At 39.3% G+C, this 61,703-nt stretch overlaps 3 protein-coding genes across 3 annotated transcripts; all 3 read right to left on the reverse strand.

The window, feature by feature from the left end:
• Nucleotides 1-37,866: 37,866 nt before the first annotated feature.
• LOC139143023 (cell adhesion molecule 3-like) lies at nucleotides 37,867-39,042 on the reverse strand. Its single transcript, XM_070713214.1, has one exon. It carries the CDS (start codon nucleotides 39,040-39,042, stop codon nucleotides 37,867-37,869), a length of 1,176 nt encoding a protein of 391 aa, XP_070569315.1.
• A 13,864-nt stretch (nucleotides 39,043-52,906) lies between these two features.
• Nucleotides 52,907-56,078, reverse strand: LOC139141422 (cell adhesion molecule 3-like). The gene is made up of 2 exons (XM_070711048.1): nucleotides 53,836-56,078; nucleotides 52,907-53,580 (listed from the first exon to the last, which is right to left on the reverse strand). Exon 1 carries the CDS (start codon nucleotides 55,933-55,935, stop codon nucleotides 54,700-54,702), a length of 1,236 nt encoding a protein of 411 aa, XP_070567149.1. The 5' UTR covers nucleotides 55,936-56,078; the 3' UTR covers nucleotides 52,907-53,580; nucleotides 53,836-54,699.
• Nucleotides 56,079-59,194: 3,116 nt separating this feature from the next.
• Nucleotides 59,195-60,070, reverse strand: LOC139143024 (cell adhesion molecule 2-like). Its single transcript, XM_070713215.1, has one exon. It carries the CDS (start codon nucleotides 60,068-60,070, stop codon nucleotides 59,195-59,197), a length of 876 nt encoding a protein of 291 aa, XP_070569316.1.
• Between the last annotated feature and the right edge of the window lie 1,633 nt (nucleotides 60,071-61,703).

Consider the following 61,703-nt stretch of genomic DNA (forward strand, 5'->3'; position numbering starts at 1 on the left):
TGTATAGTGAATCAACATTTCGGTGTGAAATTCCAAAATCAAATTTCTTGCACACACATGGACTTGTAACCACTCTAGTCTAATCAAGAACATAAATATCAATAATCAAGCATACATAAATACACAGATTTGCCAAGTTTGTATTTAAAAAAAAATTATCATAATTTCTTCATAGACTACAATGTATAATGGATCCACATTTCATGCGAAATTCCAAAAATAAAGTTATTGTACACAGATGCACGTGTTACCACCCTCTTCTAATCAAGCACAATTATGTCAATTATTCAGGGTCATATATACACAAATAGTGCATATTTTAATTCTGAAATTTTTTTTTTACAGTTTTGTCATAGACTCCAATGTATAGTGGATCAACATTTTATGCGAAATTCCAAAAACAAAGTTATTGTACACAGATGCACATTTTACCACCCTCTTCTAATCAAGCACAATTATGTCAATTATCAGGGTCCATATATGCACAAATAGTGCAAATTTTTAATTCTGAAAATCTTTTGACAGTTTTGCCATAGACTCCCATGTATAGTTTTGTCATATACTCCCATGTATAGTGGATCAACATTTTGACAGAAATTCCAAAATCAAATATCTTGTTCACATGTGCACTTGTAAACAACCCATGCTAATCAAGTATATCTAATCAGTTATTAAACATCTGTATATGAACAGATATAGCTAGTTTATACTGGAAAATACACGTTCATAGTTTTCTTATAGTCGACTACATGTATAGTGAATCAACATTATCGATAAAATCTAAAAATTACATTTTTGTACAGGCATGCACTTTTTACCTGCCACTTCAAGCAAAGTACATTTACATGAATTATCACACACATATGATTTGATATTTCTTGGACAACGCGTTATATCGGCCACATTTTGCCTTCCTTTCGGGAGGGCGACTTAAAAAGTATAGCAAGTCAGAAGGGGGTCTTTAACACATTGCGGGTTTTTTTGGGGGTATTGAGTAACAGGGGAGGGTCACTTATTTTCATGCACGGATAAGGGGGAGGGTCACTAATTTTTGTGCATGAACTTTTGAAGGGTCACTATTTTTTACGCAGCGGTTTTTCGAAAAACACCGGCCCACCCCCCCCCACCCCCCTGTAATTTATGTTCAGTCCTAAAAGAGTCAATAAAATATTTCTCCGAGCTTGAACATAAAATTAATCAAAATACACTTAAGTTGCAAACGTCCACTGAGAGAACACAAATCACAAGTCGGAAGGCTCTTAGAGTACCATTGGAAGGGGTCAAAGGTCAGAGATATAAACATGTACTAGAGATTGAAGATTAATGACAGCCAAGAGATATTCTTCACCCTGGGGGGAATGAGAGAGAGAGAGAGAGAGAGAGACGAGAGAGAGAGAGAGAGAGAGAGAGAGAGAGAGAGAGAGAGAGAGAGCGTTTATTACGATAAGAATTCTATGGTACAGACGAGGAGAAACATCCTGACCGGTTTCAAGTACCCGAATGAAGGAACTCTGATATCAATGGAAGTAAATTAGTAACAGTGGGCTATTATTTTCTCCATCATTTTATGTTACACTCTCGACACAAGGACAAAATAGTTCTAAAATATTTCAAATTTGTGTTGTGCTGTCTGCCAATTTCGAAAATGAAAAAAAGAGCAAAATCTACGTGTGTTCAAGAATCCAATCATCCAATACTACTTTTTGAATAGCATACACCGAGAACGTGCAAAGGACTATTAGTTTCGTGTAGCATCTCATAGCACACTTTCTTGCTTTATGTCTTTTGTACGAGAAAGGTTGGTGCATTTTGCAACCGTGCTGCTACTGACGCGGCCGATTCGGGAAACAAAATATCTTATTTAATGTGTGTTGTGACGTCTCTTCAAGTCTGAACTAACTTGAGTCGATCACAGTCCGGAAGTGTTTAGTTCATTAAACCGCCCACGCCACGCCTCTAACATTACACCATTATTTTTTTTCTTACCAACATTTTCAACTGTCCAACAACTGAACGTTGGAAAAGAATGTGCATAATCAAAGAATGTTCTGTTTCCTAAATCTACCGACGCAGCCTTTGCTATTTCATACATACACGTACATACAGATCTAATCGGACGGACTGACTGGCAGTCGGACTGTAAGGGACGGACTGCAGAAAGCTTTACAGATAACATGGTTCAAATCACACAGTAAAGAAGAGAAAACAAAATTATTCGAGAGTCCCATAGAAAAGGAGAGAGACATACAGATAGAGAGAGACAGAGAGACATAGAGAAAGAGAGAGACATACAGATAGAGAGAGACAGAGAGAGACAGAGGAATATATTGATAGGTAGACTGAGCGACCGACAAACAGTTAAAGGAATACTGTTACAAAGTGAGAAGAGCCACGGTGTAATGGATAAAGGACATTACAGAAGAGGGGTACCAATTAACCATGAATCCTTTTATTCCAAAGACCAGTGCCATGATGTTTTCAGTTTTGATGTTGTTGAAAAAAGGGCAGACTCGAGGTCAGCATGGCTTTGTTATTCGATGTCATAAAATTTCAGTGGGAAAAGGTATCGTTCCAACAGCTACATTTTAAGACCAAATCTGTCACATCTGAATGAAAATTTAAGATGTTACGACACATATCGCTGGATCTGTGTTACAAACGAGACTTTATTAGATAATTCTGGAAATAAATTTCGCTTGACAGGTTGCTGCCTCCCACGAGAATTGGAGGGCGCAGACACTGTAATATATTGATAAAAAATTTGAGACCAATCATTTTGCGCAGATGTATAGTTAACGAGATGTGCGCACCCTATAAATTCGGTCACACCATTTCCAAAAATAGGCTGCGGATGAACAAGCTTTAGGGTTGTTTAGATTAGACGCAGTCAGACTTAAATTACAGCCTGGTTTACGCGAGGAGGGATGAATAACATTAATTTTGGATTTCACGGCAAATTACTGCGAGTGGCAGAAGGCAACGAGGTAATAAATAATTCACCCTTTGCAACCGTTTATCATATTGGATGGGTAGTTTTTGTACGTGGGTTTACTAAAGCCGGTAATTTCATCCTAAATCTACCTGTGAACTAGATGTAAGTTGTGACGTGTCTCTTTTGCAACAAATCAATGCATTTTTTAAATGCGCGTTCTACTTGTATAGCAACTCAAATGAAAAGTAACTTAATTAAGGTAGAATGCGCCTCGGGGACAGATATTCGGACTCTCAAACTTTTACATTTCTTTTCTGATCTACCACTTGTGGGGGTTCATTTTAAAGCTCTTGGTGTAAGAAAACTTTTCACCTGCTTAGTTTTTCGAAATTCGAAAATTTTATTTTTTCTCAATAGAGTTAACACAGGGATGGCGGCCATTTTGAATATCGGTAAATCTTGAGTTATTTGTTTCTCTAGTGCCAAATTTGTACGGTGACTCCTGATTTTTATTCTTGATTTTGAAAGAGAATGGTTGAAAGATTCCCCAAGGAGAGTTTGAGCAAAAGTTTAAGTCTTTCACTTTCGAGGCGCACACTACCTTAAAAACGATCGCTCTCACGGTAACGCAGAAGTATTAAATATTTATTTTGTGTTCTTCAAATAGATTCCATTTTCATTCATTTAATTCAAAACCACAGAAAGAGAATCCAGAATGCCTGAACGAACGAACGCTTGAAAGATTAATAGCTTTCCATTGTGCTATCAACTATAAAATTTGCCCTAACAGGCAACCTTTTGTCTGATTATTCTAAACCTGCGTGTTTTAACGATGATGCGATGCGCAGAACGCCGAAGAATGCCAGGGCGCACAATGTAAAAACTTGTGTGCGGCGAGAGTTAACGAGCGGAATAATTTTAATCATGGGTCGACAATTAACAATGGGCTTCGGGACTTTTTGTTTTGTAGTAAATATCACTATCTATTATTACTAATTAATTTGAATGGTTCAAAAAATAGGAAACCAACGTTGAGTTGGTAGCTGGACGTGAAAAAAAAAGGATATTGAAAAAAAAAGATGAAATAATTTTTCTCGGTTGGATACGGTGCATATCGTGCGGAAGTAACAGAAACCCTATCTTTTACTATTTTCATGGGCACCTAACGCTTGTTATCGAAGACGGAAACAATTTGCTCGATGTTTTAGGAGGTACATCCGGCATGAAAGAGGGCAGGTCTACAATTTGCATCGACTTGCCCCCGGGGCAGAATTGCTTCAGTGTTGTGTGCAAACGGATTATGTGTGTCTGGCTCCATGATATCGACGGCCAAGTAAGCCGAGCCCGCTGGCTTGAAATGCGAGCTTCGCTATCGTGTTAAGTTTCTTTGCATTTTCTGTTTACGAAGGCAGGTGGCTGCGAATGTAGAACTCAATAATTGGGCGAACGCAAAACAAACACGCTCTTTCTTTGAAGACTCAAAATTCAACTCGCCCAGGTTGGTTTGTTAGAGTTAGGTACAAACTCGTCTCTTCGCCCATGAATACACTGATACGGTTGACAACTTGTGTAGACTGTGGAACAGCATGACGATTATCTGAACTCGTACGACGTTACTTTCCTACTAGCATACATACATGTATATAGTGCACAATTTACCGTGCATGACAAACAAATTAGCTTACTAAGCCTGAAAGATCAATTTATTTGGATTTTTTGTTTCCATATTACATAAGTAAACGCCCACGAAAATTCAGTTATATTTGAAATTTGGCATTTAATTTAATGACTATAATTAAAACCAGTTAACTGTCATTAGCATAGAATTAATTCATTATATCTAATTTACATAAAATGTGCATGGTTAACGGCGTGTGAACGAAATGGATTGCCACTCGCCGACAGCATAAACTCTACCGGGAAACTGTAAACGGAGAATTAAGCCGCAAATTTCAGGCAGTCGTGGGAGTCGTATGTGAAATTGGGTCTTACGAGTTACGATCCGTCATTACGAGTTGTTTTGCATGTATTCAAAGGCAAAACATCTGATGCGGCTATCAATCAACCTATTGTACATCCGAACGTATATCCACCGAACCACCGGTGTATCTACCAAATGGTACATAGTCTTACTAATCTAGCCACATTGGATAGATGAATAGAAAGCTGGCTATGCAATGAGGTAGATATTACCGAAAGGTCACCTGACTTTCTTCTTGTACATACACCCCTTCCATCCCACCTACCTACCTGCCTACCAACCTACCTGCCTATATCGATAGATAAGATAGATAGATAGATAGATAGATAGATAGATAGATAGATAGATAGATAGATAGATAGATAGATAGATACATACATACATACATACATACATACATACATACATACATACATACATACATACATACATACATACATACATACATACATACATACATACATACATACATACATACATACATACATACATACATACATACATACATACATACATACATACGTCAACATGTATGTCAATATTGTTTCGATCTTTTTGTCTGCTTTTATCCTCCCTAATTATTATACAATGGTAATTTTATTATCATTTAAATGATTCCATCATCAGGTGTACATACTCTTTGGCGATGATATACTACAACACATAGAAGAGAACCAACCACGCTTCTGCGCAGTAGCGATATCACGTGATGATTGTCGTTCGGTAACAGATGTGTGACTCTAAATAAAAAAGCCTATTAATCACATCCTTGTTGCATAAATGAAACCAACACAGAAAAGTTGTCACTAATTGATGTGTGACCCCTACAATTATAATTCTTTCTCTCGCTTCCGCCAGGGCAATAAATAGTAGCGACCAATAATGACCTTTATACTTAGAGATATATTTAATGGTGAATTGGCCGTCAAAAACGGTTTATGGAATTCCATCAAATTTATTGAATAGATAAGATGCTATCGGCTAGTTCATACATTCACAAACCACACTTATCCTCACGTGAAACGAGATCCATTCCGAGGAAACCTTCCGTGACTGTTTCAACGTAAAGCATTCTATAAGTCATCTAATAACGCTTATATTAATTTATCCGATAAAATCAGTTTAATTACATTGTAAGTCGTCGATATCTTTACATCTGATTATTTTTTATAAATGTGTTATCATTTGATGATTTATGTATGGATTAGATATAGCATTAAACGAGCTGGGAGGAAATCGCGGAATCGCTTTCGATTGTATTAATAATTAATTGTCAGGAAGAGATCTATGTTACAGTTTGTAGATGTCCCATTTTATTATCTTGCAATATTTTTCACCTTGGTAACTTTCCTGTGCGTAACAGGAGTTTTCTGCTCAAATATACAGATTAAACTCTTCCAAGCAGTTTAAAATTAAATTTGTCTCATGAACTTCATCACGTACCACTGGGACTAAGGTTGAAAGAATAAGAGAAAATCGTTTTGATATAGCCGGGTAGGTGTTGTCTTACGAAACTTTCGTCTGTGATCTAGTTTGCATGAAATAATACAGTATGCACAAAGCTAGGGAATCAAGAGCTCACTCCAACCGTAAAAATTTGGCTTCATGTTCAGATATCCCCTTACCAATATGATTTTGAAACCTCCAAACAAAATATGTTTATACATTATTGCTTTCGGCGAACAAAACATTCTCAGATGCAAAAATAAGCGATACCGCCACTTAAAATATTTATGAACACGACACGCACTGTAACATTCCCGCTCAAATTTCGCGCGTTTGATATCTGCAGGGAGTGCTTATCGGTTCGGTCATATTCGTTTGATATTCATCCGCCAAAAGAGTAACCGCATTCGTCTAAGATTACAGTTTCGTAAATATTAATTACACAAAATTTTGGTTCCGTAGCTTGGCCCTCGTACGGACCTGTCTAAATCAACCCATCACGACGACTAAATTGTTTTCGCGCGTTTTGAAATATCGTTCCCATAAAAGTCACTCTATTAGGGATTATGTTTATCACAAATCAGTCTTATAATTAATAAATATTTTACGGATATTTCTTGAATCCAAATCCCCGAGTTCTTTTGGCGGGAAAATTTATCGTCACGTAAAAGTGGTCGCAGAAATCCTCACAGCACTGAACCAGCTGTTGCAATTATTATGATGGGATCTAGTATAGATGGTTTTACGCAAAAATGTATCTGTAATGTGTGGGTATTGAGGAGCTTCGACTCATTTTTGTGTGTGGGAATATAATGACCATTATTATTCAGAGAGTTGGATGCATTACCGACGGGTTTACATTTGAGTGCCACTGTCACAGAACACAATCAGTAATTTATATATTTCCACGACATGGCCAGCTTGATATAAATATGATACTGTTACTGAAGAATGCGCTTGCTTCCGCCACGTAAACAAACCATCCGTGAAGGAATGGAGTGTTGCTTGGACTGGACGCGAAAAGAGGCAAGCCATCAATCGAGGTTGAGCGACATAACGTGCACCCTAACATTACATTTACGGCCTGGCTGTACCCTTACATTTTTTTTCTAAAACTTATTTTAAGCGAAATTTTGGCACTAAAAAGGCACACAAACAAAGAGGAGATTGTCAAATGTGAACACATGATGCCGTCTGGAACGTGAAAGGAAAGTAAAAAGGGAAACTGCAAGGTATTCAAACTTAACGGGCCATGTCGAGGCAAATTATTCGTCGAGTGACAGCGAGTGATGGTCGAAATACGGCTACAATTCTGGCGCTCGAAGGTGCACGAGCTAGAGACTTCACTTTTGGTTAATGTGCGTGATTAAGTGCGAAAATGTGTTAAAGTGTTCGTTTTGATCAAATTTACATCATCAGCCTCGTTCTGGATATTGCTTCGCTTTCTGGTTGTGACCCGCCTTCCTAACTAGCAGTCAAACGCAATTTCCTTCGCATTGAATTCGCAATAAACAACTAACACGAACTAACTGCAGCTGGTGGTGACTTTCTGGTAATTTATCACCAACGGCAGCTGTTGCGACGGGTGTAAGAAACGACTGATCTAAAATCAAGCTCATTGGATACGACAGGTATTAACTTGGTTTTCTGCGTCATTTCGCGCCAACAAAATAACCTCAGTCGTTCTGAAAGTTGAAATTTTCATCGAGTGGTCCACAGCGGGAAACCGGATAACCAATACCACGTTCTCCTTTGTTTTCACGAAGACCAAGTCGAAATTCACACTGCCGCGGTGTTTGAACTAAAACGTGCATTCTTAATGTGATTATATCATGAAATATTAGTTACGTAACATTTCATGAATAAAATAAAATCGTCCTTTTGTGTCGCCGGAATTTTGACCGGTAGAATAATAATAGTGCTTCGGTAAAGATAAATACACGCGCCACGCGGATGTTTATGACCGTACAGAGTGCGTGCTTCCCGTCAAATTTATCTGCTAATAAGTTTTTACGTCACGGGTCTCGGCTCGAAGTCGACGAACATAATTAACCTTCAGATTATCAGATCATTATCGTCAATTCCATTTTGCCAGCGCCACACTGAGAATTTTGAATGAGATTGACGCAAGTCACTCTCGTTTATAATCGCCATGCTAACCGGTACGACGTGTGCGGGGACGGGGCAGTCAGAAAGGACTGGGCGTAAACTACACGTGTGTCTTTATGTCCAACATGTTGGTGTACCACCCAAAGCACAAACGTCGCAAGGTATATATATATATATATATATATATATATATATATATATATATTATATATATATATATATATATATATATATATATATATATATATTCGCAAAGTATCATCATTGGCGTGTTGGGTCGATTTTCTATGTTTGCACGTACAAGTTATACATTAGATAGTCACACGCAATTTAATTTCTTGGTTTTGCAGATCCAACATATCTTTTGTTTCCTAACACTGTAACAGTTGTTTTTTAGTTTAGCGTGTAAAACGATTGATGCTCTAGATGCATTTTAGACGGCCAGGGTCGGTCTGTCGGCGGCACTTACCGGAAACGCATTGTTCGGTGCTTAACGACGTTAGAGATGTTGAAAGTTAATTAAAAAAGACTACTACGGAACTTTAAGGTTGGACACTGATCAATAAATGTTTTGAAATATTCTTAGACTGTGGGCACTGAAGGACTGTCAGTCAGACCAATTTGTCACCATTTCCTGCCACCCATAAAATAAGCTTAATCAGAAAATGCAGGATGGGGCGCGAATGGTGTCAATAATCCGCCTTTCAACTCAAACCAAACTTACATATTACGGTTATTTCGGATTAAGACGCTTAGTCAATGTACACTCACGGATATTCATGGGAAAATACTTGAAATTGCGTTCAATGTGCGCGGACGCACACCTTCCGGAGAACGGTGCACTATAGTTCCCGGCTAAACTGAGATCATGGAGGTGGAATGTAAGAATGTTTACTTAGTTTCGGCTGTGAGGACGTTTATGCACCTTGCCTTCCTCCACTCAACCCACGTCTTTGTCCGTCAACTTTCACTTGGCAAACATACTCTTGTTAAGGCCACATTTTCTACCGTCTGACGAAGCTCTAAACAAACACATGCAATAATGAACATCCTATAGAGAGAGATGAACACATATTGGTTATAATAAGGGCTAGATTTCAAAATAAAGGCGTGTGACTGTTTCTCGTCAAATGTTCCCGAGCTGACGTTTTCCTCTTCAAAGTTTATCGGGGAGTGCCGTCGAAGATTCTCGACAACTCACGCTGTCAGGCGGATGAAAAAATAACGTCTTTGTGAAAGAAACCTTTATGCTGAGGAAGTTACACTTCTTTTTGCGAGGCGAGAAATACCTCATCGGTCTGAGATGAATTTTTTTCAAAGAGAAATTAGAAAAAATGGAGGTCGACTGGGCGACACATACCGGGAAGTAGTCTCGGGGGATGTCGGTGATCGGACTGGACTTGGCGTCGCGCGTCGACTCTAATTAGCGACAATACACGTCACAGATGGACGCGATTGTAATGGGGTTACCGTTCCAGAAAGTAAGCGCTGGATACATTAGATAACGCGACTACTTAAAAGTGTCGAAGTCGCCCAGCGAGTCATGGAGATGTGACCACCTGTTGGACATCAGGCTCTCCGCTGCGCCGAGTGGCTTCACCGCTTACGTCGCTTGCCGAACGACGTAAACGAACAAAATAAAGTAAAACAAAACAAAACAAAGCAGGAGCACGGTGTTTTGCCAATTATGCAATACAGTTTGATAATATAATGGGAGTCGCTTTAACCAAAACCTACGCCTACCCCATTTCAATTGTTTTAAAAGCTTTTTTGTAATGGGGAGATTCGCATCTTTTGTTCCCCCAAAAGGCGGTCATACCAAAACATCAATTTTCTGTCAAGTGGCTACGTCTTTCAATCGCAACCAATCGATACGCATGCCGACAACTTATCGTGGTCGTGTTTGTACAGCAATCGCTGGCAGAGTTTGCTTAGGCCCTTCGTCCACTCTCTCTTAATCTGATTGATTTTCAATGGCCGGAATCATCATCGCCCCGCTTCAAAGCCCTCCTTCACAAAAATATATATATGCAGTGTGAAGACGGCATGACTGAACGTGTCGGTTTTGTTTTCATCAACTTCAAAGTCACTCTGCGTGATTGCCAAGTTCATGTTAAAAGTACACGGGGAGTGGGGCTTTAAGAGTTCAATGCACGTCAGCCCTACAGCAAATAAACTGCGACACGATAATGGCGTTTCTAGTGTGGGCTTAGCTTGATCGATTGCTTGATAAAAATCTGATTTGTGTGATCGCAAGGTTTGCTTTTCTCGCGCCTTAATTAAACCCACTCTTCAGAAAAATTATCCACATAACGTGAATTCTATTGAACTGTAAGCCATTGTCGAACGGAACGCTGGTCAATATAATATTATCCAACCATATGAGCTCATATAATTTGGAAACAAGAGTTGTTGGCTGCTTATCTACGAAGGACGGGAAAGTTCAATATCATAGAACTCGTTTGTAAAGATGGCAAAGTTTTCCACCAAACTTTGAAGTTTGCTTGTTCATATCTGTTCTCGTTTGCTGATAGTCACTGCCTACAAACTGACGAGAAGTGCAAAGAACAGACAAGGCTTTGGAAACGTCACCAACTCTGCATATGATTTTCATCAGGTTTGAAAAATTCAAAGTATCAGATCGGGTTTGTTCTCGTGGGAAAAACTGCTCACAAGGGTGAATTCACTGGACAGGTGTTGTGGAGCGAAAAAAAGGGGAAATAAAATATACAATGAAGTACGCATTGAATGTATGTTGTTTTACCTGTCGGTAAGGGTGTCTTTGGAGGAGATTCGGAACCCCCACCCAGGGAAGTGGCCCGGTCATCAACCCCGTGATCGAAGACAAAAATTTGATATTTCCCCTAATAGAGTCACGGTTAGAACAATCCAAGTGCATTTAAAGGGAAGCACTTGTTTGCTAAGGGGGTCAACAAATACGTTAAGCTGACTGTAAACTTGCTTCAACTCGGGGTCAAACACCGCATCGTTCAATAGAAGGCCGTACATTCACCTGGCAACGTCAAATACTGGAAGAAATGCTTCTGTCAGCGTTGAAGTCACGTGAGCGGTCGGAAGTCTGTTGCCCAAATTTGTTCACATTCACGGCGGAGAAAAGGAAAGAAAGAAAGCTGGAATAAGATTCCACAGTCCCCTGGGCCTTTTCCCACTTTCATTATACTTAGTTTTATTTATAGGACAGAGGCAGAGTGAAGTTTAGATGCTTATCCACGTCATTCCATTGTCCCTCAATTCTCACACAGAGGGTCCCCAAAGGCAATTTGAGCGTGTAGCATTCAACATCCCCCTCTTCACCGCGGTGTGTGTACCCTTTGTTGTTTATTCCCATTCAAAGTGCAGTTTGGCCGCTAAGTTTGATGCTTAATTCACTGTTAATTGTACTTATTATGCAGGCGAGGAGCTGCTTCGACCAAGTCAGTCTGTCTCGTGTTGGGTGTCTTCAAACTCAATTCATAGAAATTCCGTTTGTACATGTCGCGTTTCACTTCGGTCAGGCAGAACCGAGGTCTTATTTTTACCTTTGGGGGTTGGGGGAGGGAGTCGCTCTCATAGGCTTACATGCAGCTGGGTGCGATTTAATCTAATGCTTGCATTTCATGGCTATGTTTCCAGGCAAACCCCACGGTATTCGGTTTGCTCCATTGTGGATTGTTTTCATTGCATATTGCAACTCTTATTGATTCAGCGCGGCTCTGGGTATTCAGTTCCAGCGAGTATTTTTCCTTTTCTTTCACGGGGCGCAAGGGGCAAAATCTGGGTCCCACGGTATTGGAGACGGTTCATTGGGTGGCTGCGAATTTCACCCCTGTCCAAAGCATTCCTGCGTGTGCGTCGGGGCAGGATAAGGATTTTCAGCGTTTTAAGTTAAACAAGGCAAAATGTTGTGTTGCTAGTGAGAAACTTAAAGGTTTTGACATTGGAAACTGGATCCGATTAAGATGGACTTTTTCATTATCGCGTACTTTTTGCCTCTTGATCTTAGAGCCATACACACAGACAGCCCCTAGACACTTATCTCCCCATTATCTGCTCTCAGAAGTCGCTGTAATTTCACTGGCGTACGATAGAGCTCAAAAAATGGTGTCAGTTCACGGACAAAGCCCGTCATTGAATTGGAAAAAACAAACACGTATCCAGTGCAGAGCACGGGATACAAGCCTGCATCGCTGACCTCCCAACACGCTGACCGTCGTGGCGAAAACTAATACCGTGTTTTCCACTGGTTTGAATAAAGTTGTTTGTCAGTGTTTGTTAGGATATTTTAATTCTAAATAGCTTATCGTCCCGTCGAGTGGATTCCCGAAATCTCCCCATTCCGCGATACTCTCACTTGTCGTTACATGTACAACCTGCGAGAATTATTCGCTTTGTACTCCGCTGATCGCAGCATACTTTCTATTCTCAAGCAGTTAAATGAGGAATTTTATTTTTCTGGACATGCCGGCGAACATGATGGAACAGTCGGAAAACCATACTGGTCACTCAACACAAAAGTTTTTGAAATCTCATCCCCTGCCTTTCAAAGCTTCCAATAACCGGATCCAATGTATTATTCGCTCGAAATCTGCAAATCGATACCATTTACATACCGCTGTTCCCGTACCTTGAACCGCTTAGCGGGCCGAGCGCGAGCGAGCTGTTTTCCCGGTTTAACTCTCGCTTGGCTGGTTTTAATCCCCTAAATTAGCACCGGGGGTTGTATCGCCAAACTCCATTTAGGAAAGAACCTGCCCCACTTTATCTTGAGCTATGGCATTGGAGTTGGTAACTTAATAGTGGTTCGTCGGTACCGAAGACGGCTGATATCTCAGCGCGTTTGCCATTAAAGATATATCGACGGATCACTTTGCTATCTGGCTGAAATTGGCTACATGTGGCAGCCTCACTATTTGTGATAATGCTATCAGGAAAGAGCCGCTTAAACATTCGATTTTTGTATACTCAATCCGCCTGATAAATTTTAGTTCGCATTTCTCTCTCTCTCTCTCTCTCTCTCTCTCTCTCTCTCTCTCTCTCTCTCTCTCTAAGCCTAGGCCGCGCACACATGAGAACTACACCGTGAACTTTGACCCGTGACTTTCATATATATGGTAGCCATCATGTCAAATTTAAAGTAGATTTGCCCACTTTCAAGGGCAATTCAGGCATCGGAGATCCCCCTATTGTCTATATATGACACTGCTTAAAAGCACTCGGATGCTTGTATTTGACAACATTGAGCCTATGCTAGAGAGTCTCTTAAATGCTTATATTCCGCATGATCTGACTCTTGGGTGCCTAGTAACCGACCCACGTCGATGCCAGGTTACATCAGAATGCATTGTCGCAGTTCTTAATTGGCGAATTTGTGAATTTCATTGCGTGTTTGCAGAGGCTCCGATGGTCAAATACAAGCCCGCCGCGTCACATTTTTCAACCCACCACCGAGACAGAGAGCCTTTTGTTGGGCTTTTTTGCACATACTCCAATCTCCAGACCAGTAATTGTTTTTCCGCGTTGCGATCCCGGGTAGACCGTGGCGGGGTTTCTGCGCCTAGCAATTTATTAATACAGCGGGATTTTAAAGCAATCCGCAGTTCATTTAGTGGTTTCCATTAAACGCTGCTTTTTAACGACTTTGGTCAACATCGCAATTAGATTTAAAATAAATCTCCGTCGTAAATTTGAAAAATCCACAGAAGACGTCCAGAGTAATAATTTAGAAGTACGCCTATGGTCGCCATTGGGTTTTTTGCTAATACTGGCTAATGCACGTCTTGAATATATCGCCTACAGTGCCTTACACAGGAGCGGTTTTTTTCGAAATTTAATTATTTGCTGACATCAGACCATCCTTGATCGGTGTGTTCGCGCATCGCTAAACTTGTATGACCCTCAATTAAAAAAGCAATTTTTTCCTAAATTTAAGGGTCATTGTGTTTTTTTTATCCCTGGCACATCCATCATCCAACGTCAATATCTGTATATAAACAAAGCGTGTCACAACAAAACAACACCATAATACGGACGGTATCATTCCAAGGATACGCCTTGAAAAGTTCTTTTGAAACGCTGTCGTTCCAATATTAGTTACCAACCGGTCTAGTTATTAAATTTACACCGAGAAGAGCTTCGGTCGTGATATTCAACACGTTCTCGCATTTGACATGTTCTGGACCGGTGAGCGCCACCGAATTCTTGGGTCGGTCACGCAGAGCCACGTCAAAGATGAATGTCATTATTTTCGTGTCAACAGGTTTTACTGTTCCGCTCCGAACGCTCGGCATTGTGTCGCCTGCTACCTGTGCCAATTTCGCTGATATATAATGTTTCTCTCCCCCACCCAGCTGACCCAAGACGCGATGACGGGCCAAAGCTGTTTTTGTACCGTGTTTCACGAGGCACAAAAGACGTTTTGAAAACCTCAGACGGGGTTACACAAAGGCACGGCAAGCGTATATTTGCAAGGGAGTTCCCACGGTGGGAGGTTTATTTACAGCTCTGGTAAAAAATCTTAATATTTACAAAATAGGCTAAAGCGAAATCGTGTACTCCGCTTGCACCAAAAAAACAAACAAACAATCTTTAAAACGAGAAGTTGGACGAGTGCGAGATACAATTTGAAAGGAAGCCATACTTGAATAAACAAGCAAAATTTAGGTTTTGAATTTGTCTGTTCGTCCATGTTGTTTCGAGTTACCCTCCAGGTGTGTTCAGCGCAGAAATATAGATCCAATGACCTGAACTCCAAAGAGCCTTCACACTAGTCCTGTTTATATAACTATGTTTTAAACAAAGTAACCATCGCAATGGTTTCACGACACATATAAATAAACGATATCTTCTGTTAAAAATACATTATAAAAAGGACCAAAAAATGCTCAAAATAATTAAAAAACTTATTCAGATGAGTTGAACAACTTTGAAAAGCGGTGTAAAAGCCGTGTTTGATCATCTTACAATAGTTTGATTTGTCAATCCGGGTTTTTTGATTGCCAAAAGACATATGACTTTTTTTAAATAATAAAAATAAAATAATCTCACATGTAAATTTTCAGTACAACGTAAAAGCAACATTGATTTCCACTTATTTCTATGATGAGTGGGTTGTGCGGCTTTCTCAAAACCACACCGAGTTGTCTGAGTTTTTAACGCGGATTGCAAAAAAAGAGTTGTCCGCGACACCTGTAAGAAGCCATATATGCAAGGCGTTGTAAAGTTTATCACCTGCTCATTAGATGCAACACACCTCCTTCCACGTCCCTCCCGCACACCCGTCCCTTCACACTATCGTGATTTCAGGTGTGTAAGGAGTCTCATACACGGGTTCTGTGTCCCTCTCGGCGTCTTTGCTCCCCTCGAACTGTTCGAGTTTGTGCTGCAAAGCGATCATGGTGCTGAGCTCAGCAATGTTTGAGAATTTGTTTTCCGTGTTCACCTCTGCGGGTTTCTTAGTCCTCCAGCAAATTCCGCTGGGACCGTCCTGGCAGCACTTGCTGATTGTTTTCCTAAAGCAGATTAGTACTATGATGGAGAAAATGACAGCCAAGCCCGCGGCTGCCGCCACAACTATGATGGCCAGAGTTTTGGGGTCCGCCATCCCCTGTTCCACGTCCTCGGGCGATGCCGTGGGTGCCACTGTTTTGATTTGGGAGTTCTTCTCCTTCTCGCTTTCACTGACGAAGACTTGCACGGTTGCAGGGTTGTCCGGCACACCTAAGCCGATGTTGTTGGCCGCCAGGCAAGTCACGGAGATGCCGTTCTCGTCTGTGCTGACGTCTTTGATGGTGAAGAACTTGCCGTTGTCGGAAAACGAGTATTTGTTGGACGATTCTATCACAACTTTGCCGTTGATTTCCCAAACGTAGGCAGATGGGGCTGGGTTCGATGATGCGGTGCATGTGAAAACTATTGTGCTCCCTGTGAGCACGCTGTATCCAGACGGCTCCACGGTGACTCTCGGCCTGTACAGCACCGTCAACGGTCCGATTTCACATGTTTGCGACTGCTGGAAATTGGACCCGACGGCCTCGCAGGTGAAGACGGCCCCGTCATCCAGGTGAGTGAGCACCCATTCCTGACGGATGTCCGGAAGCGAATCGTACACCTGATTCCCCGGGAAGACCCTGTCGACGTACCGCCATCGCAGTTCTGGGGCTGGCACGGCGTGACGGAACACACACCCGGTCACGATACGCTCGCCTTCTTCGTATCTCGGCTTCAGAATCGTCGGCGAGCAAAGTGGATACTGATCCACTGATGGGCTGGCCACAGATAAACGGACTTCGTCCGATATTGACAGCGGCCCGTACTTACTCATGACGATACATTTATATTCATCGTCATCTTGTGATTTGATTGTGTTCTCAATGCGCAGATTAAATTCGCCCCTCGAAAAGTCACCAACGATTCTATAACGCGACGGTTCACTTACTTGGAAGTTTGCTTCCAGTCTCTGATTGTTGATAGTGTAGTTTGAACTAACGGCTTTACTGCCTTTGATCCACTGGACGTAGTTCTCTCCGCTAGAGTCCGCAATAATAATACAGTTCAAAGTCACACTGCTGCCCTCGATCACCTGCTTGCTGCTGGGCTCAACGGAGAATCCCGACTGCCCGCTCACGCTGATCATCGCCGCTGCGAACAGCAGCAGCGTTGCCGACAGCCAATGTAGATTGTCCATGATAGAAACTTTGTAGGAGCTGCTTGGCTGTTTGTCCTTCTCGCTCGGCGGTGTGACAAATCTGATTACTTAGGTCCGTGACTGACTGTTTTCACTTTCCATGGACTATACACATATACACTCACTTCGCAGTCACAGTGATCACTGAATGCTGTTCGCTGGTTGACCACTGCCTACTTTTGTCAGCCCGCATTACTCAAAGCCTCGCTTTCATATGTCAACCCTGCTGTTGCCACGGTATGACCTTCCCGATTCACATGCAAATTTCATTACGCCTTGCCCGAACAGAACCGCCCTCGCCCACTGTGCGGCCTGACTCAGCCACGACCTACACTACCGCAACAGTTTATTTACATTACCTCAGATAGGAAAACGCTCTCCGATAAGAGAGCACTTAATTTCTTGCAGACGTAGTTTTTTTGGGAGGTGACAAACACAGCCAAACTTCCCGACTTATTTTGGAAGCAAGATGCTTTACAAGATTGGGCATGCCGGAAGAATCTCCTACGTAACAGAGAGGTTTAGCAAACGAATGCTTGTCCGAACATGTTCGCTGCAGTCAATGTAACTTTACATTGCAGATACTGCGGCGCATTAGTTAAACACAAATCTTTCCATTTAGCTCCATTCTCTTAACCCTTAAACGTCCAACCATCCGAACATTGCTTGATTAGCACTCATTGTGTTTCGTCATCATTTTTTATTTTCTTCGGAGGAGGAAGACAGTAGGTCGAGGCGACTGACAGACAGACGCTCGACGCTCGTGACGATTTGAGAAGTGCCCCCTCTCGTCTAACAGGTGCTAACGACCCCCACAGATACGGTAACAGACCATTAACAGACTAATTAACGCAGTAATACCAGCGTATCGGCCAAACGATCGTTATATGATTTATAGATTGACTCTGTTTTGGCCTTATCAGTTTTTAAATCCCTCGATTCCTACTACTAGACTACTCTCCCGGTAGTCTAGGAATTTCATTTCGGCAGATTAATATCCGATCAGTCAACGCAAGACTGCGATTTTGAACTGGACCGAATCGAAATTTTAATGCCGCCACAACAGAATTATTACGAGGTTACATACTTTAACAAGCAGGGGTTATGAGCTTTGTGCCTCACCGTCTGAATGCCAGAGATATACTGTGGGAAAAATGTACAACGTAGCAACGATTGCGTGTTAGTGTTAGGCTGGCCCTGTGTTTACTTATTAAATCACCATTCCCGTGGGGCTGAAAAGCTCCGCACCGGAATGGCCCGGTACTTGAATCTCGTTTTTCACTCTCGAAATATTTGGTGATATCCGATCGTACATGGTGTTTTTTACTACTCCGCGCGCGTCATGAATGAATGTCCCAGTGAGCTAGGTAGGAAGCGGAAGACGAGGGGGCTCTGAGCAAACGACAGAGAGCAATTGCGCGCGAAGTAACAAATTTGTGCAGGCTCCAAACTTCACGTGAGTCCAATGACCTCGGTGCCATTAACGGATTGCGAAAATTCCCACGCGATATTTGGATTGCCCGGGTAGCGGTGAAGAGCTTGGTAACCCAAACCGCTCCCGCTTGCACACAGTAAGTGTTGAATTGAAGCACAGGCAAATTGGTGCTGTTCAAGAAACCTTTCTACATTCTGGCCGATACAATAGGCTCTGTCGCGCGCACACACCGAACACAAACCCTCTGCAAATTAGTTTAACATCGTGTGTGGGTCTGCGCCAGCCACGAAGCCGTCAAAATATCCGACGACAATATTTCCCCTTTTACGTCCAATTAAGGTAATCTCGGGTAATGACTTTAAGTCAAAATGCTCTCCGATGCGACAGCCTCATAAAACACCTGTATCCTCAAAAATTCCCTAATACCAGGTTTAAGACCGTACGAAACCGTATACTGCGACGCCTGGATCATTCCTTCGTTACCCTAAACCTCACCTTTGTTGAGAAATATGTAAAATATGCCCCTTGCTGGGCCAACGGAGTCGAAATTAAACATATCGAATGTCGGAAGAAAAGTATCGCTCGACATCAAATGTTTTGTTCAAACCGGTTACGGGTGTATTGTCGAAGAATTAACAATAAAACATAAATGTTTTGACGAGTAGCTATTAAATGGCAACAGGCGTGGTAATAACCCGATTTCAACATACAATAACTTGTCAACCAATCACATAAGTCGTTTCGTAATGACCTAATTTAAAGTCGGGAATTCTTTGTCCTGAAAATTGCTTCAGTCTTGCGAGAGAAATTTTACTGTTTCGATCGCTTTGTACTTAAAAGTTGGACGCTTTCGGTGGTACATTTATTCCGATTATCTTGAAACTATAAAGGTTTAGTGATTAACTTTCCCTTAATCGACAAATTAAGCATTCAAAAAATTCACCTGTGGCACAGTTCATTTTACAGGGGCTTTCACAAACTCTCCATATTGAAACGCTTCTACCCGCAAAACATCTGACAAAAGACTCAAGCACCTTCCTGATTTGTGTTTTTGTACTTCACAGGTTCGGATTCCAGCGCCAAGTGAGAGCTATCGAGAGCAGCAATGGATGGAAGACATCCGTCCATTTGACGCGCTGAAAACCCGCCCTCAAGCCATTAGTATCGAGGGTGATAGTGAAAAATACGCCGGGTCATGGCGGGGTCACCGGCTTGAAACAGAAGGATTGAAACCTGAGAAGCAACTCGATAAGGAAGTGGATACAAGTAGTCATTGCGGCTTGAAGTGAGAGTGCTTGAAATCAGCCAGGGCGTGTTTGTATAGATAAGGGCCTAAGGAAAGCGTCTATCAAAGGCTGACGGTAAAATATTGTATGGTTCCGATTACCCCTACCCTACCTAACGGAACCCTAATTTTCGCGGGCACTTTGTGAGGCTTATTGCTATTAACGGTATCATATTTTCGGTGCAAATTACAGTAAAGGGATCGTGAGAATTGCTTGTCTGGCTGAAATTGTCAATCAAATACGCATTTGTCGGTGTGCGCATGCAGACTTGACGTCATTTAGAGAGTCTCGAAAAAATACTTTTTATTTTTATTTGCGAGAATACCAAGTAAACAGGAACAGCAGTCCGTTGGGAAAGACTTAACGAGAGCTATGTATATTTAGCAGGAGAACGAATAAAAACGGTCGATGGACTTTTATTGAGGGCACGAGGGAACTGTCAAAGTGTGCATCGGACGCACTGAAAGGGGGGCGAGTCAAAAGACTCGACCTAAACAGGTATTAATTAGTCTGCCCCGTCTGTCAGATAAAATGTCATTCACTCCACGCGAAGATAACAGTCGCCGGATATAGATCGTAAAATTGGGGGTTCCTCGATGAGCAATATACTTACTGAGGAAATTACACGGTCAAGCAGTAGTCCTCGATTCATGATTCAGACAAATTGAATCGCCCCTAGGATGTTTACATTTGTTTGTGGTATTGTTGTAACCCGAACTCAATGTTTACTTACGGGGCCGAGAGAGTACGGGACACCGTGTACATAGCTTCAATATCTGAGTCGTTTGAATGTTTGGGTGCCAATGACCGTGTAGTGGTTCAGTTGGGAGGGACGCACGGGACGCGAGATATTGTTCGATGACGTCACGTTGTATATGAAAATATTGTTGTACGTGTGCACATCTTGTGTAGAGGGCAGTATACCTGTAGGTTCGAAAATACATGTGCAACTGCACCTGTCCACTGTTAGCTATCCCTCGTTCAACCATTATTTGAATGTCTTACCCTCATAAAACGTTCTCCTTGTAAATATCTTCACATCGGCCCAGTTTCAGTCTGATTGTTTGACACACATAGATAAAACGGTCGGCAATTTGTGTTATCGGTCAGTATTACGGCACAGTACAGAACGCGTCTCGGGCCCGGGGACAGATAGTCAACTTTCAAATTTCGATATTTTTTTCTGATCTACCAAATTGGGGAAGGCTCATTGTAAAGCTCTTGGAGAAAGAAAAACTGTCATCGTCTTAATTTTTCGAAAATCCAAAATATTTATGTCCCTCTTCTTGAGATAACACAGGGATGGCGGCCATTTTGAATGTCAAATATCGCAAAATGTTTGGTAATATATTTTGCTAGCTCAAACTTTATACGGTGACCCCGACTTTTATTGTTAATTTGGTAAAGTTTCAGTTAGAGAAAGTTTGCTTTCACTTTCGAGGCGCATATTACCTTAATTCAGGTTGGTTATGATGTTGATATATTCCGTTATTTCCATTGTTCTGGTATTATATATAGTGTGAGCTCAGCGTATTCCTTTGTTGTGTGTGTGTGTGTGTGAGAGGAGAGAGAGAGAGAGAGAGAGAGAGAGAGAGAGAGAGAGAGAGAGGAGAGAGAAAGTATACAGATGTCCTCGTGCTAAAATACTTTGCTTGATAACAAAAGCAAGGCGTTATAAATAATTTTACAAATTAATTTAAGTACAACGTAATAATATCTGTTTAGTACCGAATTAAGTTGCATGTAACCTGCAATCTTCACACAGACAAGACAGACAGAAAGACTGACACACAGACAGACAGACAGACAGACAGACAGACAGACAGAACTGAAAACGCAGAACTTCTTTTGGCAAAAGCCAATGCATGGTTCAGGTATAAGTCGTGTTTAACTTTGAGTAAAAGTGAGGCGTGCAGTCCTTCATTGAAAAGGGTTGCGAAATCTGGTTGGATTTCGATTGAAAGACATGAACTGACCACATGATTCGCAATTCATCTAAAACGATCCATCAATCTGAATAAAATCAGATGTAGGTATGGCCTACGAGCGAGGTGACCAACGGCTTCCCAGCGGCAGCAACGGACAAGTAATAAAGGCGGACACGTCGCCATCTCTGCGTCTGATTTTAATCAGATTGACATTCACGGCGAGGGATGTTTTGTCGACGTTCTCATACAGAGATGCTGTTCCTGATTAGGCAAATGGGGACCAATTTGTGGCTTTATTATGTTTGCTTTGCAGCATCTCGATATGCAGGAGATGTCCGTTCACTGTGCCGATCCATCTTAGACGCAGAAATCATCATCCTTGTTACTTAGTGTCGGATTTCCCTCGAGTAATTATACTCTTTGTTTTAGCACCTTTCTTATTCTAGGAAAAATATAACATTTATCATTCATTTCTTGCATACTGAGACTTGATGAACAGGTACAGAAAATATTGAAAGACTCCGAGAAAGATTAAGAACCTAGAAATGCTTTCTCATCATATGAAGCACAAACTTTGAATCGAGGTCAAACAGATCGTCCAGATCTACCCCTACAGTTAAGGAATGATAATGCACTCGGTGAAATATGATAGTTTAGAGCCACACACATACTCACACCACACACAAACCCCACATTTTCTTCCGTCCTCCACCAACCCACTTCCCGAAAACCACGTACAATTGCAACCAATATGTCGGAAAGTATGCAGGTTGCTTGCAGACCAACTATACAAGGCTCGGAGAATTCATGACGTTCGTTCAGCTGATGTTTACATAACCAGAGAGAATATTAAAGGATGTGTACTTAAACTTAACCGTCTGAGAGTTCTTTCAATAGCAAAATAGGACCAGCCAAGAAAGCTGTTTGCATAAACATGTGCGAATTCTTGGCTGGCGGGCTTTTTCTCATATCAGCAGGCGACAGACGATCGTGTAAATTTTGATTTCATTCTTTCGCTTAACTGTCAAGTTGAAAACGTCTTTGGGCATGCACGGAATGTGATTAGGTTGTTTTCGGGGCAGTGCAGATAAGAGTATGTGGCAAAGAAGGGTAGTTTTTAGTTTTAGTAGTTGATAGAGAGCAATTTATGATTTGTTTGTAGTAATGGGGACGGAAAGCCGAGTGTTTTCCTGGCTGGTAGTGTATAAAGTCCGTACTTTTATTTTCCCTAAAGTTACAAGTTTGGGGTACCGAAACTACGGAGATATTCTAGACTACCTGGCGTGAAGGGGAACTGGTTTGTTTGTTTGTTGTTTATTGATGGCGGGAGGGGCAGTTGCGAAGTTCTTTCACTTTCCACTTCGAAATTTAATTTTTGCTAAAAATATGTCCGAATGGCACACATGTATTCAAACGTCACAAGCTCAGCTGCCCTGATATAGCAACTAAGCCATATCCTTATCTCCCCAACAGAGTCATGTCCGTCATGACGTCACTCGGCGTACATCCAGTTCCTTCATGATGCCACTACCATGTAGGTCCTCTGTGGTATATTATCCACGCTGCAATGTATACTTCCCCCACGGATGAGCAGAAAGGGGAAGTGTTGCACGCGCAGACGACACGTAGCTATCAGTCAATGTCCGGCAGATGTGGCGCGTGATTTCAACCACATTTTGCCGCGTAGTACTCGGTAAACCAATTATCTGAATACTGTGTCGCTTTGCAGGGTCTGCCGACGCATAATGGATCGATCACTTTTCATTCAGTGGATTGCACTTTTCAAGACTTTTTTCATGAAAAGATTCCTTTCGATACTGTCTCAATTTCAAATGGAAAATGCAAGGAATTATGCACTCATGATCCGTTCTTAGCCCGCCTCACACCGGGGTGTTGAGGGCACGTATCAATAACAGTAAACTAACTTTCGCTAGACTAAACATTTTGATTTATTAATAATATTTAATTTTCAAAGGCAAAAATCTCATTTCGAATGCCTCTGTATTGTCCATTGACATTTGCCATGGTTATCGGCCCGGGGGAGCTTCTATCTCGATTTCCCGCCATTGAAACGCATACAGTGTAGGGTTTCAATACCGACAAATAAAACTTAAAATATAATTGTTGTTATCATGGTGTATTATTTTGGTTTCTATATCGTTGTTATTCCAAGTAACATAAAACAAAAGAATCTTAAAGCCGTCTTTCCTGATACCATCTCCATGAAAATACTGTGACTTGCTCGCATACCACACTACATAATTGTTAACGTTCCATAGTTTACAATGTAGGAGTGAGAACGGTTCAGAGATGATATATAAAGCATGTGTACAAAACTATGAAAAAAATCACATCTTTCACAAGGGTTGGCTATCGAAACAACAATAAATATGAACAGCAATAACAACAAATAAGAATTTCGGCAATTGTCAACAACAATGACTTGTGAACCATCTACAGTGACGAGAGATGGTTTCATCGATGTACGTGTGCAATTGCCGCCCTCCCCATTTGATAAATTATATGCCGGGGAGAGGGATCTTAACATACAGTATCTGTATCTCTTAGTTTACTGCAAGTCGGCCAGGGTTTGAGTTGACTCATGATGACAAAGCAAGATTAAGAAAACACCGAAACTATGCGTGGGTCCGCTTCAAGAACAAAGGAAATAAAGTAATACAAACAGGTTTCGCATAAATCATACTCCCAAACGATTCCTTTGTGTTGGTGTCAATAACCACATTGGTGAAGTATCCGCCAGATCTCGGAACAGAGCCGATGAGGAACTCATCAGGACGCATATAGGATACATCCGCTGCGACCGCATTGATTTTAGTCTCGCCGACTGGTGGCGCCATAGTTAAGTTAAGATCGTCAACGTCATGGGGACACCGGGTAACCAGTTTGCTCAAAAGATAAAGGAAAATCACAAATGGTAATTTTTTCTAAAGAAATAGGTCAAATTCGATGAAATGATGCGCACACTTACCTAATTTAATCCATCACGAGAAAATATAATATTTAAAAAAAGTCTTAGCAAGCCAAAATGAGTGGATTGATTTTAGGTAACAAGAATATTGAATAAAATGTCTATTTCACACTCTCTACTAAAATATTTTTTGTCAAAATACAATCGTAAGCTTAAGTACTTTCCAAAATATATTCAATGCATGTACAAAGAAGGAAAAGACTGTTTCGTTGGCCCATGTAGTTTGGTACAGAATTGATTCCTTTATGTTACAGAAAATAAACTACAATCGCACATTTGCACTTTGGAAGTTAATGATATTTCAAATCAAGTTTTCTTAACACGTCCTCAGTCAGACTGCACCCCTCCCCCTCCCCCCCTCCTCTCTCTCTCTCTCTCTCTCTCTCTCTCTCTCTCTCTCTCTCTCTCTCTCTCTCTCTCTCTCTCCTCTCTCTCTCCCTCTCTCTCTCTCTCTCTCTCTCTCTCTCTCTCTCTCTACTCTCTCTCTCTCTCTCTCTTTCTTTCTCTCTCTCTCTCTCCCGTTTTCAGTGCTTCCGCTGATATGAACAGAGTGCTATCAAGTTTGTTATTATCCCATGCTGTGATTTATGATTCTGCTTATTGTATGTTGCAACTCAGTATGTAATATTTACCGTTGGTGGCGCCTTTGCAGTTTCCACTTCCAAACTATGCCTTCAAAATGGCCTGGGAATCTGGTTTATGTCCGTGATCTTCCATTCAAACAGAAATAATTCATACTCTGCAGCTGGTACAGCAACATTTTGTCTATTTTTTGCCAACTGATAATGTTTTCTTCTTTTCTATGTTAAACAATGCCGGAAAATATCTGTCCCATACAATGAAACACGCTACTGAGGTGGCATGAAGAAAAACGTAGTGCCACTGAAAATATTCGACAGAGGGCGGGAACTGGCAGTAATAGGTTATCTCAATCTTAAGACATTCTGATCTGTTCATTTGCTCATTTCTTATCGTTATCGGGTCCCTCGTGCAATGACAAACATCTTCAAACGTCATTCCTTCCATCAGCACCTCAGTTTCAATTTTAAACTCAAACTCGATGATGTAGTTGTTTAAAAAACTTCTAGTCGGATTTTAGTTGCTTCTTTTGCAAGTGCTTGAATTTTTGTATCTATATTTTACCATTTTGTGTGTGTGTGTTTTCAACCTTTTAACTGTATTCAGTGTTGTCCTTATATTTAAAAGTAGCCAGGTAAATTAAGAAAGTAGCCGGGTTGACTGCGAGGGAGCGAAGCGACGGAGCGGCGAGTGAGCGTAGCGAATGAGGGGGGGGGGGAGAAGCGCGAGAGGGGGGGTGTCCCGCAAGGCGAAAAATGAAATTTTGGAGTGGAAATGGTGTTCTCTGGTGGCATCTGAGGTGACATTTAGCCGAGACTGAAACAGTACTTTTGTTGTGTGTCTTAGACGTGGCTCACATACAAAAAAACAAACAAACATGATTTTTGTTTTGTTTGTATTTATTTGCAGTGAAGATGTAACATTTAATCTTAAATCACCCGCTCATCTGAGGTGACATTTAGCCGAGACTGAAACAGTACTTTTGTTGTGTGTCTTAGACGTGGCTCACATACAAAAAAACAAACAAACATGATTTTTGTTTTGTTTGTATTTATTTGCAGTGAAGATGTAACATTTAATCTTAAATCACCCGCTGTCTGCTCATTTCATTGCTCATTTCCAATTCTTCATTACCACATAGTAGTTTCCCCAAAACCATCAAACTCATTCTATTCTAATCAAAACAAATTCGCTTTTGTTAAGAAAAACATCGGTAAGATAATTCACTGTTACAGTGTTCGCATTTACGAAAAAAAAATGCGTATATAGAAAACTCATAACAATGAAAAAATGCGTAGAGTCGATCAATGCGTAATAATATTACGCATTGGATTGAGTCTCTACCCATTTTTTCATTGTTATGAGTTTTCTATACGCAAACGATAATAGTAAAATGTTTGCGAAAGCACTCTCCGCGACTGAGCTTAGGCGACAACCAGACGAGATGAGTGCGTGAGATGAGTGAGATGAGTGAGTGTTGCAACATTTCTGTCAATCATTCATTTTGTGTGGAAAGTTTCGGATTCTCTGAGTGTAGTCTGAAAAATCGGCATCGTCGAGTCCGAGGTACGTTACATGTCAGTTGTGCCTATGAACTTACTACGTTGCTAATTTTCAGGCGATCGATAGTTTCTGAAACTTCTGACACAAAGTGAGTGATTGACAGAAATGTTGCAACAAATTAATGCAAACCGCGCACGCCGATCATCGCGTCTCTCTGTCCCCAAATTTGATCAAAGCAGGTATGCAGCATGGCGTCGGAAGGAAACAACTCTATTTTCTTTCAAATTTGCTCCACGAGTCCGTGAAAAAAATGATTCAGAGGGTCCATGGAAATACACTATCGGGCAACCCAACACGGACAACATGGAGAGGCGCAGTGAAATTGAACCCAGGGGATCAGCTCCACGGTGGAGCCGTGAGCCGTACGCGTGACGATGATGCGCCGGTCGGCAACGGTCGGCAACACACATGCCTGTGACCGTGGATTCTAGTACGTAAAAATAATCAATGAAAAAAATACCCATTCAAATGAACAGTTGCTTCTAAAAAAATCAGTTTTGGCTCATTTTGTTTTAAATCTAGAAAGTGTCGGTATTGCTCTGAGAATAACTTGACTTGTTAAGAAGATCATACTCGTAGTGACCGTGACGTTTGCAGCCAGCGCGGCGGCGGAAAACTAGCTGCAGTCTCATGAACTTCGAATCGTCGATCAAAATCACATCTTTTCGGCGCTTTTTTCTAACAAATTCAGCGAAATTGAAGTTTTTCATACATAAACTAAATATATTTTTGGAATTAAGTATACCTTTTGAACGGGCTTTCTTCGGGAAAAAAAATTTCCATCGGCAAGATGCCAGTGGTCGACGCCACATTTCTTTTTGACGTCATCGCTAAAAATCATGACCTAAAAGATGACCTTCATACTAATCAAACCAATTACACAGCTCGTAACAAAGACAACACCATAGGCGCGTCCATCAGCCAATCACACTATTTAACAAATAAAAGATCGGGCTCAAAAAGCCACAAACGGGTATTTAGAAACTGTTTTATGTTTTTGCAGTTCCATGCGGGGACAAGGAGTCGCGAAACTGCTAATCGTAAGCGTGTGCCGTCTAACAGCTGGCAGTGCAATCCCAAAATTACAGGTCTATAAAAATAATCTAATGACGTTAAAGTAGCCGGGAAAAAATGAAAACAGCCGGGTTATTTACCCGGCACCCCCGGCGGCTTCTAAGGACAACACTGTACACTGTATGATAGCACCACTTGTTCTAATTTAATTTGTATATGATGAGCTTGAAGGCAAATTTCTAAATATACTTGTGGACAATAAAGTTTTTTAATTGAATTAAACTACCTCTAGAAGTCTAAAATACTTATAGGCCGGGAAGTGCGAAACGGGTGGGTAACTCCATGATATGAGAGACGGAGATGAAGTCAAGAAAAGAGAGTAAGAGTAATAAAAATCACTTATATATTATAGATAACAAAAAACAAACATGATAATATATTTGGGGCAACAAGCATATGATCAACAAATGGACACAGCTAAAACACAAATATATCAATTAATTCAATGCCTGATAAAGAACTCCATTCCCTAAATCACCAAACTTTTAGAAATTAAATCGGTTTATAGTCTCTTTCTGTATCAAATATCATCTATGAAGCGGTTCAATTGAATGCAAAACAATATTAAAGATAAAAGGAACAATTGCATACAGGAACAAAATACTGAACCAATTGCAATCTCCCTTCATGTGTCATTAAGGCACGCCAAAGTGGAGATACTTCAACTTGTTCTTAAACTTTCCGCAAGGACATTTTGAACAGATCCCACTGTAAATAAAAATAACAATCAGGAGTCACTGGGAAAGGTTTTGTTCTAGGGACACAACCCAGCCAATATTTACTGACTCTTGAAACTAAAAAGAAATGGCCGCCATCCCTGTGTTAATTCCATGGAGGCAAATTGATCTTCCGATACTGTCGAAATTTTAATTTGTCCACAATCTTTGAAATTAGCCCCCACATGTGGTTGGCAAAACAAAGTATTGAAAGAGTTTGTAGAGTGCTGATATCTGTCCTTGAGCTTCATTCTACATTAAAATTAGTGCATCACAGCTTTTCCGTAAGTGTTTAACAATCATTCGTGGGGAACAATTGTCTATGGTGTACGAATAACCTCGTCAAATGCGGTCAAAACAGCTCACCAACTCGCCCCACGTAGAGGTCTTGCACTGCACCGTCATATTTGCATGAAACTACAGTGGGAAAGCAACGGCACATAGGGACACCCACCAAAGCTATTTGTGAAAAGGGGTTTGTTGAGCGGTTTCTCAGCAGTTATAGACTGAAAGATCAGTCGCCCGAGGGCGGAGCGTATAGGGCGCCCTCGAGCGACGTGTCTTTCAGTCTACTCGATTGCCTATATGTAAATTTTTATCATCAGAGCTCGGAGAAATTCTATTTGTTTGCTCACCAGACAACTCGGAAGTGTACAGAATTCGGATATTAGAGGTGTTGATGGTAGAGTAATATCATTTGGTAGGAAGAAGACGATATATGGTTGTAATGGGAGAGAAATTGTTGTAAATTCCCTGGTCTGGAAGCGAAGGAAACGTGAGCGGGCTGGGAAATACTACCGGCAAATCATTTGCGAGCTGCTGTCACTTTATCCTCCCTCTAAATGTTAATTCAAATTACCTTGACATAGAATATTTATGTCAAAGTACATAAACCGACCAGTTACATATCAACGTAGTTCTGATAAGCGTACAACATATAATTCTCGACAACAACAAAGGTCTGCATTTCGTGCCGGGGCACTGCGTAGTTTATGAACAATATCAGTTTGTGTTGACAGAGGTCGGTCCAACTACAGGGTTGACATAATGCCCTGATATGAAACCGGAACTTGATGTATAATGATGAGTTCGAAGCAGGCTTCGGATTTCATACAATTTTATTCGATAGACGCTATCATTGTTTCGATCTTAACCAGGATTTTCATCAGGATAGATAAACACTTGCCGTCTTCTATTCATTTCCCATCTGTCGGCCGGTGCACTTTGAAGAGTGTTTATTTGTCCTGATGAACATCCTCTGTGTATAAGCGAAACGTTGATAGTATTTATCGAATAAAATTGTATCATAAAATCCAAAGTTTGCTCCATTCACCGAACAATATCTTCTGACCACTCGGTTTAAATCGAAAACGCGCATTTCTAAATCATTTTTCGAATATCAAATCATAGATTATATAGCCGAATTATCGAAATAGAACTATTTTGAGTCAATCCTCACCCATAAATGAAAATGTACAAGTGTTTTGAATTTCTCACGTCGTTTGTTCTATAGCGCCTTCTTGTCCCTGTGGCCACATCAAATGCATAGGTTATTAGAGGTCTCGTGCACCATTAAAGCATTCACTGATAAACGAACTATTTTTAGCGGGAAATATTAAGTTCTATATCGATGGTTATGTTTAAATTTGCACAAACTGTATGCCAAAGTGATCTCATGAAAAATATGTATCAGCGTCACACGCTGTGTCACCCTTCAGGTTTGTTTATGAGACTTGTCGTTCATAAACCTGTCAAATAATTCCATCACCCTATTTCAGCAATTTAGCGTGTCATGGGAAAGCACAAATCGCAATGCCATTGTCAAGTTTCTCAAATCAAAACTTTCATTGAGGGATGGGAGTTTGAGTTTAAACCTTTACAATGCATATGTTGAAAAAAAAATATTAATTATACATCTATGGTCACGGAGAAAGCTCTCTTCGGGTGTTTTTTCTACGAATGGCATATCCGTTGAATCCTCACTAATTTCTATGGTATTTTGTTTTTCACCTTAACCAAGCTATTTAAGTAACACGATTGGAACCAATTTGGGATAATTGGATCTTCATATTTTTGAAATTTCTCAAAAATGTTAGGTGCCTTACAGGTGAATGTCTCAATATTACAATTACTCATAAAAACAATTGTGTAACGTAAAAAGACTCAGATTAGCTTACGTTTGTAGATTTTAAAAACATTACTTCACCATCCAATTATCCCAAATTAGTTCCAATCGAGTTTTGTATATGAATCAGCGAAATATGTCAAATTGCCTATTGGATATTTTCTACTTTGGCACGCAAAATTTTATTCTAAAGAATACACACACGTCAGCACGGATTAGAAATATTGTAAAACACGGATGGGTGGGATACACTGTTTGTTGCCCTTCATATGTGGCTCAGGAGCCATCGAAGGTCGGGACCTTTCAAATAGGGTCAACTTAATAAACGCCATATACTTATGGCAAAGGACCGATAAACAATTGTATGAAAAGCTTAATAGCGTTTATTTGTTGCATTGTGACCTCAGCCACTTTAATTTTAGTTGAAACCGTTTACATCAAAGTGACCGTTTAGCGATAAAAATTCGCTTATTGCGTTCATGAATATTCATGATTTATTGAATGAAAACAAGTTGTTTGTTACATGGCATTTAAAGTGGAAGAGATTAGCGGTTTATGGTTGAATAATTAATTACATAATACAAGTACGAAACTTTACTATATCACTTGGTGAAAAAAAACTACCTAGGCCATGGAAATCAACTTGAAAATGGCCCCCGTATCGGTGCCATTTTAAGAGATAGCCGCCATGCCTTGGCATAAAATTGTATTCTTAATTTTTAAGTCAGTAAAAATCATTTAACTGTTTATTTTAGGCACAAAAAACTCTGATGCGATTTATGTGACTAAGTGTAAATGTTTACGTATTTCGTACATCTGAACTCCACCAGAAGTTGTAAAATTAAAGCTCTATCTGTCATGTCTGAAAAACATTGGCACGGTAGTTAGCGTGTTTTCTAAATTGAACTTCTGAAAATTTGCCCTTTGCATTCTTGCATTGATAACAAGCAAGTTCTATGTAATGTTTTAGCCATTAAAAATACAAAGAGTACTTATACTTTGTCCTTTCAATGCGTGCAACTGACACATTATATATTAAAGTTGCATTTCGATAGGAAGTTTCTATTCTAAACGCTGTTATGAATTTTGTGCGTTTTAAAATGTCTAATTTTTTTCCAACAGTTTTAGATTGACGGGAAAGTGATCCAGTACATGGACGATGGAATGTTAGCAAATCATATTGAAACGTATGGTGACAGACTATCCGTATTTCAACTAAGAGAGATCTTGTCGACCAAGGCAGTACAATGTAAAACATCCTACTCAGTGAACAAAGGGACAAGAATAAATCAGAAATCCAACAATCATGTCAGCTGATAATTACGGCTTCTAATGATTTACAATATAATTATCAACGCCTACAGCCAGACGAAGCTGAGACAGTTTACTTTGAATTTATTTAGGTTATGACAAGTGGATAAAGTTTATTGCAGGGAGGAATTCATTGCATCAGTAATCTTCCGTGAATGCAAAGAAGCCAGATTTCAGTTCATCGCCTCCGTTCATGTTTGGATCAGGTGTCTGGCTTCTGGTATGTTTTATATGTGAATTCAAACCAATTCAATGACCAAAGTAACATTGAATGTGAATCACAAAATAAACTTGACAGCATAATGAGAGGATTCATCAAAAACATTAATAATTTATACAGCTTCGGTGGATATACACATTTTTTGTTTGTAGATGCAAAATAAAAAATTACGACTGCAATCGCGATTAAAAACATCGAAGCTCCCGTAGCAAGGACAATGATTACAAGTAAAGAAAAAGGCCTGTCATTCAGCCGACTCACAGTGGAGAGTAGCCCAATTTGAGTTACGCCGGTATCGGTTGTTTTTGTCGATGTTGTTTGCATAGGAGCGGGGAGCACGCGCAGCTTTGCATATGCGCGCCCATTGCCGACAGAATTTCGACATCACATAACACCGACGCATTGTCGTCCTGCGGCTGTGTATCGGAAATTGTTAATGTCGAGCCATTGTTGTAATATCTTGGTGGCGAGTTTTCTCCAACATCTATGTTATTTACCGTCCAGGAGTACAATGATTGGGGTGGATTCCAATTGCCGTTGACTTCGAACACAGCCGGTTCGCCGACAATAACTTTGACGGTAGTAGACTCCATCGCCGGTCTGGGTTTGAAATAAATCTCCACTGGTCCGACATCGCATGTCGAGGTTTCGTTTGCCTTACATGTTATCTTTGCGCCGTTGTCGGCGGCGCTCAGTGGCCACCATAAGTAACATCAGCGAGAGAATTGTATGGGCGATGACCTTTGAGCGACTTTCCAGATCTATACCATTTCAACTCTGGCATTTGGTCTGCGTTTCGAAATATGCATTTTGCCTCAAGCGTGTCTCCCTCTAGATAATAGTTTTTCAATGTCGACGGACGACACTTGGGATAATATCCATTTGGAGAAGAATCCACCGTAAGATGTACTTTCTGTGTGGAAGATACAGAGCGAACATTTATCGTGTCAACAATTTCGCACGTGTATTGATCAGCATCTGTTGCATCAGCACCTTCATTTGTAAATTGAATTCACCGACCGTGCTATCCCCGACGATACTGTACCTCGATGGTTCCACTCTGTCTTTCAGATATTTTCCCAAAACAGTTCCGTTCGTCGCGAAAGTGCCATCGCGGTCACTTTCCCATCGCACTTCGAATCCTTCTCGTAGGTTAGCCACACCACACATCAGGAGCGCTGTATCTCCTTCCATCACCACTGTATTGTTCGGTTCTTCACAAACGCCGGCGTTGCAGAGACCATGGATGCGACAATCAGAGTTCCCATAAACACGGTTAACTCTCTTGACACACACCGAACCATGTCTGCGTAAGGCGTGATATCACCGTCAATGTCACTTAAAATAAGATGTTTCAAAGTATATGACTCTGCCTGAGCGAAAGTAACTAGCTTGCTGCGCGTGTTGAAAATACTCAATGATAAGAAGCTTTACCATTATAATAATGACGACGATGACGATAATTAAATTCAATTTATAACACCAAACTTTTTTATGTATTCGACCTTTTACACTGACCGTTCATTATTATCACAACATGATTGGTCTAAATTCTTTTAAAATAATGAGACTGTAATTTAATGCCAAGTATTTAGCATATCAACACAACCTATATGAGTATAATCTACATTGTTATTTTTGAAAATTGTATTCAAGTCCAGACTAGAATTCATTTGTAAACAAAAAATCACTACACACATACAAGCGGTGTTGACAAAAGAATACTCGAAATTTCAGTATGACAAAACTTGGGATTAGGGTCAGAAACGGTAGTTGATATACAGAAGCAGAATACTGAAAAACTTGCCACAAGTTACAGTTTATCCTTTACCTTTACCTTGGCATAGAATATTTACGTTAAAATACCTAAAAACCGACCAGTTGCGAGTCAACGTAGTTCTGATAAGCCTACAACATATAATTCTCGACAATAACAAAGGTCTGCATTTCGATTGGGGGCACTGCGTAGCCAAAGCTTATGAACAATATCAGTTTGTGTTGACAGTCCAACTACAGGGTTGACATAATGCCCGGATATGAAACCGAAACTTGATGTATAATGATGAGTTCGATGAATGGAGAAGGCTTCGAATTTCATACAATTTATGCGATAGACGCTATCATTGTTTCGATCTTAACCAGGATTTTCATCAATAGATAAACACTTGCCGTCTTTTATTCATTTCCCATCTGTCGGCCGGTGCACTTTGAAGAGTGTTTATCTATCCTGATGAACATCCTCTGTGTAGGATCGAAACGTTGATAGTGTTTATCGAATAAAACTATGATGAAATCTAAAGCTTGCTACATTCACCGAACAATATCTTCTGACCACACGGTTTAAATCGAAAACGTGCATTTCTAAATCATTTTTCGAATATCAAATTATAGATTATTTATCCGAATTATCGAAATAGAACTCTTTTGAGTCAATTCTCACCCATAAACGTAAATGAAGAAGTGTTTACATAGCGCCCTCTTGTCCCTGTGGCCATACCAAATGCATGGGTTATTAGAGGTCTCATGCACCATTAAACATTCACTGACAAACGAACAATTTTAGGGGGAAACATGAAGTTCTATCTCGATGATCGTGTTCAAATTCGCACAAACTGTATGACAAAGTGACGTCAACAAAAAATATATAAGCGTCACACGCTGTGTCACCCTTTTAGGCACAAAACACTCTGATGCGGTTTATGTGACTAAGTGTAAATGTTTACGTATGTCGTACATCTGAACTCTACCAGAAGTTATACAATTAACGCTCTATCTGTCATGTTTGCAAAACATTAGCATGGGAGCGTGTTTTCTGAATTGAACTTCAGGAAATTTGCCCTTTGTATTCTTGCATTGATGGCAAGTTCGATTTAATGTTTTAGCGATTAAAAATACAAAGAGTAGTTATACTTTGTCCTTTCAATGCTTGCAGCTGACACCGTATATCTTATATTTGCATTTCGACAGGAAATTTCAATTGTAAACGCTATTATGAATTTTTTGCGTGCTAAAATATCTTATTTTTTCCAACAGGAGATTGACAGGAGAGTGACCCAGTACATGGACGATGGACTGTTAGAAAATCATATTGAAACGTATGGTGACAGACTATCCACATTTCAACTACTAACGGAGCTGTTGTCGACCAAGGCAGTACAATGTAAAACGTCCTACGCAGTGAACTAAGGGAAAAAATAAATCAGAAGTCAAACAATAATGTCAGCTGATAGTTACGGCTTCTAATGATTTACAATATGATTATCAACGCCTACAGCCGGACGAAGCAGAGACAGTTTACTTTGAGTTTATTTAGGTTATGACAAGTGGATAAAGTTTATTGCAGAGAGGAATTCATTACATAACCAATCTTCAGTTGAATGCAAGGAACTTCTAGATTTCTGTTCATCGACTTTGTTGATGTTTGTATGTGTGGCGACTAGTATTTTGTACAGGTGCATGCAAACCATTACCATAGTGACATTGACTGTCAATCACACAATGAACATGACAGTTAAGAATTCTTTAACAAACAGAAATACGCCGCTCTGGTGAATACACATTTTTTGTGTCTAGATACCATGTTTGAAATGTTGAAATTTATTTTTGTTTGTTGTATAGATAGGTTTTGTTCAGTGTTCAGAGTAGCAATATCTAAGGATGCCAACGTTATGAACAATCAATATTTAGATGATATTTTAATTATTATTTTCCCTTGCTGTTCACTGCAATTTTACAAACCCTATTGACATCGTGAATAAATGCATGTTTTCCAAATATGATACCCTGCAAAATGAATTTGTTACTATTAGTTTCATTGTCGTTATTATTGTCCACATGTTATTGGTGTACATGGTGACAACTGTCAAATTTGTTTTAGAGTGATCCACTAAAAAGTAGACGCTGTACGAGTTGCCTTAAAGGGATATAGTCGTCGGAACTGCGCCTGTGCGAGTTTCTTGTTTACAAACAATGTATTTCGTGCACGATATCAAGATGCACCTCATCATCATAGCTGCAACATTTAAATTATACGATGATAGATTATGACAGACATGTTTTAACTGTCATCAATCACCATTGTGCCTTGGATACATTGTTGCCATGGGTCATATGGGTCCCATACGACCTTTGAGCGCAGTTCCGACGACTATATACCCTTAACATGGCAAACTCTTGCAGCATTGCTGAAGTCGTTTTGTGTCGTACAATCACAGATTTCCTACACACTGTTACAGCATTCTCATGTGAATGGCGACGTCATGTGCCGCCAGACAGACCAAAGTCTTGTAAAAACATAGACCAACGCGAAAATATAAGGTAAAGATGCGATTTCTATCAGCAATTAAAGTAGAATAAAAGAATCGAAACTGATAATTGCAAGAATACTAAAAGTCGCAACAACGTAAATAAAAAACCTCGTAAATTAGGCCAAAGGAAAAAAAATCTTGTTCATCGGATTTTTTGGACCAAGGTCCAGGATCTGCAAGCAAAATTGTTTTATTTTTTTTAGTCCGTAGGTAACCGCGGTCCCTCGGACTTTTTTGCCGGGATGCAGACAAGGCAAAATAATCTTTTCCCCTTTTAGGCTAACCAGAAATATCTCAGACAAGATACACTGATACTGGTTATTGAATCCAACACTATATTTCTCAACAATAACATAGGGAATTACATATAAGGTCGGTGTTTGCACAAAATGTTCATAGTATCATGGTCTCAGAATAAACCTAATATGCACAGCAAATCACTGAAATCCAACAATTCAGTATTGTCCTTCAATATCCCCCTGCTAGAACCTAGCATCTGAGTTTTTTTCACTTTGCTTTAGCCCCATGGCTTGGCCTCTTTACCGCTGTCCAGACACATTTTACATAATGGTCTAACAACACCGTTCAGAAAGTTCTCTTGCCGAAATAAAAAAAAAATCAAAATCGGACAAAGAAGCTAGAAGCGGCGATTTCGATTCATTTTTTCTTTCTGGCCTTACGGGAATCAAAACTCGACTTTACGAGATCAAAACATTTAATTCCAAAAAGTTATTATTCCTCATAGAGAAAATCCAAATCTCGTAATTATGGGATTTTATTTTCCTTTTCTTCCAAAATTGGCACAATACTGTACGTTTCCGTAGTTGCTAAGGGTGGGTCGTTTATACGCCCTCGACAGCGAGTTTCTGAATATCTTCAGCGACTTTTGCTTTGCTCCTGAGTATGTAAATAAAGTGTTCCCTGAAAATTGTGGTAATTCCTTCCAGTGGTAGCTGCTAGTGACGTAACGTGTGTGCTCCTCGCTTCCTTCAATCTCATCTGTTCTGTTGTCCTTGGAAACGAAATAGTAGTAATCGCAATTTCCAGAGTAAAAAGATAGAAAGATGGATCAGGAATGAATCGAACACGAGCGATGCAGACTGATTCTATATTGTACAGGATGGTTCATGCACAATACGTTCTCAGCATAACGGAAATGTGTCTGTTGATCATGATCTCATGCTAGGTTTCAGGTCTGTGGTCATTGGGCACGCGCAATCCACACCATTGGACTGTAGTGCACGTGTACCGCTTCTTGCCCTTGGACGTAGTGGTGAAGTAGAAAATGACTGTCCCAATCGCGATTAAAAACATCGAAGACCCCACGGCAAGGATAACGATTACAAGCGACGAAAAGGGTCTGTCATTCTGTGGAGTCACCGTAGAGATTAGCTCATTACCTCTCCGGATATCGGTTGTGTAAATTGTGTGCACCGGAGAGGGACGCACGCGCAGCTTGGCATGTGCGCGGCCATTGCCGACAGAATTGCTGACATCACAAGAAACCGATGCATTGTCGTCCTGTGGCTGTGTGACGGAAATTGTCAAAGTAGAGCCATTCTCGAATAATCTCGTCTGCAAGCTGTTGTTAACATTCCCTGTAGTTACTGACCACGAGTACGAAGAGGGTGCTGGGTTCCAGGCGCCTTTTACTTTGAACACAGCCGGTTCGCCGACAATAACTTCGACAATCGCAGACACCATCTCCGGCCTGGGCTTGAAATAAACCTCCACTGGTCCAACATCGCATTGCAAGGTTTTGTTTGCCATGCACGTTACATTTGCGCCGTTGTCGGCAGCGCTCAGTGGCCACTCATAAGTAACATCAGCGAGAGAGCTGTATGTACGATTCCCGTTTAGTAACATCCCAGATTTATACCATTGCAACTCTAGCGTGTGGTTTTTTCGAAATATGCAGTTTACCTCAAGCGTGTCTCCCTCTAGGTAATAGTTTTTCAATGTCGACGGACGACACTTGGGATAATATCCAGTCGGAGAAGAGTCTACTGTAAGCTCAACTTCCGGTGCCGAAGATATTGTACGACCAATTTTGCCGCTCATATCAAAAATTTCGCAGGTGTACTGACCAGCATCTGTTACATCAGCACCTTTAATTTGTAAATTGAATTCACCGACCGTGCTATTCCCGACGATACTGTACCTGGATGGTTCAACTATGCCTTCTAGATATTCCTTGAAAACAGTTCTGTTAATCGCAAAAGTGCCCTTGCGGTTGTTTTTCCATCGCACTTCTAAGCTTTCCGTTAGGTTAACCACGCTACACATCAGTACAGCTGTATCTCCTTCCATCACCACTGTATCGTTCGGTTCTTTCACGAACACCGGTGCTGTTGCCATCACAGATGCAATCAAAGCTCCCCAAAATACGCTTAATGGTACTAAAACGTACTGAGCCATGTCTGTGTAATAGCGCAGTATTATTACCATTTTCAATTAAAAAACTTCACATGAGGTGTTTATATAAGCCTCTACTTTTGCCTGCCGGAAAATGACTAGTGCCCACTCGCTCGACGTGTTTAACAGTTAAGAGACAACTTCATACAAATACTTATTATTTATATATAATGGTGATAAAAGTTTATTCGTCCAGCCACGATATTTTTATAGATATGACCTAAAACCACTTTCCTTCATTATATCAGAACATGATTGGCCTTATGATATGGTAAATGACATGACGCAGTTTAATGAAAGGAATTTCCGAATTATGATTTGCTGCTCTAGCATGCATATTTCACGGAGACAGTTTCATCAGGTCAAAGTTGCGACAACATCGTTTGAGTGCAGTGGGCAGCAACTTCAAAATTCGGAGCGCCAATCACAGCGCGCGTCACCGTCACATGTTACAAACACAGACTAGGCCAAGTTGGCGCCCGGCCAACTGCCGAATGTGCACCTGCGACAGCGGTCCAAGCACAGTTACATGCTGGCTGAAAAATTCATACCTGATACATCATTTGCTTCAAAAATGTTCATATCGTGTCAATTTCGATCGATTTTGAAAGTCCAAAATACAAGCGTGAGCAACATTCCAGTCACCCGCATAGGAAAGTGACGCCGACGTGCCCAACGTTCAATGTCGGGTGACTGGAACATGATGTCACTATGCACTATGAGACTGCATCGTTTCATTGTTTGGATTGGTACGGTAATGCGATCATACTTGTACAAAGACGTCGTTGCCATTTGAAATTCAGCTTACTGCTTTCATTTGACTGTCAGTCAACATATCATGACTCACTTGGTTAAAAAAAATCAAAAACTTACAATTGTAAAAAAATATTCACAATCTGATTGTGACCACCCTCCTCCCAAGATCTAATGGTCTGCCCCTTACATGTGGCAGATAAGACGCTCGTGTTGTGTACTCCAACGTCACTCGTGGACGTCGTGTAGCCATCGGAGCTGAAGTACATGTACTGAGCGATTACATGATAGGCTATTCACGGGTCACATACAACTGTGTGGCGAGGCTTAATAATCAAATCGTTCGACCAAGGTCTGATTTCGGGCAGCAGCCAGCTGCCCGGACAAGAGACCTTGGCAAGCGAAGGTGACAACGAATCACCATCTAGTATTTTCCTTCTGACTGGCTTCCCTCAGCCATATATCTCGGCATAATTGTCTGTTTGTGTTCTTCTTTCTGTTTGTCAGTCTTTTTCTGTTGATTTATGTCTGTGTCACGGTTTGTTTAATCTGTCTTTCCTCTTTCTCCATCCCAAACTCTCTCTCACTCACCCGTGTTGCGTCAGCGAAATTAAAGCAGAACAAAGAAAAAAGTAATTAAGAAACAAGGATATAATTTTAAAATGGAAACAGATTTGTGAACACATCCTATCTAGGGCAAATACCGGTGCGTACGAAGACCCCTTTATGCGCTAAGATAGTTCTAGCCGTCGACCAGTTTTGAAATACTGCTATTACATAAAATCGTTGCCTTGCAAACAATAGCTGATGTTACATAAACGACTTTCCGTGCAAACAATAGACCAAAACATATCAAATATTATTACAACATTACGAAAAGAGACAAACAGCCTGCAATCGGAGAGAACCATGTCTACGCGATAAGAAGCGGAACTTCAGCTGAAATTAAATTCCATTGTTTATATAGAAAACACGCGAAAGAAAAAAAGTCACAATTAAAGCGGAGTGTTTAAATGTTTTCTTGTCACGGAAAAATCGAGTCATTGTTTTCCATTGCGCACACATTGTCGTAATACATTGGGGCATTAGTATCGTTGTTAACAAATAAAATTCACAATATTTGATGTCATCGTATTACGTTGTTTCCATGCTGTGGTCGTTACAAGTCATACAAAATCACAAAATCTTATCATCGGCCTTCCCTCAGGCCTGATGTCATATCTTTGGAAATATCGTGATTTTCCGGCGTTTAATTCATGCTTCACATACGATCTCTACACTCGATTTACCAAGTCATTATCAGTTAGGGGATATTGAGAAATGATTAGAGCTGAGTGTTTTCACGCGTGTACTGTGTATGAACGTGAGGGAAGTCGAAGTACATTTTAGCAGGTGGTGGGAGCTGATAACGTGACTCTTTAAACATTTATGGTTTTGTGCATATTACTAGCAACGACAAACGAATCGAAATAAATTTATTAATAGCAGTTCTACAAACATCTTTTAAAATGTTTTCAATGACACCGATTACTATTGAGCTATTCATATCAAGGGAGGTCGTTTCCGATATCCGTAACTCGCTGCCCTATTAGATAGGTCATACCGCGGAGAAGGGGTACAGAACAGAAAACTCTTTCGTCTGTATATATTATTTTCAAGTTGGATTTGAATGAAAAAAAAAATAAACCAAACTATCAAATCTAAGTGTGGATCCACAGTAGAAACAAAGGAAAAAGGAAATACAAATATTCATTTGTGTTGGTGCGTGTTAATAACCGCATTGTAGTTTAAGGATCTCAGGACAGAGCATATGAGGAACTATATGATACATCCGCCGCCACAACATTTTCATTGTCCCCTGTATGACACTATTGTTAAGTTACGACACTGAAAAGCGACATCAAAAAACCGGCTGGCTCGAATGATGAAAAACTCACAAGTGTTATGGGAAGAAATTTACACAACGTTTTTTCTATTTACTAAAGCGAGCTTTACAACCGAAAAAATGATGTTAATAATAATCAAATTCAATCATTAGAAAATATCATAATCGTTAAGGAAATGCCTTCAATTTAAATTAACATGGCAAATCATACGTCAGCTTTGCAAAGAAGAAATTGAATCGGGTTGTTATTAGGATAAAAATAATTGAATAAAGTATTTTGTTATAACATTTCACTCCCTCCTACAAAATATTTAACATATAATTCAAAAGAAGCAAAGGATTTAATCTGATAACATTTCACAACTACCCTTGAAGTGACAAGGACATATGGCATCTGTTTGTATAAACACTGCAATCCAGTTTAAAGGAGCATTATAATTTCACACACAGTTTCAATATGAAAAGGATTCACTACCTAGCCTCCTGACGTACGGTACTACTGAGAGCCATGTCTTACTTCGCGCTTGGCCTGGTAGCAGAATTGGTCGATTTAACGGTCTTGACTTGCCAGCAAAATAGCAGCGCGGTGAACCTTCAACTGGACGACGTCTCGGACCTGTCTTAATACAAATATTATGAAATATGCAAATGAGATGGCCCATGCCGGATCCACAATACAAGTACAGGTAAACAGTATGTGAGATAACCCAGGCCTATCCTCAATACAAATACATGTCCAAACTATGGAACATGACGAATTAACTTCCATGTCTTGCGTCAGAACTTAATCACGCCATGATGCAAATGTACAGCCAAACACATAATAGAAAAGTATTTAGAGACGGGCTTAATCTCTACTCTCGTATTCTCGAACGACAGCTTTCCTCGCTCTTACATCTCTGTATAATTCTCTGTGTTATATCTCTTCGATTTTGTTGTTTATTAATCATTTCTCTGTTTTTCTGCCTGTGTGTCATTTCTTGTTTGATGACTCTTCTCTCACTCCTACCCTTCCCAAACACATTCTCTGTCTCTCTCTGTCCTCATCTCTCTCACTCTAATACGTCAGCAAAATTATATTAGAACAAGGCAAAATAGCAAGAAATAAAAAATGATATCATTTCCGACGGCGCATTTGTATGTAAATGCTGTTACGGTATTTAACCATACATGTATTTTAAATAACGCGACTACGTAAAAGAGTTTCCTGGCAGACAACAGACCGAAACATTAAATTTCATTCAAATATGACGAAAAGAGACGAACAGCTTGATCGGAAAGAGCCGTTGTGATAAAATTAAATTTCTTTGTTTGGAACACATACAAAAGAAAAAAAACCAATAAACTAGAGCATGTAAGCATTTTATCGTCACTGAAAATTCAAATCAATGTTTTCCTTTGCGCATAAATCGCCAAAATGGAGGAGGAGCATTAGTATTGTTTTTGCAAAATAAAACGACACTTTAAGGTATTTGTTGTCAACGCTGTATATTGGTTTTGTTTCCATATTGTCGCCGTTGCGAGTCATTCAAAACTGTTAAGCCTGCCATGGTCCTTCCCTGATGTCATATATTTGAACACACCTTGATTTCACGGCGTTTGCATTCATGCTTTACATAATGATCCCTACACTTTATCTACCATCTCACTCTAAAGTAAAGAACGAGAACTTGGAAACGATCGGGTTGTATTGGATGTGAGGGAAGTCAAATTTTCTCCCAGGTGGTGTGACCTTTCAAGGTTTTGTACAAACAGTAACAACTACAACACTGTTGAAATTTTATTAACAACAGTTCAACAGCTGTCTTTAATTTAAAATGTTTTCAATGACACCGATATGTGGAGAGAGATCGTTTCATCGATGTGGATACCCGTCACCCCATTAGATAGGTCATGCCGTGGAGAGAGGGTACAGAAAACACGTTAGTCTGTATATTTTCAAGTTGGGTTTGATGAAAAAAGAATTAAATCAGAATAAAAAAAAATTATGCGTGGATCCACAGTAGAAACACAAGGAAAAAGAAATGTAAACAGGTCGGCATATAATCACACTCTAAACGATTCATTTGTGTATTCTTTGTTTTGCGTCCCCACCCGCGTAGGTTTTTAAGGTTTTCATGAAAAACACACACAATGTATTTGAATAGGAAATTTTAAGACATGACCGCTTAGCTCTGAACTAAAATTTTGTTACACTTTTTTATTTGCTGCAATCAAATTACATTGTGTTAATTTTCTTGTGTGTGTTTTTCAGCCGCTTAGACGCGTACCTTTTCCCATTTTGAGTGGACGCAAAACAAAGAATCAAAATTTACTATAGGATCAGTAACTTTAGTTGAGTTGCGGCTAAGTAAAGACAATGATAGCGTCGTTTCACAGTAGGCTTCTGCTGTAAGTGAAGTGGACTGCATAGTGTACTCCCTGGTGTGTGTTTATTATGGGTCCATAAAAGCTCTTTGATTTTCACCGCAGTTATAACAAATCAGTGCAACTGCTGAAGCAAGTTTTGGAACAACTTTACAAAACAATTACACAAGTGTGTCAACATTTAGATCAATTTCACTGTCCATTCTTATCTGCATACCAGTGTAATTACCAGTCCGGGTTATGTCCATATAGAGGATAGTAGGGAAGAGCCAATGGCGTACCGTATATGTAATGAAATTAAGGCAAGAACCAATCACGTACTGTATATGTAACAAGGGTCAAAGGTTACGTTGGTTCACTTCGTTCAGATCGCGATATGACCTGACAGATCCACCGATCGAGTGAGACTATTGGCTACCCGGAAGTATAGCTCCAGTCGATTGGCGACGTTCTACCGTGTTAAAAATTGTAAGATTTCTTCAGGAATAGTTTTCTGAGTTTCTTTACCCTTAACCATATTCGACAAAGAGTTATTGGACGTTTTTCGTTCTCTTTTCCAGCTTTTGGTTAACTTCTCGGCGATTGATCCGGCGCGCGTTTTTCTGAGCGAAGGGTCAATCGTACCGGGAAACGCATGGTGATCGAAAAAATCGTGCTCCATCGTGCTCCGATGACCGACTAAAACAGTTGACCCATCTTTGTAAAGCTTGAAAAATTCTGCATACTGCAGATGGCAAGGTTAAATTGAAATTTGACCAAAAATAGGCGATATTTGGCGACAAATAACTTACTGTTGATTTACAAGGGTCAAATGCTGATTTCTGGGAGCCGTACCCGGCCAGGAAATTCATCCAAATAAGTAACTTTCAATGTACTAACCACTTGTGTCGGTCACCATCTCGGCCGCACTGAACATTGTGCGTAACGTCTACAACTAAAAACTACCCAGTGCTAAAAATAAAGGGCGAAATCAAGCCGAAAAGTTCCAAACTCGTTGCAATGTACGAGCCAAGGTTTGCATGGTTAAGTATTCATGACGTTGGCGGCGGCAGGTTCGCTGATTGGTCAATCGTACTATCCTCTCTATGGACATAACCCGGACTGATTACTTTGGTATCCGTCAGATCTCAGGATAGAGCCATGAAGAACTAATCAGGACGCATATGATACATCCGCTGTGACCGCATTTTTCAATGAATAAAATATTTATTGTATAGCATTTCACGCTCTACAAAATATTAAAGATAGAATTCTACAGGAGCAAAGGGTTTCATCTGATAATATTTCACATCTCCCCCTGATACAATGAAACAGGCCTTCTGTCAGTATAACAGTGGGAGCTAGCTTAAAGGTCCTGGAGCACCGTTTCTTCATACTCACAGCGTAGTTTGGAAATAGTCCGCCATCCCTACTTTCAATATGAATAGGAGCCATTACCTCCTGAATCACAGTCAACTACCATGACAGCCATGTTTTACTTCACGTTTGACCTAGTTGCAAATATGGTCGATCTAACTTTTTCTGTAAAGATAGTGTTATTACCCATGTCGTGAGTCATTCTGTACATGTTGTGTTGTAATTCAATTTCCAATATGTACCGTTGGTGGCGCCCTCGCTCGGATAATTGCTTGTTTCAACGATTTTACATTACCTTTGCAAGCGCTTTGGAAGTCTAAAAATGGTCATGATTTTATTTTAATTCAGATAGAAATACAGGCGGCAGAAAAAGTCTGTTTAAAAGGTTAAACTAGCACTATCTTAAAGATGACCATTACATTGGCTTCTTTGTTTGTTTATGACGGCACCAAGGCTATAACAAATGCATAGTTGGGTTGCTAAGTTGTAGTAGCTGTATGATTAATATTTTCAATTTTTATGGGAAAGAAAATAAGCAATACGTTCATTTCCGCGTCCACTTATTGCGCGCGTTTACTGGATAGTACTCTTCTAAAATTTGAACGGTCGATTTTTTTCGCTTTCCGAAGATGATGGCTAGACATTTTTAGACATCTCCCCTGATAGTGACATTGGGCCTTCAATTCTATGACACGTGAGCTTGATTTAAGGAACCGTTTCAGTTTGCTCAGTATGATCCTCTATCCATAGTTTCAATATGAATAGCATCGTTCTTGCTGAGCGGTTCACCAACGCCATTATTCAGCTCTAATCTGGCGTAACTCTCGTTCGATTTATGGAACCTGCTAAAATTACCCCTACTTATGGAAGCATACAAACAACAAACGAATCGGATCTACAGATTCTGAAAACAGAGTTTTACCAAAACCAAAACCAAATGTAAGTAAAATACAGCACACGTTGCGTTTGAAAAGTATTGTACTTAACGTTTTTAAAAATAGAAATAATTTTATACGAGATTTATACATGAGAGAAAATGCCAAGAGGATTTGACCTATAAAATGGGTTTCAAAAATGAATGAGAAATGCGCATTTTCGATTGAAACCAAGAGGTCAGTATTTTTAATCCAAACACTTTTGGTACGCATTAGGCCAACCGTATTCTTTTGTTTCTTTTCCCAACAATAATCGTGAACTGGTGTTCTTTACTGTGCTCGATCTGAAAGGATTTGTGGGGAATTTACGAGTAAGCAGGGGCACCAAACAAGCCCAGGTTTGTAGGTATTTTAACATAAATAGACCACCTAAGACATTTTGATCATATTCGAATTTTGTGATAGAAGTGAAAGAAGTTGGCAAATGTCCCTCTGCTGCGATTTTCCAACCCGTCTACTAAGACCTGGAAGCACAAATCATAATCTGATGAATGGAGCAAGCTTCGGATTTTATACAACTTTTTTACACTATCAACGTTTCTATCCCACACAGATGAACTTCATCAAGATAGATAAATACTTGGCTTCTTTAATTCATTCCACTTATGTAGGCCGGTGCACTTTGAAGAGTGTTTATCTGACCTGATGAACATCCTCTGTGTAGCATCGAAACGTAGATAGTGTTTATCGAATAAAATTGTATGATGTCTGACTCAGTTTGCTCCATTCATCGAACAGTATCTTCTGGCCACTCGGTTTAAGGTAGTATGCGCCTCGAAAGTGAAAGACTTAAACTATTGCTCAAACTTTCCTCGGACTCAAGAATAAAAATCGGGGGTCGCCGTGCACATTTTGGTACTAGAGATGAAAATATTCCAGGCTTTAATGATAGTTGCAATTCAAAATGGTCGCCATCCCTGTGTTAATTTCATGGAGAAAAATAAAGTTTTCTCTATTGTTGAAAAACTAAGACGGTAAAAAGTTTCCTAACACCAAGAGCTTTAAAATGAACATCCACAAGTGGTAGATCAGAAAAATAACTGCAAACGTTTTAGAGCCCGAGTATCTGTCCCCAAGCCTGGCCAAGGCACGATCTACCTTAAATCGAAAATGCGTATTTCTGATTAATTTTTTAATAATCGAATCATGGGTTATTTAGCAAAATTATCGATTGGAATCTTTTTGAGTCAATTCCCACCAGTAAACGGAAATGTACAAGTGTGTTGAATTGTTCACTTCGTAGCGGCCTCTTTCAGGCGAGTCTTTTCATGGCGCCCTCTTGCCCCTGCGGCCACGACCAAACATGTGACCAAAGAAAAAACATTCACTGATAAACGAACAACGTTTTCGGGGAAGTATTAGGTTCCTTTTCGATAAACATGTTTAAATTCGCACTAACTGTATACCAAAGTGAGGTAATGAAAATATATATCAGCATCGCACACTGTGTCACCTTTCAGGTTTTGGTTTTGGAATGAGAGTTGTCGTTCATAAACCTGTCAACGGTCCCACAAACCTATTTCAGCAATTTGTGGTGTTATGGTAAAGCACAAATCACCATGCCGATGTCAAGTTTTCCCAAACCAAAACTTAAATTGAAAACGATGTGTAAAGTTGCTCTCATTTTCTTATATATTCAAGTTATTTGTTTCTCTGGTACCGAAATTTGCTCGGTGACCCCTTAATGTTATTTTTGATTTTGTGAGAGAATGGTTGAAAGTTACATCGAGGAATCGAAAGTTTGAGCAAAAGTTTAAGTTTTCTCTTTCGAGCCGAGGCTCATACTACTGTAATAAAGTAAGCTAATAAATGTGACCATACAGGACGTATTCACTTCAACGTCTGACGTCAAAACTCAATTACGCCTTGTTGTAAAAGAAAAATAAAAAGACTGTAAACATGAACGAATACTTGAGAAATGAAAATAGACAGACTTTATCTCACTTTATCTCGACAGCCTTCCTCACTCTGTATGATTGTCTGTGTCATGTCTCTCTTCAATGAATTTTGTTTTTTTATTAGTTTGTTTTTTTGTCGTCTCTATGCTTCTCTGTCTGTATTTCATTGCTTGTTTGATCTGCCTCTACCTCCCTCCCACTCTTCCCAAACAATCTCTGTCTGTCTGTTTCTCTCTCGAATATTACTAGTCCAGTCAATCTAAGCCAAAAAAGGGGTAAACCTAGGACTAATTGCAACAGAAATTATTTCTTCACCATGCATTTTGGAAAGGTCCTAGAAATAACATACTAAAAGTATAAAAAAATCTAAGGGGTGCAACAGTGCCTAATTTGCATAAATGTAAAGGGGGCTCATGGGTATAAAATTGTCGCTGATAGACGATTTCTACTTAAAATATATGGCTAAACATGCTTTTGATCAGGGTTTTTTGGCTTATTTGCCTCCGTTTTGGTCTAGGCAATGTTGTTGAAAATATTTTGTCGTCATAGAAATATTCCTCATTTGCATAAATCCAATATGGCCGCCACAACACTTCACTTTTCTTAGTTTTTCTCGAATTAATAACTATTTTTAAGCTACTACTGACAGCAATAGAATAATTTTTTCACATTGTATTTTAGACAAGTCCTAGAATAACATACTAAAAGCCTAGTACAATCTAGAATTGTAAACAGTGCCTAATTTGCATAGATGTAAAAAAGATTATGGGTACAAACTAAGTGCTGATAGAATGTTTTCTGCTAAAAATAATTGGCTAAACATGATATGTTATGCAGGTTTTTGGCTTATTGCCTTGTTTTTGGTTTAGGTAATGTGATGGTAGTACATACTACTTTGTATAGATATAACGGATAATGGGTGCAATACATTCACTGATAAAAGAAATATGCATATTGAATTGAGAAAAATGCGACATTATGTTCAAGTAATGTATGCATTTATCTTAATTTTTGTCCAGGCAATATTTTTGAATACATTTTATCGCCCGAGAAATATTCCTAATTTGCCTAAATCAAGTATGGCTGCCACTGCATTTCACTTAAAAATTATATTTAATCTACACAACAAGTAGTTTTTGTTTCCACTCTGTATTGAATGTATAGAATGACAAACAAAATGACTATTAAGAGGGGAGACAGTGCATTATTTGAATAAATATAAAACTTAGAAAAGGGAACAAAATCGTTGCTGTTAATAGATTTCTTAAAAATATATTCAGCAAATTGATATTTAATTCAAGAAACTTGATTATTTAATGTACTTTTTGTGTTTGTAGGCAATGCATAAAATCATTTAAGATTCCTCATTTTACATAACTGCAATGTGCCCCTCCTACCACTTTACTTTTCCCTTTTTTGACCTATAGTATAAATGACTATATATAATGTTAAAAAACAACGGAGATCATTACAACTAAATTTTAGTAGGGTCATGGAAGTTACATATCGCAAGTTTAAAGGCCTGTGTGACACCAGATTTTCTCATCAGAAATTTACCACCAGATTACAATTTCAATGGAAAACAAAAGGGATTACACCTCAATCATTCTCATACAGACTAGAACAAAGGCGATCCCAGGGATCGCGAAAAGTGCATTTAATGAAGTTGTGCATAAGACAGCTAATTTACCCAAATGCTAAATGGGTCATAGATGCTATACAACCTGGTGCTGATAATCTATTTACGAAAGTGATTTAAGAGATAAGCTGACATTGTAATGACTATGTAACATCGTTTTGTTGTTTTTAGTTCAGGGATGTTTTCAAATATATCTTACAGCGATAAAAAATCCTTATTTGCAATTGTCCAATAAGTCAACCATGTCACTTCCTTTTTCTAATTGGAACATGAATTATTTCTTCACCTTAAATACTTAAAAGGTCCAAGAAAGGTATATTCAAAGCCTAATACAATCTACATTGTGCAAAGGACTAATTTAAAAGATTTTATAGGAAATGCCTACACTGTATTAAATGTAATAATTAAACTTGAAAGGTTTTACAATATCGTGAAAGAGAGATTGGAAGTTTTTACTAACATTGCTAAATATATTTTACCTAATTTTGAGCGATCCTCATGTGCATAAATTATATATGATGACCATTAAAATAATTTTCTTTAATTTTTCAAATTGACGTCAACTGATTTTAATTATGTTATCAGTAAAATGAGAAGTTACATTAAGAGACACTACTTGTTTAAGTTATATAATACTTTAAATTCTTCCTATCGAAAGATGTCCATTTTATAACTTGAATGAACATTTTGCTCAGTACAAAGAATTGACATGGTTATTTATTTTCTGTGTATTTTAACTCATTTTAATGATTATATACTAATAGGGCCTACATAAAGAAAAGCCCTGTAAAATAAACAATGATTGATTCGTTTATTTCATTTCAATTATCTAGAGAATTTGCATAATGTCAATAACATTGGGAACTTACTGGAAGATTTGGATTTTCTTAATGCATACCGAAATGCTTGGCCAAATAACCAACACTTTGTACTAAGGGAGGCTGAAGAACATATGTGTTTCAGCTCTATTTTCTTTTATTTTCACCTTTACCCGTATTACTAATATAGATTAAGTGTTGGTAAAATGTAATTAAAGACCAGGTTGTGTGGTCACTGGTAAATCAGATATACTTTTGACTGTGTGCAACTTGCCTGTTCATGCCACATACAGAAATTTATGATAATAATGATAAATAAATTATAATGATCATGATGACATAGAGGTACAATTGTTATACTATACTGCCAATTATTATGAAATATGGATAAGGAAAGCTGTTCCTTTATCAGCTGAAAGACATTACAATAATCAAAGGACACTGCATTTCTCAAAATTTTGAAATTTCTTGAAGACAACAATTGAAAATTAATATAAAGTCATATAATGGACTGAAGACAGAGATTTACTGTTTAATCTTACCGTATACAGCCATAGCATTTGAGGAAAAACTGAAAAAAATCTGTTGACTGAATCATGATAATCTAAATCTAGATACTTTTCATAATGTTACATGGTCTAGCTGCTTTTTCAAATTTTCATGACCGTGAAACAAGAAAACCAAGATGTGAAGGGATTTGCATCACAGAAGCTGCCGTTAACGAGTTTATGAATTAGGATATCAAATTTTGACATCAAATTATCATAAAATTGGTTATCCTGTATTTTGAACCTTATGGAAGTCTCACCTCAGATTGGCCAGACTCTCAATTCCGTGAGTGATCGATCTTATTGGTAATAATGCAAAAGTCTTATAATCTGCAAATGGGAAGTCCATTACATAACAGCCCCATGAGTGATACTTGCACATCTAAGATCAGATATGATACGCAGTACAATTATATCATCCTATGCTTCACATCTTTTCATTGAGTTATCCTTCCCAATACTTATGGGTTCTACAATGAACTGCAGCAGCATGAATAACCCCGACAGAAAGCAAAATCTAGACTTTCTGTTGTCAACGAAGGGATTCTGGCTGTAAACAAATGAACCACCTAGAGGAAGATGTAAACAGAGAGGAAGAGGAAGAAATTTTGATATGATAATGACCATCATAATAATTGTCATCACCACTACCATCATGGTGATTCAAATGATGTTCGTATTTATACTAATGATAGTTTAATAATGAGAAGGATGATTCACAGGCACAACTGTTAAGTTTGGGGAACCATTTATTAGTAACTGAATATTTCCAACGCCATTGAAGATAGTGACCAAAAGCATAAAATATTCCTTCAAATATTTTACTGCAATCGAACATGTTCTAGGAGAAAATGACTTAAAATGACAATTGATGTCAAAACTTGAGCACGTCCAATGATTTTTTATGAATAACCTTATCGTCGTAAAAGAAAGAAGAATATCCAAAGAAAGAATTCTGATTCCTTTTATTTAAACAGTAATTCTCTGAAACTCTTCTCTTTATTCATCGCATTTCTGAATAACCAGAAAATGTCAATGGAAGCTATTGTAGGCTTATTGTATTCAGAAGACCGTTTGTGTCAATTATGCAAATTAGGCCTTTTGTATTAAAATATGCAAATTATGCATGCAAATTAGGTCAACCTCTTTTGTTTTTGGTAATTCTTGCAAAACCTTAACAATTTCATGGAGAAAAAAAATTGTTTAAATATAAGCTTAAACATTCATTTTGTCTGAAATAGTGGAAAAACTGTGAATATATGCAAATTTCTTAATTTGCATATTCTTTATTGTTCAAGACATTTAGAAAATAACTTGTTGAACCTTACTAAATTGTGTTGCAATGAAAAAAGTCACTTGAATTCAGTTTACATGCCCAAAATGTGAGTATAGCAGTCATTTTAAAGGCGATATATAGCTAATTTGAATATATGCAAATTTAACCAATTTGCACCCCTTATATTTTCCTATACTTTTAATATGTCATTAGTGAGACCTTTCCAAAGGTCATGGTGAAAAAATAATTTCTGTTGCAATTAGTCCTAGGTTAAACCCTAAATTGACTGGACTATACGTGAGAAAAAATAAATAAGGACAAAGAAAAAAGCAAAAAAAGGAACAAAGATGTAATTTCCAAATGAAAATAGCTCATTTGAATGTAAATATTGTTATAGTATAGTTAACCATATTGAAATAAAATATGTACTGCATAAAAGAGTTCCCTTGCAAACAATAAACCGAAACATTAAATGTCATTAAACTATGACGAAAGGAGACTGATCGGAAAGAGCCACGTCCTCACGATAAGCACTGAAAGTTGTGATAAAATTTAATTCCTTTGTTCAGAACACATACAAAAGATATCTTTAATTTAAAAAGTTTTTAATGACACCGATAACTTTTGAGCTATTTATATTAAGAGAGATCGTTTCATCGATGTGCGTACCTCGTTGCCCCATTAGATATAGGTCATGCCGGGGAGAGGGGTCACAGAACAGAAAACACTTTAATCTGTATTTATTTTCAAGTGATGAAAACTTGAATTAAATCAAAATGTCAAAGATATGCATGGATCCTCAGCAGAAACAAAAGAAGAAAGAAATACAAATAGGTCAGCATAAATCATACTCCCAACGATTCATCTGTGTTGAGGTTAAGTAGTATCCGTCAGATCTCGTGAAAGAGCTCATAAAGAACTACATGGTAAATCCGCCGCCACCACATTTTTCAATGTGGCCGACTGATGGCGCTATTGTAAAGTTACGATACTGAAGATCAACATCCTGAATGCATTCATATGATGATCTTTGTAATTAAACAGCTAATTATTTGTTGTTTTTTCAGACAAGACGCATTTTAATTTTAATGCATTCACTGTTATGTAGATTTGTTTTATTTGTGACTATGTGGAAATAAATTTATCTTTTTCAAAAAAAATGATTGCGCTTGTAATTTTAACGCATTCAGAGTTATGTAGATTTGTTTTATTTGCGACTATGTTGAAATAAATTTATCTTTTTCAAAAAAAAAAGATCAACATAGGTCGTCTTAATTCAACGGGAATTGTTAGCAATTCAATAAATGATTTAAATTGGAAGATTTTCCATAGAGGCCTAGTCACAGGCAGTTTGGCCAAAACTTTCAATTTAAGTGATGGGAAATGCCATATTTGTGGCCAAGAAGAAGCATTTGAGTGTAAATATGTAAAAGAAATTTGGGAGAAATGTATTTCTTTCTTTGTCAGAAAATACAACTGTGATAAAAATATCAATATCAACAGAGAAGCAATTGCAGGAATCGAAAATGATAATAACGCAACATCTGACATTATTTATTGTATTACTTCCTTTGTAAAATACACAGTGTGGAATATTCGAAATTCAGTTACTCTTGATGGGATTAAAGTTTCCCTTCAATCCTATGTTATGCAATTAAAATGTTATCTTTCCTCGTAGATGAAAACGTTATATTTCACTTATAAGATGATGAACAAAACTGAGGATTTCATCGCAAAGTTTTCAAGCCTTGTAAGACTTGAAGGAGAAGAATGCATCTTGAATGCATTCATATGATGATCTTTGTAATTACACAGCTAATTATTTTTTTGTTTCTTTTTTGTTTCAGACAAGATGCATTGTAATTTTTATGCATTCACAGTTATGTAGATTTGTTTTATTTGCGACCATGTTGAAATAAATTTATCTTTTTCAAAAAAAAAAAAAAAAGATCAACATAGGGAAACCATTCGGCTTGAATAACCAGAAAAAATATCAGAAAAGTTATTTGAGGGAAATGCACTTGGGGTAATCTTTTCCCAAAGGGAGAATTACAACTGGCAAAATAATGTTTCAATTCAACGACCAGAAATATATTGCTTTTTTTTCTTGTGAAATAAAAATAAGTTAATGTTCCTGGCTTTGTCCAACGTCGTTTGTTCTGCACCACATCTTGGGCTTCAGCAAAATCGCAAAGTACAAAATGACAGCCGCAATCACGAGTGAAAACGTCGAAGCTTCCACGATCAGAACGATTACAAGTGGTGAAAGACCTCTCTCATAGCGCGGACTCACAGCAGGGGTGACCCAGTCAACTGTCCTAATCGAAGTTACTCCGATATCGGTTGTTTTTGGTGATGTGTAAATTGTTTGCACTTTAGAGGGGCGCACGCGCAGCTTGGCGAATGCGCGCGCATTGCCTACAGAATTGCTGACATCACATGACACCGACGCATTATCGTCCTGCGGCTGCGTGTCGAAAATTGTCAAAGTCGAGCCATCGTTGGAAAATCTTAGTGGCAAGCTATTATTGGCAACTTCCATGTTATTTACCGACCAGGAGTACAATGACGGTGATGGGTTCCAGTCGCCTTTTACTTTGAACACAGCCGGTTCGCCGACAATAACTTCTACGATCGCAGACACCATCGCCGGTCTGGGCTTGAAATAAATCTCCACTGGTCCAACATCGCATGTCAAGGTTTCGTTTGCCACACACGTTATCTTTGCGCCGTTGTCGGCAGCGGTCAACGGCCATTGATAAGTGACATCAGCAAGATAGCTGTACGCACGATTCCCGCTCAGGAGTATCCCAGATTTATACCATTGCAAATCCAGCGTTTTGTTTGTTTTTCGAAATATGCATTTTGCCTTCAGCGTGTCCCCTTCTAGATAATAGTTTTTCAATGTCGACGGACGACACTTGGGATAATATCCAGTTGGAGGAGAGTCTACTTTAAGCTGTGCTTTCGATGTCGTAGATACAGGGTGACCTAATATCGTGTCAAAAATTGCACACATGTATTGATCATCATCTGTTACATCAACACCTTCAATTTGTAAATTGAATTCACCGACCGTGCTATCCCCGACGATACTGTACCTGGATGGTTCCACCCTGTCTTTCAGATGTTTTCCTAAAACAGTCCTGTTCGTCGACAAAGTGAAATTTCGGTCACTCTCCCATTGCACTTCGAATCCTGCACGTAGGTTAGCCACGCTGCACATAAGGACCGCTGTGTCTCCTTCCATCACCACTGTATCGTTTGGTTCTTTCACAAACGCCGGCGTTGTAGTCACCAAGGATGCGGTCATCAGAGTTCCCAAAAACACGCTTAACTGTCCAAATACACACCGAGCCATGTTTGTGGAGGCCTAAAGGTGTGGTATCACCGTCAGTTTTACTCAAAATGTTTCAAAGTATATGACTCTCCCTAAGTGAAAGTGACTCGCTCGCAGCGCGTGTTGAAAACTTAAAAGTTATCATGATACTTAATGATAAGACTGCTGTAATAATAATGACGACGACAATGATTAAATTATATTCACAACAATTATCTGTTTTATAGATTTGACCTATGACACTGATGGTCTATTATTAGCACAGAACATGATTGACCTGAATCCTTTTGATGAGAATAATGAGACGCCGCCGCAAAGAGATTTCTTACAAAAGTTAAATTGCAAATAAGGGACACGCACAGAATCGCTGTGTACTAGATACATGTAGGTTCTACGATCGGAATTTTCAGAATTTTGATTTTTGTCGCTGAAAAATAATACAGGTTTCACGGAGAAGTTTCATCAGGGTTGTAGTTTGCGTAGGCCCACTTTACCTTGAAATGAGCTGATAAACGTGACAATACAGGATGTAGTCACTTCCACGTCTTATGTCAGACTAGATTACGACATGGTGTGTAAATCTAAAACACAAACTTATAGGCTATACCCGAACAATGAGCCGAGGTGAACTCCTTCTCCACTCTCTTTCCCCTCGAATCGACAGCCTTCCTCGCTCTCATATATCAGCATGATTGTCTGTGAAATGTCTCTCTTTGATTTTGTTTGTTTGTCAGTCTATCCGTGTGTCATTACTTGAATGCCTCTCCTCTCCCTCCTGCCCTTCCTAAACACACTTTGTCTGTCTGCCCGTCTAATTGTCTGTCTGTCTGTTTCTGCCTCTGTCTATCTGTCTGTCTGTACCCCCATCTCTCATGATTACGTCAGCATATTAAACTAGAACAAAATTAAAGGCAAGAAAGAAACTGAATTTCCAAACCTAATCGATGCCTTTATATGTAAATTTTGTTATAGTAGTTGACCATATTTTGAAATAATGCTACTACAGTCCTGTGCATAAAAAAGGTTCCCTTGCAAACAATACACCGAAACATAAATGGCATTACAATATGACGAAAAAAGACAAACAACCTGATCAGGAGAGCCATGTTCTCGCGATAAGGACCGAAACTTGTCATAAAATGAAATTACATTGTTTTAAACACATGCCAAAGAAAATACATGTCAATGGGAGCATTTACGCGTTTTATTGTTACTGAAAATTCCAGTTAATGTTTTCCTTTACACATAAATTGTCAAAACAGAGCATGAACCTCGTTATTGACCAATAAAATTGAAGGCATTTGTTGTCATCGTGTTACATTTTTTGTTTCAACATTGCAAGTCCTACAAAATCTTTAAACTTATTATTGGCCTTCCCTGATGTCATATCTTTGAAAATATCGTAATTTCACAGCGTCTCCTTTCAAGTAAATAAGGCGATATTGATCGAGCATTGAGTGTATTTGAATCATGTTTAAAATGTGAGGAAGTCAAATATTTTCTCGCAGGTGGATAGAGCTGATAACGTAACCTTTCAGAGTTTTATGAATATAGGCGCAATAAAAACAGTATCGAAACAAATTTATTAGCAGCAGTTCAACTGCTCTCTTTAATTTAAAATGTTTTCAATGACATCGGTCACTGCTGAGCTATTTATATGAAGAGATATCGTTTCATCGATATGCATATCTCTTTGCCCAATTAGATAGTCATGCCGGGGAGACGGGATACAGAACATAAAACTCACTTTCATCTGTGTGTATTTTCAAGTCGGGTTTGATGAAAAAAGACTGAAATCGATATATCAATGATATGCTTGGATTCACAGGAGAAACACATGGAAAAAGAAATGTAAATATGTCTGCATATATCATAACTCTCAATGATTCCTTTGTGCTGGGTTTTATAACCACATTGGTCCACTATCTGTCAGATCTCGGGATAGAGCCAAGAGGAAATATCAGGACGTACATTACGTAAATCTTTCAATGTCGCCGACTGGTGGCGCTATTGTCAAGTTACGATACTGAACATCGACGTCGGGAAACCGTCTGGCTCGAATGACAAGAAAAAACTCACAAATGTTATGGGAGGATAATACACGGTGTATCTTTTTTTTTTCACAAAGGAAGAATTACAATTGGAAAAATAATGTTAACAATAATCAAGTTCAATAACCACTGGCAAATATTACAATTTTCAGGAAATGGCATTTTTTTCTCAATACAAGCCTTCAAAGTGGTAAGCTTACTTATACATTTACGATGTCCGATATGATTATTGACAAATGAATTCGAGTCAAGATTATATCCCCTTTAAATCAAAACTGTTGACATCACAAATATTACACTGTCTCTGCATCTGGCATTAAGAGGAGATATTTTGACGTTGAACATGAAATTTTGATTTAAACAAAGAACAAAAATAATTGAAAATACATCAAAACCTGCATCTAATTGAAATGCAGCTTTAACGACAATTATTGTTATTTTTATCCCTAAGGGCAAATATCACTGCATATGGGCACTTCATTGCTCGGTGGGATTCTAGATTATTGTCTGCTTGTGAGATTCAAAAAATGTTAATTTTTTGTATCTCAGGGTAGAGATATCGGCGTCTGGAACGAATCTACTGATTATCTGTCAAAATGATAAATATTTTTGACGGTGTAAATATTGATCCTGTAACATAATGTGGTAAAAGACTCACGAAGCCACTCCCTGTAGTCAGTGTGTACGCTTGTTCGGCCGCAACTAAAGTATTATATATCGTATGAAGGTTAGCTGCAAAGCGTCATTTTATGATAAATCCGCTTGTTTGTGAGCGAAAAATTAAATCAGACATAATTAGTGAATATGAATAGTCTTCGAGTGAAAGGACATCTGATGTGTCGTTTCTACAAGAGCGCCCTCAGTGACGGATTTCTTAATATCATTTTCACTGCTGACAACAAATTTCGATTTGCTCCTGGGTATGTGAGAAGTGTCATGAAAAGTTGTGAATTAATTTCTATAGTCCTCGCTTCGTTCAACCGCGCCTGTTCTGTTGTCTGTGCAAGCAAAAGAGTAGTTATCGCCATTTCAAGCTCTCCACACAGAGATGAATCAAGGAATGAAACGAACGTTAACGATGTAGGCCGATTAGAATGTGAAGGACACTATACCAGCGTAACGAAAAGCGTGTTGACGCCATGCTAAGTTTCATGTCTGAGGCGATTGAGCACGCACAATCCATACAATTAGACCGCATTAGTGTCCCTTTGCGTAGCAGCAATCGCGAGTCAAAAAATCAAATCTCCCGTAGCAACCGCAACGATTACAATCAAGGACAGAGGTTTGTCATTCAGCGGACTCACAGCGGAGGTATCGGTTGTTTTTGTCGTTGTGTAAATTGTCTGCACGGGAGCAGGGCGCACGCGCAGCTTGGCTATTGCACGCGCACTGCCTACAGAATTTGTGACAACACATGACACCGACGCATTGTCGTCCTGCAGCTGTGTTTCCAAAATTGTCAAAATTGAGCCACTGTTGGAAAATCTTGGTTGCAAGCTATTACCCACTTCCACGTCATTTACCGACCAGGAGTACTGTGAACGTATCGGGTTCCAATCGCCGATAACTTCGAACACAGCCGGTTCGCCAACAATGACTTCGACAATCGCAGACACCATCGCCGGTCTGGGCTTGAAATAAATCCCCACGGGCCCAACATCGCATGTCGAGGTTTCGTTGGCGACACACGTTAACGTTGCGCCGTTGTCGGCAGCGCTCAGCGACCATTGATAAGTAACATCAGCGAGAGAGCTGTACGAACGATTCCCGCTCAGCAACATCCCAGATTGATACCATTGCAAGTCTGGCATTTGTTGTGAGTTTCGAAATATGCATTTTGCCTCAAGCGTGTCTCCCTCTAGGTAGTAGCTTCTTAATGTCGACGGACGACACTTGGGATAATATCCAGTTGGAGAAGAGTCTACTGTAAGCTGTACCTTCGGCGTCGAAGACAGAGTGCGATCTAACAGGCCGCTGGTTTCAAAAATCGCGCACATGTATCGATCATCGTCGGTTACATCAGCACCTTCAATTTGAAAATTGAATTCACCGACCGTGCTATTCCCGACTATACTGTACCTGGATGGTTCCACTCTCTTTACCATACTCTCCTAAAACAGTTCTGTTCGTCGTGAAAGCGCCCTCTCGGTCACTTTTCCATCGTACTTCGAGTCCTTCGCGTAGGCACAGATAGAGGGACTGTGGCGTAGGTTAGCCACGCTGCACATCAGGACCGCTGTGTCTCCTTCCATCACCACTGTATCGTTCGGTTCTTTCACAAACACCGGCGTTGAAGCCACCAGGGATGCGATCATAGGTGCCAAAAATACGCTGAACTGTAATAACAGAAGCTGAGCCATGTCTCCGTAAAGGCGAGGTATAACCATCAAGTCAAACTACACAATACATAGGTGTTTTGACGAAAGCGTAAGCTTAAGCCTTTCCCTGCGACAAAATGACTAAGTCACTGCTAGTGTTGAACAGGTAAAAGATAACTTGATACTTAATAATAATATTATAATGATGATAATAATAAAACAATGTTATCATTTCCATATGGAAACGGATTGTCACACATCCTTTGCAAAGACTCGTGCATAAATGAAAGCGCGCAATTTATATACAGACATATTTAGTTGTTGACCATTTTCTGAAATGCTTCCGTACACACGAGCCTGATCGGAAAGCATGTCCTAGTCGCGATATGGACCGATACTCGTGCTAAAATTAAATTCGTTGTTTACAAATATTGTTTTTGAAAGTTCGAGCTATTTCATTTGGATAGATTTTTATAATTTTGTATGTTGGTTTCTGAACTCTTAACAATCAGCTCAGGAAAGCTGCCAGGAATGTCCATGACGCTACACAGATTTTAAATATAGTAACAGCTGGTTCAGGTACATTGCCTTCGGAACAATGTTGTTTGCGTAGGCAAATTTCTTCAGAAATAGCAATATCAAGAGTCACGCAAACAAAAGATCACGGCTCCCAGTTATAATTATCATTTATTACATTTTCTGTTCTGCCCAAATCAACCCGAAATAAAAGCTTTTGTGGAATTTAAAAGTGTTCATATCTGAGATAGAATTATTGAAGGATCGTATACCATCAGGGCCACCATATTTAGGACAAGAACGGTATATAACTGTTTATGATTTAAAGGAGCAATACTGTAATTTTTGGTAAGTTACATAAATTATGTTGAAATATATGAAGTATCGGACTTACATAGTTTGAACACAACAGTGTGTATATTACGCAATACTGTTGTTGACAAGTGAATTCTTGTCCAATAAAAATTAAGCTTGCCACGATTTATACAACATTTGGCATGACACGCATACATACCCTTTTGACCAATTGCATTTTCATGAAGACATTTTCATCATGGATTTTCCGCCAAAACTCGCTCCAGACATCTTCAGCTTTGTTTTACACACGTTAAAGTTATATCGGCAGTGATTTGATACAACAAGACTGGCACCGATTAACATTGATACCGAAGTAAACTTACTGATTCACTCTTCAGGAAAGAGATTTCCCGATCTCTTCGTGTACAGCAACATGATTCTTGGTTTATCCGTTCTCTTGGGTGACTTTGATTTATATTACGACTGCCCTTACGATCCTAATATATTAAGAATTATGGAGCAGCATTCTATACATAGTGCCGTAATCACTAGGTTACACAAGCCATTCATATGAAAGTCACATTCTGGCTTAGTTATAGCACAAAAC

This window comes from Ptychodera flava, chromosome 10, assembly GCF_041260155.1.
Source record: "Ptychodera flava strain L36383 chromosome 10, AS_Pfla_20210202, whole genome shotgun sequence".
Taxonomy (NCBI): Eukaryota; Metazoa; Hemichordata; class Enteropneusta; family Ptychoderidae; genus Ptychodera; species Ptychodera flava.

What these genes read in the sequence shown, in the direction of transcription:
- LOC139143023 (XM_070713214.1), bottom strand. Translation starts at nt 39,042, where the DNA reads ATGGCAACAGCACCGGTGTTCGTGAAAGAACCGAACGATACAGTGGTG.
- LOC139141422 (XM_070711048.1), bottom strand. Translation starts at nt 55,935, where the DNA reads ATGGCTCGGTGTGTATTTGGACAGTTAAGCGTGTTTTTGGGAACTCTG.
- LOC139143024 (XM_070713215.1), bottom strand. Translation starts at nt 60,070, where the DNA reads ATGGTAAAGAGAGTGGAACCATCCAGGTACAGTATAGTCGGGAATAGC.